This window comes from Chiloscyllium punctatum, chromosome 9 (genome assembly GCF_047496795.1).
Source record: "Chiloscyllium punctatum isolate Juve2018m chromosome 9, sChiPun1.3, whole genome shotgun sequence".
Taxonomy (NCBI): Eukaryota; Metazoa; Chordata; class Chondrichthyes; order Orectolobiformes; family Hemiscylliidae; genus Chiloscyllium; species Chiloscyllium punctatum.
In genome coordinates this window covers 14,232,535-14,304,623 of record NC_092747.1, presented here as the reverse complement: position 1 = coordinate 14,304,623, position 72,089 = coordinate 14,232,535, and the positions used below count along the sequence as shown (strand labels likewise).

At 43.8% G+C, this 72,089-nt stretch overlaps 1 protein-coding gene across 2 annotated transcripts; it reads right to left on the bottom strand.

Annotated features, from left to right (window-relative positions):
- Nucleotides 1-12,813: 12,813 nt before the first annotated feature.
- mxra5a (matrix-remodelling associated 5a) lies at nucleotides 12,814-70,994 on the bottom strand. 2 transcript variants are annotated; one of them, XM_072576892.1, is made up of 7 exons: nucleotides 70,883-70,994; nucleotides 49,911-50,332; nucleotides 42,189-42,318; nucleotides 37,806-38,196; nucleotides 28,722-33,551; nucleotides 23,173-24,085; nucleotides 12,814-16,380 (listed from the first exon to the last, which is right to left on the bottom strand). In XM_072576892.1, exons 2-7 carry the CDS (start codon nucleotides 50,108-50,110, stop codon nucleotides 14,475-14,477), a joined length of 8,370 nt encoding a protein of 2,789 aa, XP_072432993.1. In that variant the 5' UTR covers nucleotides 50,111-50,332; nucleotides 70,883-70,994; the 3' UTR covers nucleotides 12,814-14,474. The 2 variants fall into 2 exon arrangements, with proteins under 2 accessions (XP_072432993.1, XP_072432994.1); XM_072576893.1 differs by lacking the exon at nucleotides 70,883-70,994 and adding an exon at nucleotides 69,499-69,594.
- Between the last annotated feature and the right edge of the window lie 1,095 nt (nucleotides 70,995-72,089).

Below are 72,089 nucleotides of genomic sequence, written 5' to 3'. Positions count from 1 at the left end.
TTGGAGTCTTGATTAGAGTGGTGCTGGAAAAGCACAGCAGGACAGGCAGCATCCGAGGAGCAAGAAAATGAAGGTGATAGGTCGGAGAGGAGGGTGGAGTAGATAAGTGGAAAGGAAGATTGGCAGGTAGGAGAGATCATGGGGATGGTGCTGAGCAGGCAGGTTGGAACTGGGGTAAGGTGGGGGGAAATTAAATGAGGAAGCAGATGTGGCTGTGGTAGCATATCTGTAGCTTCAGGGCAGAGGAGGTGACTTGGGGGTTGCAGTGAGAAAGAGACTCACTGAAATCCTTGTAGAGAATGGAGGAGAACTTCTTCAAGGAAGGCATCTTTGCAAGAGAATTCGCAGTAAGGTTAAAATCAGCTCGGCGAAAGTGAGGACTGCAGATGTTGGAGATCAGTGTCGAGATTAGAGTGGTGCTAGAAAAACACAGCAGGTCAGGCAGCACCCGAGGAGCAGGAAAATCGATGTTTCGGGCAAAAGCTCTTCATCAGGAATGAGGCAAGAAACCTCCGGGAGGAGACATAATGGGAGGGGGGTGGAGCTGGGGAGAAGGTAGGCAAGAGTACAATAAGGAAGAACCTAGTGACCCCATTAGCTTCTTATCTGAAAGCAATTCATCTATTTGTTCCTTTAAAGAGGGCAACATTCATTTGATTGTGTTCCCAAGTGACAACTGCCCTTCTCCTTCCGGATGGGACAGGTTAGATGGACAGATGGGCCTCATCCTGTTCCCATGGAACCTTGCCAAGAAGGCCTCAAGAAAATCTTCTTGATACTTGCCCAGGGTGTAACTTAGAATGGAGTAAAGAAAGTTGTCAGCAGTTTAAAATACACCAGTAGTGATTCATGTGATTCCTTATATTTTCCACTCCACAAAGACAGCTGTTTATGGTTTATTGAAACAAATTGGAGGCATAAATTAATTAATTCAGCACAAAAATGTTAAACAGCAGGATCTTTTTGAGTGTGCAAAGCCTGTTATGCTGAGGTGGAGTCCTAATAAGGAATAAATATAGATCTGGTGCAAAAAAGTTTCCTTATTTTTTTTCCGAACACATCAAAGGATTTAAAGGATGCCTGACACTTTTAACCTTTTGCCACGTTCATGCTTGCACTTTATTTTTTGCTTTGTATGATCCACACACACTGTCAAGCGTTGTAGAATTATTGGACAAGACAGACATCCATTGATCTGGCAAAAGGTATGTTCACAACTTCGGGAATGGCGAAGAGTTATGGACGTCAGACAACGTTCCTCAGTCGACGGGGGGAATGGGGAGCTGTAAATCTCCTTGAACTTGCACCACTGTCCAACTAATGTCACATCAACAGCTGGGTTTGCGAGCAACGAAGGGAGTCATTCCCCAAACTTTGCCACCAAGGCAACATGGGAGCACGCCGTGGTTACCATCACTTAAGTGGGTGGCACGGTGGCACAGTGGTTAGCATTGCTGCCTCACAGTGCCAGAGACCCGGATTCAATTCCCACCTCAGGCAACTGTCTGTGTGGAGTTTGCACATTCTCCCTGTGTCTGCGTGGGTTTCCTCTGGTGCTCCGGTTTCCTCCCACAGTCCAAAAATGTGCAGGTCAGGTGAATTGGCCATGGTAAGTTGCCCGTAGTGTTAGGTGCAGGGGTATATGTAAGGGAATGGGTCTGGGTGGGTTCACTTCGGCGGGGCGGTGTGGACTTGTTGGGCCAAAGGGCCTGTTTCCACACTGTAAGTGATCTAATCTAATCAAGTGCATTGTAATGAAAGCGACATGAGTTTCTCTTACTTTTCCCCTTCTAGAAGAACATTTGCTGAACTACTACCTAATGAAAAAGATTAGCCGTGGAGTGTAATCATTACTCCTTAGCATACTTCAGACATTTGGGACTGAGAGGTACATAATATATGACCGGTTCTGAACCCACATCTGAGGAAGGCTGTGGTGGCTTTGGAGAGGGTCCAAAAGAGATTTACAAAAATGATCCCAAGGATGAAGAGCTTATCTTGTCAGGAGTGGTTGAGGACTCTGGGTCTGTACTTGATAGAGCTTAGAAGGATAAAGAGGCATCTGATTGAAATTACAGAACACTGGAGAGGCCTGGATATAATAAACGTGGAAAAGCTGCTTCCACTAGTAGGAGAGACTAGGACCCGGAGGAAAGCCTCAGGGTGAAGGGATGACCCTTTAGAACTGAGATAAAGAGGAATTTCTTCAGCCAGAGTGTAGCAAATCTGTGGAACTCATTGCCACAGAAGGCTGTGGAGGCTAAGATATGAAGTGTACTTTAGGCAGGTATAGATATGTTCTTGATTAGTAACAGGAGCAAAGGTTACAGGGAGAAGCCAGCAGATTGGGGTTGAGAAAAGTTAGTGTGGACCGAATTAGATTAGATTCCCTACAGTGTGAAAACAGGCCCTTCAGCCCAACAAGTCCACACCAACACTCTGAAGAGTATCCCACCCAGACCCATTTCCCTCTGACTAATGCACCTAACACTATGGGCAATTTAGCATGGTCAATTCACCTGACCTGCACATCTTTGGACTGTGGGACCATACTAGAGCACCTGGAGGAAACCCACACAGACAGTCGCCCGAGGCTGGAATCGAACCCATGGCCCTGGCGCTGTGAGGCTACAGTGCTGAATGGCCTGCTTTTACGCTGTAGGAATTCTATGAAACTTATCAGCGATGATCAAATGGAGTAGAAGACCTGATGGGCCAAATGGCCTAATTTTGCTCCTGTGTCTTATGGTCTTGGAAGAAGAGTAAGTGGGCAGTTTGCATTGCAGCCAGCAGTGGTGTTGTGTGATTTTTAACTGTTATTAGATTGGAGCTGCCTTTGCCAATTGCTCTAAGGTCACTTGTGCAAACTAACGGGGAGACGATCTGGATGTAATTGTCATGCTCTTCATGAGCACTTTCATAGAACATAGAACATAGAACAATACAGCACAGTACAGGCCCTTTGGCCCTCGATGTTGCGCCGATCCAAGCCCACCTGACCTACACTAGCCCACTATCCTCCATGTGCCTATCCAATGCCCGTTTAAATGCCCATAAAGAGGGAGAGTCCACCACTGCTACTGGCAGGGCATTCCATGAACTCACGACTCGCTGAGTAAAGAATCTACCCCTAACATCTGTCCTATACCTACCACCCCTTAATTTAAAGCTATGCCCCCTTGTAATAGCTGACTCCATATGTGGAAAAAGGTTCTCATGGTCAACCCTATCTAAACCCCTAATCATCTTGTATACCTCTATCAAGTCACCCCTAAACCTTCTTTTCTCCAATGAAAACAGCCCCAAGTGCCTCAGCCTTTCCTCATACGATCTTCCTATCATACCAGGCAACATCCTGGTAAACCTCTTCTGCACCCATTCCAGTGCCTCCACATCCTTCCTATAGTATGGCGACCAAAACTGCACACAATATTCCAGATGCGGTCGCACCAGAGTCTTATACAACTACAACATGACCTCAGGACTCCAGAACTCAATTCCTCTACCAATAAAAGCCAGTATGTCATATGCCTTCTTCACCGCACTATTTACCTGGGTGGCAAGTTTCAGAGATCTGTGTACATGGACACCAAGATCCCTCTGCTCATCCACACTACCAAGTATCCGACCATTAGCCCAGTACCCCATCTTTTTGTTACTCATACCAAAGTGAATCACCTCACACTTACCCACATTGAACTCCATTTGCCACCTTTCTGCCCAGCTCTGCAGCTTATCTATATCCCACTGTAACTTGACACATCCTTCCTCACTGTCAACAACTCCACAGACTTTCATATCATCCGCAAACTTGCTCACCCAACCTTCTAGCCCCTCCTCCAGGTCATTTATAAAAGTGACAAACAGCAATGGTCCCAAAACAGATCCTTGCAGAACACCGCTAGTAATTGCACTCCAAGATAAACCTTTACCATCAACTACTACCTTCTGTCTTCTTCCAGCCAGCCAATTCCTAATCCAAACCTCCAACTCACCCTCAATGCCATTCCTCCATATTTTTTGCAGTAGCCTACCATGGGGAACCTTATCAAGCGCCTTACTAAAATCCATATACACCACATCTACTGCTTTACCCTCGTCCACCTCCTTCGTCACCTTCTCAAAGAATTCAATAAGGTTTGTGAGGCACGATCTGCCCTTCACAAAACCATGCTGACTATCCTTGATCACATTATTCCTATCCAGATGTTCATAAATCCTATCCCTTACAATTCTCTCCAAGACTTTGCCCACAACAGAAGTGAGGCTCACCGGCCTATAGTTACTAGGGTTATCCCTACTCCCCTTCTTGAACAAGGGAACCACATTTGCTATCCTCCAGTCTTCTGGCACTATTCCTGTAGACAACGAGGACATAAAAATCAAGGCCAATGGCTCTGCAATCTCCTCCCTTGCTTCCCAGAGAATCCTAGGATAAATGCCATCAGGCCCAGGGGACTTATCTATTTTCACCCTTTCCAGAATTTCCAACACCTCTTCCATACATACCTCAAAGCCATCCATTCTAATTAATTATGACTCGATATTCACATCGGCAACAATGTCCTGTTCCTGAGTGAATACTGATGAAAAGTATTCATTCAGTGTCTCCCCAATCTCTTCAGCCTCCACACGCAACTTCCCACTACTATCCCTGACTGGACCTATTCCTACCCTAGTCAATCTTTTATTCCTGACATACCTATAGAAAGCCTTTGGGTTTTCCCTAATCCTACCAACTAAGGACTTTTCATGTCCCCTCCTTGCTGCTCTTAGCTCTCTCTTCAGATCCTTCCTGGCTACCTTATCGCCCCAATTGAACCTTCACACCTCATCTTTACATAGGCCGCCCTCTTCCCTTTAACAAGGGATTCCAATTCCTTATTAAACCACAGCTCCCTCACACGACCCTTTCCTCCCTGCCTGAAAGCAGTGATTCTGGATCTTGTATCATATACAACTACCTTGCCAAGTTATTGCTGCATTGGCAGAGCAGGCTTGAATGGAACTTTGGCAACAGCCTGACTTCAATGGTCACAACCACTACCTTAAGTCTAAGGGTTGTGAGTCTAAACCTAGTCCACAACCTTGAAAACACAACATGGAATAACACTTCCATATTCCCTCAGTAGGAGGTCCCAGGTTCTTGTTTTTTAAAGAGAACTTTCATTTGCATTAGGAGCTTGTTTTGAGGACAAAGAGGTTTTCTTTCCCACAAGAAAATAGAAATTTGTGGAACTGCTCAGTAAACTGCAGAGTAAATAGAAGCTGAATATTCTGTAGCTATTTTCCTTGCAGTGTTGGAGGCTGAGGGGTGACCTTTCACAGATTTATAAAGACATAAGGGGCATGGATAATGTGAAGATGCAAGGACTTTTTCCCAGGGTAGGGTAGTCCAAAACTAGAGAGCATAGATTTAAGGTGAGAGGAGAAAGATTTAAAAGAGAGCTAAGTGCAACTTTATCACACAGAGGATGTTGAATGTATGGAATGAGCTGTCAGAGGAAGTGGTGGAGGCTGGTACAATTTAGTGTTTAAAAGGCACCTGGATGGGTATATGAATAGGAAAGGTTTAGAGGGATATGGACCAAATGCTGGCAAATGAGACTTGTGTAATTTACGATATCTGGTCAGCATGGATGTGTTCGACCAAATAGTCTGTTTCTGTGTTGTGCAACTTTTTGATCCGATAAATCCACGCACATAACATCTGACAAAAACAATGACAGTCAGTCCATAGTTCCAATACAGATCATTCCTCAGGAGCCGATGCTGACAGACAAGTAACTGGGTGAATGTGACAGCAGCTGGTCATATTTCCCTTCAGCATTCTCCCCTACAGAGACACTAGTACACCCTGGCACAATCACTATGTGCTGCAGGTTCAGTACTTGAACAGAATGAAATATCACAGATGGTCAGTGCCTTGAACACAGGAAATAAGCACAACAAAAGTATTTAACTATGTTTGTGAATCACATGTTATTTTTCTTATGATTATTATTTACATGAGGGAAATGGAGCAGGTATATATCGTAGGACCATACAGGTTCAATTCCAGCCTCAGGTGACTGTCCGTGTGGAGTTTGCACATTCTCCCCATGTCTGTGTGGGTTTCCTCCGGTTGCTCCGGTTTCTTCCCACAGTCCAAAGATGTGCAGGTCAGGTGAATTGGCCATGCTAAATTGCCCATAGTGTTAGGTGCATCAGTCAGAGGGAAATGGGTCTTGGGGGGTTACTCTTCGGAGGGTTGGTGTGGACTGGTTGGGCCGAAGGGCCTGTTTCCACACTGTAGGGAATCTATTCTAATCAAGCACAGAGAAAGGCCATTGGAAAAAGATGCCACAGTCCCTCATCTTGCACAATCGTGTTTTTTTTTTGTCAATCAAAGACTTTTACTTCCACTACCCTACCCAAAATTATATTTAGTTTGTCAGCCATTAACAACTAGTCAGACCACAGCTGGAATACTGCTTACAGTTTTGGACCTCTTACCAAAGGATAAATATACTGGCTTTGGAAGCAGTTCAGAGAAGGCTCACTCAGTTGCTCCTGAGTTTGGAAGGATTTTCTTATGAGGAGAGGTTAAGTGGGTTAGGCATGTACTTATTGCTGTTTAGAAAATTGAGAAGAGACCTATTGAAACATGCAAGATTCTTAGGGGACTTGACAGTGTAGATAATGTGATGTTTCTCCACTTGTGGGAGAGTCTAGGACCTCAGGGTATTATCTCAGTGTAAGGAATTGAATTTTAAGACAGAAATGGGTGCGATATCTTCTTTCAAAGGGTATTGAGTATGTGGAATTCTTTCAGGAACAGGACTGTAGAGATTAGATTGTTAAGTACATTCAGGGCTGAAATAGACAGATTTTAAACTGTAAGGGAATCAAGTGGATTTGAGGATTATCCAATCAGCCATGAAGGAATTGAATGGTGGAACAGACTTAATGGGCTGACTTTTTTCCTTACAGCGTGGAATTGCGCCATTCTGCACAATTAGTCCACACTGATGATCCAAGGATCATCCTAACCAAACCCATCCCCCATAACCCTGCATTTCCCATGGCTAACCCACCTAACCTATACATCCCTGAACACTATGAACACTATTCAGCATGGCCAGTCCAACTAACCTGCACATCTTTGGACTGTGGAATAAAACCAGAGCATCCTATATAGACATGGGGAGAACATGTAAACTCCACGTAGATAGTTACCCGAAGATGGGATTGAACCTGGGTCCCTGAGCCATCATGCTGCCCTGCTGACTTCTGCTCCTATATCGTACCATGTAAGTTCTTGACTATACCTCCACTAGAAATGATGCAAATGTCTTGAAGACAATTGAAAGCAGGTTTACCACGCATGAGATATGAATGAGTAGGTTGACTTATAAGGAACATTTGAACAGACTGAGCTGTTTTCCGCTGCAGTCTAAAAGAGTAAGGAGTGACTTGATCAAAGTACATAAGACCCTAATTGGCTTTAATAAGATAGATGTGGAAATGGCATGTCCTCTTTCTGGGTGAGGTTAGAATTGGGGGAATATGGTTTTAAATTGAGAGAGATTTTCTTTCTCAATGGGTTGTGCAAATTTGGATCTCTCTGTCACAGAAGGTGATGAAGAGTGGTTATTAAATATACTTAATGTGGAGTAGATACATTGTAAGGATTAGGTTGTTAAGTATGTCCAAAGCTGAGATAGGCAGGAAGGGAATCAAGGGAGTTTAAGGTAAAGGCAGAAAAGTGGAGCTGAGGATTATCAGGTCAGCCATGATGTCATTGAGTGGTGGAACAGACTCAATGGGCTGAATGGCCTACTTCTGCTGTACCTCTGCTGAAAATTATGCAAATGTCTTGAGGGGAATCAAAGGTTATTGGCAATGGATAGGAATGTGGAATTCAAAACACAAACTAATCAGCCATGATCTTTGTGAATGGTAGAATAGGTTCAAGGACCCGAATCACCTATTTCAGTTCCGAATCCATATGTTTGTCTGTTCCCCAACATCTCACCAGCTCCTTCTCCCTGATTGGCCAATTGATCCAGATTCCAGTCATTTCCTGATGAGTGTGCAGGTTAGTGGAGAGTATTCCATGTCATGGGCTGACAATATCTCTGACCTGCTTCAGCAGTGCCACCTTTCCTGACCAGCTCTACCAGCAGAGGTGCCAACCTCAATATATTGCCTGAGAGGATGGTGAGCTTGGATGCAGACAATAAGGAGGGTATCTCCTGAACACTGTGATGCTGCTCTCTTTCTCTCTCTCTCTCGCTCTTTCTCTCTCTCCGTTGGTAAATGTGGTCTTCTGGACTCCCATTTAATCATGAAAAAAGGGGCTGAAATTCACAGGAAATGTCTGTCCATTAAGTTCAAAATCCTCATTTAATTTTGTGACCACCTGCACTCTAGTTCATTCTTCTCAGCACATTAGATCATCTGATGTATCATTAAACACACATACCAACAGATTCAAGAACACTACTTCCCCACTGTTATTAGACATGGTTTGGAGATGCTGCTGTTGGATTGTGATGTACAAAGTTAAACATCACAGAACACCAGGTTATAGTCCAACAGTTCCAAATATACCTGTTGGACTATAATCTGGTGTTGTGCAATTTTTAACTGTCATTAGACTTAGATTAGATTAGATTTTAGATTACTTACAGTGTGGAAACAGGCCCTTCAGCCCAACAAGTCCACACCGACCCACCGAAGTGCAACCCACCCATACCCCTACATTTACCCCTTACCTAACACTACAGGCAATTCAGCAAGGCCAATTCACCTGACCTGCACATCTTTGGACTGTGGGAGGAAACCAGAGCACCCGGAGGAAACCCACGCAGACACGGGGAGAATGTGCAAACTCCACACAGTCAGTCGCCTGAGGCGAGAATTGAACCTGGGTCTCTGGCGCTGTGAGGCAGCAGGGCTAACCACCGTGCCACCGTGCCACCCACTTCTGAATGGACCTCTCAGACTTTAAATTTAATATTGATCTCGCTTTATGTACACCTTCTCTGCAGCTGTAACATGGTATTCCTCGCTCTGTTCTATTACCCTAATACACTTTGTATGGTATGATCTGCCTGTACTGAACACAAAACTGTTCACTGTGCCTAGGTACATGTGACAATAATAAATCAAATCAAATCTTGTGTTGACCAACCCTTTAACTGCATCACCTTGAACAGCCAGAACCTTTAGCTCCAAGCCCAGAGATTCTCATCCTTGCTGTCGCTCCCCACTTCCTTAAAACATGTTTCTACAACTTGCCAGTTAGTGACAGGCTGATTGGTCTCCGTGTGTGCCAGAACATTCCCTAATATAGTGATATATATTACTGAACTTTTGCTGTGAAATAGATTGGCTAATTCATCATTGTAAATACACATTGATTGTTGTGAATCTTTGATAAATGTGAATGAGACCATCATCCGTTTTGTGGTAAAATATTCTTTATTACAAGATGTACAGCATATTGAATTAACATTATAAATATAACTATACATTAGAAGGCTCTGCTTTATAGGTGCTAATGGCTCCAGTGCTATCTTAATGCTAACAATGTCTAGGTAAGCTTGAATGCAACATTTATATTTTTGTTTCTTTGCATTATGATTTACCATTTAAATATTCGAATGGAAATGCAATGACTTCTCAACTGGGGGATGTTCAGTTTCACCAGCTGCAAGGATGACATATTCTTTCAAACATGAAGTGAAATCTTTGTCATCAAATTTGTTCTTCGATTTAACTTTGAAAGGTTGCAGCTGAGGGCTTCATTTATAGCTGACTAAATACACTGTTTAGCGTATAAACGATCCTGACAAATATCCCAGTTTTGCTCCAACGGCTATGTTTACCTGGTACTGGTCTGTTGTGGTCTAGAATTGTCGTCTCTGCGCTGGATGAACAAAGAGGAACATTTGTCTAGGTTCCCTACTTTTCGCCAGAATCCAGGGATTGTTGTCAGGACATGAATCTACTAAGTGTGTTTCTATCGCTGTTCTATGTGCATATTTGACTCTTTTCCCCCTTTTCATGCACTCATGGGATGTGGGTTTTGCTGGCTGCATGAACATTGATTGCTAATCCTCTGAGTCGCCCCTGAAAAGGTTCTGGTGAAACTGCTACAACAGAATATCTTTTAAGTTAATAGTTTTTATTTTAATAGGTTTTAATTTTCTGTATAGATTTTAAGGGTGGTTTTGCCATTAAATTTTTACTCCAGCGTGCCTAGCCTGGCTGATATGGCTCAGTGGTTAGCACAGCTGCCTCTCAATGCCAGGAACCTGGGTTTGATTCTGCCCTTGGGCGATTATCTGTGTGGAGTTTGCACGTTCTCCCTGTGTCTGTGTGGGTTTCCTTCTGGTGTTCCGGTTTGCTCCCCTAGTCCAAAGGTGTGCAGACTAGGTGGGTTAGTCGTGCTAACTTACCCATAGTGTCCAGGGATGTGCAAGCTAGGTGGATTAGCCATGAGAAATGCAGGGTTAGGGTAAGGGATGCTCTTTGCAGGATTGGTGTGGACTTGATGGTCCGAATGGCCTGCTTCCACACTAGGGATTCTATAAAACGTGGAGTAGGGTGGGATGCTCTTCAAAGGGTTGATGCATAGTTAATGGACTTTATCTGCATTGTCAGGGTTCTAAGGTTCACTTGAAATTCTTCACTTTGTGGAAGTCTGCTTATCATCTATATCTTCTTACTTGATGTGTAAAATCATTCAGTAAATTTAAAATGCTTGGAATAACACAACACAATCTCCAACCTATGGATTTCCCTTGCATTAGTTAGCTCTGAGTCACATATACATTAATAAAGATTTAATACTTTAGATTAGATTAGATTAGATTCCCTATAGTGTGGAAACAGGCCCTTCAGCCCAACAAGTCCATACTGACCCTTTGAAGAGCAACCCACCCAGACCCATTCCCCTACATTTACCCCTGACTAATGCACCTAACACTACGGGCAATTTAGCATGGCCAGTTCAACTAACCTGCTCATCTTTTTGATCAACTGAAAGGTTGAATACATATAGTAGTAGAAGTCAACTTGCTCTCTATTCCTTTTCACCATCTGAGCCTGGTGATGGTACTTGTTGCAGTTTTGATGATATTACCGGGAGCAGATAAGGTGGATAGGGAGAAACTAACTCTGCTTCAACAAAAACAGGAATCGCTGGAGCAAAATCAGGAAATATAGTATTGAGGTAAAGGTGTGGCAGCATCTGTGGAGAGAGGGGCGGAGTTAAGGTTTTGAGTCTGGGGACCCTCCGTCAGATCTTGTTCTGGAGAAGGGTCACTGGACTTGAAATGTTAACTTTGTCTTTTCTCCAAAGAAGCTGCCAGACCTGCTGAGTTTCTCCAGCAATTCCTGTTTTTTGTTCAGATTTTCAGCATGTTTGAGCAACAAAATCTCAAAGTCAGCCATACCCTTTCAGCGATGCATTTACAGGTTAGTTACATATGCAAATGACAATTCATGCATAGTCAGTTACTCATTTTAAATCTGAGATTGACAGTTTTCTGTTAACTTCAAGATATTAAGGGATATTAAGGATAAATAATTGGACTGGTCACAGATCAGCCATGATCTCAATAAATGGCAAAACAGACTCGAGTGAAATGGCCTACTCCTGTCCTTTATTCTCATGTGCAGTGTATGGGGAAAAGTCACGTCAGTCACTGAGGCCTGATGTCTCATTGGAGAGGGACGACTGTTGGTGGGTTTAACCTGTTGATCTACCTGCCTCAGGTGAGGGGCAAGTTGGGATAGCAGGGCATTCATGGTGACCTTGGCCAGAGCCAGAATGCACGGAGGGCATCACACCATCCCGCCAACTGAGTTAATTGACACCTGCACAATGGATGTGCTTGTGTCTGACATGAATCATGGGGATGTACAACGTGTCTGGGTGCGGAGTGCTTGGCTTGCTGCTTCTCAGAAATTGATGGATATTTGAAATTGATGTGCTTTCTGATGGCAGGACTTGGAGTGGTGACAATTGAGAACGGAAGGATTAATGATAGGTTTGAACACACGTCTTCCATCCTGATCAAAAATGTGGAATATTGGGACAAATTTGGCCGTTCTGACATTAATGACCATCTATGCCATAAAAAAGTGCAGAGATGACAGGGATTACCATCCTGAGCAACATTCTATAACAGACTGCTTTCCCAACACTTAGTCTTTTCACAATATCATTCTCAGACTAGAGGCATCACTGGTAGTTACTGCCCTTCGTATTGTGCACAACTGGATATTCTTTGATAAACCTGAAATGGTTCTTGAGATTGCTTGAAGGGTCAGTCCCATTGGTGTGAGACTACAATCCCTGTAGACCACACCAGGTAAGGGCAACAATTTTCTTTCCCTGTATTAGTGAGCAAGTTGGGTTTTATTTACCAAACATTGGACAACATTATGGATCACTTTTACCAAGATTGGCTCTCTGTGTCAGTAACATGGTTTGTAAAATATAATTCCAATTCTCAAACTCATTTTGATCCGAGCATACATTCTCTGGATTATTGTCCAGATGTTGAGTAGTAGTCACAAAGCATAACCACGGCAGTCCTGTATTCTAAGGCTATATGGAGAATGTGGCCAATTGTGACATTCCTTCTGTCACATTGTTCAGCTTAATTTGTCACAGAGCTGGGTCATTGTGGTCAGGATAGCACAATACCAGAGTTGCACATAAACCAATGTGGATCACTGAGCAGAGAATGTAAGTCGGCATCCCTGCTTTTAATAACATCCTAAGATTTACATAAAACTTACAAGCTACTCATGTTTAAAACACAGTCATTTTTATTTACATGGTTGTGTAATGGCAATGATAATTCTCACAGTAACTTACTAGAAATATTTATTATTTATGTACAATTAAGTCCAGAAATGATGTGAAATCTTTTGAATCACTGGTTCAGCTTTGGCTGGAGTATTGCATCCAATTCTGGGTCCCGAACTGTATGCCAAATTCATGGAAACGGAGCGCAGAAAGATTTACTCAAGTTTGTACAAAGAATGATGGACTTCTATTATGTAGAGAGGCTACAGAAGCTTATCCTTAAGAGCAGACAAGAATATGGGGGGATTGATAGATGTTGAAAATGAAGAGTTTTGATTGAACAAAGCCGGTGAAGCTGTTTCCAATGGCGGGAGATTTGGTGACCAGAGACACAAATTTAGGTTAATAGGCCAAAGACCAGAGAGGAGGGCAAGTGTATTCATGCATCAAGCTGTGGTATGCTGGTTGAAAGGGCAGTGGAAACAGTTTCAATCGTCTCTTTCAAAAGAGAATTGGATAAATACTTGAGAGAAAAGGAATCACAGGATGCTGGCAATAGAGCAGCTGGGTGAGACTAATTGGATTAGCCTTTTCAAAGAGCTAGCTCAAGCAAGATGGGCCAAATGGTCTCCGTATCATGTCATGAAGCTATTTGAAAGGGGGAATCTTCCATTTGATAACCACTGCCGCTTGTGGTGTGAAGTACTTAGTAAAATCAAATTTGGTTATTAAAATAATTAGCACTAACAACTGTATAAAATGTATCGCTTGACGTTACCTGACTTCTAAAATTTATTGACTTCATGTCACATTAATATAGAAAAGCTTCAAGTCCCATTTTCCACAGTCACAGCTTGTTGTTCATTGCAAGAGCACCATTGACACCAATGTTACTTTACCCACAATGATCAATGATTCAGGAGAGAGTTCATTACCAACAAGCTCAAACTCAATGGGATTGATTGCTGAGACAGTTTTTCATTAAACAAAGCCAAAATTTCTCTTTTCCTGCAAACAATGACAATTAGAGACAAATGACACTTGTATTTAGAAAATCCCTCGTACTGACGAGTGGCGTGCTGGATATTTTTCATAACCTCCAACTGAAGACTGAGGTAACAATTGACTCCTTTTCATTTGTATATTTGTGGACAACAGGTCAGCATTTACTGCCCGTCCCTAGTTGCCCCTCAGAAGACGGTGGTGAACCACAGCAGTCCTTGTGCTGTAGGTAGACCCACAATACAGTTAGGGAGGGAATTCCAGGATTTTGACCCAGCAACACTGAAGGAACGGCAATGTATTTCCAAGTCAGGGTGGTGAGCAGCTTGGAGGGGAACTTGCAAGTGGCGGTGTTCCCATGTATTTGCTGCCCTTCTCCTTCTGAATGGAACTGGTTTGAAATTATCAGTGTTTATATCCACCCAGCACAAATTTAAAATTGGTCATCTTTTTTTTTTAAACAGCACAAGTCAGCAGAAATTCATACCGCCAAACTTGAAGAGAAACGTGAGGGAAAACATTTGAGAGCGCGTCGAAGCAATATTCTGTGCCACCTTTTCATAACGCTCAGCAAGGTGGTCTCAACTGGCACTGTCCATTGAAGGTCATTTAATAAGGGGGAGGGGGGAGGAGAGGAAACAATCTTAAAAGAAACACTCACTTAAAAAACATGGACGTAGGTCATCTTCGAGTCGCTGCCCAGCAGGTTTTTAGCAGTGCATTTATAAAAGCCAGTGTCTCTGTTGCTCGGATTCTGTAGAATTAGCAACCCTTGCGGGTCAAGGTATTTGTTTCCAATCAAGCGAGCCTGATTTATGACAGTGACCCGGGTCTTGTCTGGAAGTTCCCAGCTTATTTCCGCTCTCGGGATCCCCATGGCCCTGCAGTTCAGCTGAACCGAGACACCGTGTCTCACATATGTCACGGGACTCGGCCCGTTGGTAATGCGGGGAGGGTAGGCTATCACAATCACTGAGACACTCATGAAGCTAAGGCCCAGGTCGCTCATGGCTTTGCAAGAGTAAGTCCCTCTGTCGTACACAGAGGCATCATTAACAATGAGTGAGCCATTCTGCAAGACAGAGAAGCGGCCTACATCTTGAGGTCTGTTCAGGACCACTCCACTGGGTAAAACCCAGGATAACTCAGGTTGCGGATTTCCTCCTACCATGCAATCCAGCCTCATCCTTTCTCCCGGCAGGATTTGGACCAAACTCGTGTACCGATTGCGTATTTCGGGTTTGTGGCCAATCTCCAAAGTCACCAACCTCTCAACGGAGCCCACTGTGTTCCTGGCAATGCAGCGGTAAGCTCCAGCCTCTGCGGCAGATGGACTACTGATGTGTAAGGTGCCATCCCTACCGTGGTACATCTTTCGCAATCGCTGACCGCTCAGGAGCCTGTTCCCATCCGGTAGGATCCAGGTTGTTTCCGGAGTTGGAATCCCCCTAGAAGAGCAGTTCAGGTTTACACTGTTGCCGATCACAATGGCAACCCCGGCACTAAGTGGGTTGGTGAACGAAGGCTTCTCCAGGGTGTTCACTACTTCGAGATGCACAGTCAGCCTGGCTTCTCCTCCTTCATTATGAGCAATGCACACTAACTTTTCTGCATCTGACCTCTTCAAGCTCTGGATGTCAAGTGTTCCATTGTGATGCACCTGAATTCTACTTCCATAATATGGGGCTGTTACAACCACATTTTCTGACAACACCCACATGACCCGTGGAGGAGGCACCCCTTCTGCCTTACAGTCTATTTGCTTGCGGGTTTCCTTCATTGCTTTTACCTTGATCACTGTATTCGTGCCCTTCTGCCCATTAATGCTGGGTGCTTCGATGTTTACCTGCACAGTGACGATTCTTCTACTCTCTCCTGCCGTATTTCTAGCGATGCACGTGTAGTTTCCGCTGTCTGATCTCTGTACCTTGTGTATGTGCAGAGTACCATCGGTTGTGACTTGGTACTTTGTAGAGGACAGGATGAACCTGTTGGTTGGAGAGTACCAGCTGATCCAGGGAGTTGGCTCTCCCTTAGCTCCACATCTTATTGTGAAGGACTCACCGTACGCCACCTGAACAAGGGAGGGAGTGCCACTCTGGAAGCTTGGTGGCTCTGCTACGACCTTTATGTTGACCTTCATCTCATCTTTACCAATCTGGTTTACCGCATAGCAAGTGTAGTCACCTTCATCTCTCAACCCAACCTCATTGAAGTACAGGGTGCCGTTATCAAAAACTATGTATCTGCGGGTTCTTGTCCCACTGTCATCGGACTGCATGACACTGTTGACCATGGTACCATCTGGGAGGCTCCAGGAGATCTCTGGATCTGGTAATCCTGATGCAATGCAGTCAACCTTGAGATCTTTACCATACATAACCTTCTGCTTGACATCCTGCTTGTACTCAATCTTTGCTGGCTTCATCATCACATTCACCTTAAGCACCATGAAGTCATCTCCCATCTTGTTCCTGGCTACACAAAGGTAATCTCCAGCGTCTTTATCTGTAACTGATTGAACGACCAGGGTGCCATTGTCATATACTTTGATTCTCTTGCTGTAACTGAAACATTAAAAAAAAGACACATTCAGAACTTAGTGACCAACAATAGAACACTTTATTCATGTTTTAATTCTGGTATGACTCTTCTTCAGTTCTGATGAAGGGTCATATTGGACTTAAACATTAATTTTGTTTCTCTCTCCATAGATGCTGTCAGACCTTCTGAGTTTCTCCAGCATTCTCTGTGTCTGTCCAGCATCTGCAGTATTTTACCTCCAATGTAAGTTTTTGGTAGTTAGAACCTTGCTATGTCCATTTCCATGTGGGAGCTGGCACTTTACTTTAACCCTTGTGAGGTGTACATGTTTAATTACATCCCAGATTTTAGATAGGCAGTTTTCCCAAATCATATCTTTGTAAGAGCTGAAACAGTGTGAGGACTGATCCTCGGTTTGTCATTGTGACACTCTATCCAGCTGATCTCAGTGGGGCCAAGTTAGAAGAATAGAAACTCAGAGCAGGGGGTGACCATTCAGCCCTTTGAGCCTGCTCCACCATTCAGTAATATCATGACTGATCATTTACCTCAATGCTATATTTCCTGCTTTCTCTCCACCCCCCTTGACGACTTTAATATCTAATATCTATACTGTGAGGGCTATGCTTGGAACTGGAGGTATTCTAACTCATGCAAATGAGTGTGCATCTTGGCTGTAAGATTTGCTTTTTTGCTATGGTATCAAAGCATTAACCACTGAACTGTACTTTTTCCATTTTTATTGTAGCATCAGCAGTATTTGCCTCTAGTTTTCTTGCTGTCCACTACTCCTGCATTACTGATCCAATATCAGATGGAGTAAAACTTGATTTGATGATACAGCCAAACAGCAAATTTCATCCTTAACTCCTGAGATGCTCCAATAACTCACACATCTAGAGCCCCTTTCATACTAAACGATATCCCAGTGGGGTTTCCAAAATGTGTCAATGAACACACAAGCGAACATTGTGGGGTGGGGAGTGGGGGGTGGGGGGTGGAATGGGGCAAGCTGCCAAAGATGTGATAAAATAAGTAGGTTTTAAGAAGGCGAGGAAATTGGTGAGAGAGGGAATAAAGTGCAACCATTTGGAGATAAACCCTGGATATAGTGGCTAAAAATTGCAAGTTGACCATCATTTTACTGATGGTGAAGTGTCATCCCCTTTGGTCTGCTCTTAGGTGGTCAATGTTAGATGCTGTCCAGGTCCGGCTGCCTGTCTCCTCTTTCTTGGTAGGTTCATGGGGTGTGTGCATCACTGGCTGGGCCTACATTTATTGGCCAATCCTAATTGCCCTTGTGAAAGTGAAAGTGAGCTCTTCATGAACCACTGCAGTATATTTGGTTTTGGTACAGCCTCAATGCTGACTGGGAAGGGATCCAGGATTTTGACACTGAAGGATACAGTTTCATGTGAGGATGGTGAGTGATTTGGAGGGTTCTGGTATTCCATGTGTCTGCCAACCCTTGCCCTTCTAAATCATCTACCACCAGTTAGTTCACCTATGGCAATCTGGATGTGAGAAGCAACACATTCCTCCATTGGGACAATATGGAAGATCATCCTCTCAGACCTAGTTGTTGATCATCTGATCTAATTTATTCTTATGTGGTTCGAAATCATATTTTGCTTTACATTCTCTTGCAAAGTGTCTTGATGTACTTTGTATCATAGGAATGGACAAACTATAATGAAGTGGTGACGTATATCTTCATGAGACTGTTTAGATTAGATTACTTACAGTGTGGAAACAGGCCCTTCGGCCCAACAAGTCCACACCGCCCCACCGAAGCGTAACCCACCCATACCCCTACATTTACCCCTTACCTAACACTACGGGCAATTTAGCATGGCCAATTCACCTGACCTGCACATCTTTGGAGTGTGGGAGGAAACCGGAGCACCCGGAGGAAACCCACGCAGACATGGGGAGAACATGCAAACTCCACACAGTCAGTCGCCTGAGGCGGGAATTGAACCCGGGTCTCTGGCGCTGTGAGGCAGCAGTGCTAATCACTGTGCCACCGTGCCACCCACTAAATGGTGAAAAGCCGCAGAAGCTGCAACACAATTGTCTTAAGGATAAAACACAGAAAGCTAGCACATTAGTACAGGTAATCAGGAAGGCTAATGGATTGTTGGCCATTATTCAAGGGGGGGTTAGAGGATAAGAGGAGGCAAGTCTTACTACAGCCATTCAAGGTGCTGAGGAGACAACATCTGGAACAGTTTTCATCCTCTTATTTAAGGAAAGATATTATTTCGCTGGAAGCAGCTCAGACAAGGTTCACTAGATATGGAGAGATTAGCGTATGAGCAAAAGCTGGGACTCCACTCACTGGAGCTTATAAGAATAAGAGGTGAATTCATTGAAACATAAAGAACTCTAAAAGGTGTTTGACAGGCTAAATGCCGGGAGGATAATAGCCCTGAAGGAGAGTCTAACACCAGAGACATAGTCTCAGAATTAAGAGGCACCAATTGAATTCTGAGATGAGGAGGAAATTCTTCACTCAGAGGCCTATGGGTCTCTGGAACTCCTTGTCACAGAGAGCTGTGGGGACAGAGTCCTTGGGTATATTTAATGATCTTTTCATCTTCACTGTGGTGAAGATGGTGGTGCCAGGGGACTGGAGAATGGCGAATGTTGTGCCCCTGTTCAAAAAAGGGAATAGGGATAACCCCGGGAATTACAGGCCAGTTAGTCTTACTTCGGTGGTTGGCAAAGTAATGGAAAGGGTACTGAGGATTAGGATTTATGAGTATCTGGAAAGACACTGCTTGATTAGGGACAGCCAGCACGGATTTGTGAAGGGTAGGTCTTGCCTTACAAGTCTTATTGAATTCTTTGAGGAGGTGACCAAGCATGTGGATGAGGGTAGAGCAGTGGATGTAGTGTACAAGGATTTTAGTAAGGCATTTGATAAGGTTCCCCATGGTAGGCTTATGCGGAAAGTCAGGAGGCATGGGATAGTGGGAAGTTTGGCCAGTTGGATAAAGAACTGGCTAACCGGTCAAAGTCAGAGAGTGGTGGTAGATGGTAAATATTCAGCCTGGAGCCCAGTTACAAGTGGAGTTCGCAGGGATCGGTTCTGGGTCGTCTGCTGTTTGTAATTTTTATTAATGACTTGGAAGAGGGAGTCGAAGGGTGGGTCAGTAAATTTGCAGACAATACGAAGATTGGTGGAGTTGTGGATAGTGAGGAGGGCTGTTGTCAGCTGCAAAGGGACTTAGATATGATGCAGAGCTGGGTTGAGGAGTGGCAGATGGAGTTCAACCCTGTCAAGGGTGAGGTTGTCCATTTTGGAAGGACAAATAAGAATGTGGAATACAGGGTTAACGGTAGGGTTCTTAGTAAGGTGGAGGAGCAGAGGGATCTTGGGGTCTATGTTCATAGATCTTTGAAAGTTGCCACTCAGGTGGATAGAGCTTGTAAGAAGGCCTATGGAGTATTAGCATTCATTAGCAGAGGGATTGAATTCAAGAGTCGTGAGGTGATGTTGCAGCTGCATAGGACCTTGGCAAGGCCACATTTGGAGTACTGTGTGCAATTCTGGTTGCCTCATTTTAGGAAAGATGTGGAAGCTTTGGAGTGGATGCAGAGGGGATTTACCAGGAAGTTGCCTGGAATGGAGAATAGGTCATACGAGGATGGGTTGAGAGTGCTAGGCCTTTTCTCATTGGAACGGCGAAGGATGAGGGGTGACTTGATAGAGGTTTATAAGATGATCAGGGGAATAGATAGAGTAGACAGTCAGAGACTTTTGCCCTGGGTACAACAGAGTGTTACAAGGGGACATTAATTTAAGGTGAAGGGTAGAAGGTATGGGGGGATGTCAGGAGTAGGTTCTTTACCCAGAGAGTGGTGGGGGCATGGAATGCGCTGCCTGTGGGAGTGGCAGAGTCAGAATCATTGGTGACCTTTAAGCGGCAATTGGATAGGGACATGGATGGGTGCTTAAGCTAGGACAAATGTTTGGCACAACATCGTGGGCTGAAGGGCCTGTTCTGTGCTGTATTGTTCTATGTTCTGTTTAAGGCTTAGCTACATAGATTCTTGATCAGTTGGGGACTCAAGAATTATAGGGAAAAATGCAGGGAAGTGGACATGAGGAATGTTGGATCACCCACAATCTTATTGAATGTGGAGCAGGCTTGAGGGGCTGAATGGTCTACTCCATTCCTATTTCTTATCTCTTATAGAAATAGTGACATCAGCATACGAGCAAGAGGTGGTAGAGAAAGGATAGTATTCGTGAGAGATGGACTTACAGAGACAAATATAAGTGCAACTGAAAGAGTTTGCAGAAACCAATTTGAATCATTCATAACTGTGGAGAAACCATTACATGGCCACAAACCACCAGCAGAGACAAGAATAGCTATCTCTCGAATGTGGTGAATCAAACCATGGGCTACATGTCTTGTGGCAATGCAAAGCAATTACTTTAAAAGTACATTACATAGATAAACAGTTGTTGTTGTTCTTGGACCTGGGCTGCAACCATTTGTTCAGGATATAAGGAAAGGTTTGAGGAGTTGACTGGTGTGAATGAATTCGAAGTAATGAGCTAAATCTCTGCATCCTGCCCTTTGGCCTTATGGTCTTTCAGTGAAGGATGGATTTTGATCATCACACTTCAGTCTAAAACCATGTCTGTTGACAGATTCCAAAACCTCTCATTCATCTATGGAATTAAACATCTCATGCTGTGAGCAGGTTTTGCCCAATTAAAATTGCTTACTTATTATTGCAAAGCAAAGTGGTTTGTTCTCCAATGCAAGGCCCAACATTCTCAGATGAGTTGCTGTAATGGTAACTATGACAATCATACTCGACTTGTGGTAAAAACACATTTGATTCAGTAATGTCCTTTTGGGAGAGAAATCTGCCATCCTTACCTGGTTTGGCCTATACATGACTCCAGACCAAAAGCAATGTGATTAACTCTGAACTACCCTCTGAAATGGCCTAGCAAGCCAATCAATTCCAGGAACATTAAGGAAGGGCATATTGCCAGCAACATCCAGATCCAATGAAAAATAGGAGTCAAAAAAGGCATTCAGACATAGAACAAATTTGGATTCATATAGTACATTTTACAATCTCATAAGATCCCTATCAAGTGTTTACAGGCAATGAATATTTTTTGAAATATTGAGGTGGAAGAAAGATGGTGATGAATAATCAGATAGTCTTTTATTTTCTAGTGATGTTGCTTGAGGGATAACTGTTAACTAGAAGGTCAGGGAGCAATTCCTTCCTCTGTCTTCTGCATAAAATGTTAGTGACTTCTGCCTGCTCAGGTGCATGTAAATGACCCAAGGCAATGTTTTGAAGCAGAGCAGAAGAATCCTCATCTGTATCCTGGCGTCAATTTATCCCTCAGCCAACATTGCAAAAGAAAAGATGTCTGGTCATTATCACAGTGATTGACAGCTTGCTGCACACAAATTGGTTGTCCATTTGATGCAAAAAGACTGTGAATGACCTGCAAAACTGCTCCATCGGCTGAAGAGAGCATTGGGACAATGTATTACAATGCAAGTCCATTTTCTGCCCCTTAGAAAGTAGCCTGTGGGATCTTATACAGTCATTTGAGACAGCTGATAATGCTGCCATCCAACAACACACTGGGATTCAAATTGGAATTTTACATCAACTCACTGGAGGGAGACTTGAACACATAACATTTAGACTAAAAGTACAGGCCCAGCTATCACGTGAGCTACATCTGATTGATTGTAGCTCAGGTATAATGTACTGGCTTGTACATTCACCCACCAAATCATTGAGACAGCTTCTGCTACAAAGGCTCTAATGTCCTCAGCTGAAAATGGGGGGAGATCTTGGTGTAGTGGTAAAGTCATTGGAGAAGTCATCCAACAGACCCAGGCTAATGCTGTGGGGGTAAGAGTTCACCATCCCAGTATAGCAGGTGGTGGAAGTTAAATCTAATTCACAACATTTGGAATTGAAAGCTATCATCAATTGTGCATTGGTAGTGACCATAACCTTTAGCCAGGAGGCCCAAGTTTGAAGTCCTTCTTGCTCCATAGGTATGTGTGATATTACCTCTGAACAGACTGATTGGAAAACACCTACAATGTCAATTGTCCTAATGACCCATCAGGTTCACTGATGCCCTGTACAGAAAACAATCTACCTCCCTTACCACCTGTTTGTATAAGTTCAGAAAGATGCTGGTTGATTTTTGTCTGGGCAAGGCCAGCCCACACAATCAAGGAAATGTAACAGATTTGAAATACTGCATGCAATTCTAGTCTTCCTGCCATTGACATGGTTCAGAAAAGATTTACAAGGATGTTGCCAGGGTTGGAGGGTTTGAGCTACAGGGAGAGGCTGAACAGGCTGGGGCTATTTTCCCTGGAGCGTCGGAGGCTGAGGGGTGACCTCATAATGGTTTATTAAATCATGAGGGACATGGATAGGGTAAATAGCCAAGGTCTTTTCTCTGGGGTGGGGCAGTCCAAAACTAGACGACATAGTTTAAGGTGAGAGAGGAAATATTTAAAAGGGATCTAAGAGGCAACTTTTTCATGCAGAAGTTGGTGCGTATATGGAATGAGCTGACAGAGGAAGCTGGAAGAGTTACAACATTTAAAAGGCATGCGGATGGAATAACGAATAGGAAGGGTTTAGAGGGATATGGGCCAAATGCTAAAAAATGGGACTAGATTAGTTTGGGATATCTGGTCAGCATGGATGAGTTGGACTGAAGGGTCTTTTTCCATGCTGTACATCTCTGTGACTCTAAATCCCACTCCGGAATAAATGGAAATGGAAACTACCTGTAGCGTGAATCCACTAGCAATCTTGATGGCAATCTCCAGAGTATTCTTGGACCTGGATCTCCTGCAGCAACACAGTCCAGGTGTAGAGTGCTTCCGTAGCTAATGTCTACTCTTTGGGGAGAGGATACAGTAATCTTGGCGGTCGCTGAGCGCTTTTGAATGTTTATGCTGACTGTCCTCCTGGCAACACCAACTATATTGGTCGCCACGCATTCGTAATTTCCCACGTCACGCTCTGACAGGCTACGTATGTAAAGTGTCCCGTTTGGGAAAACAAACAGGTTGCCGTTGATAAATTGGGAAGGCCGGATCTGTGTCCCATCGAAAAGGATCCAGCGGATATTTGCTGGGGGTGCAGCTTTGGCAGTGCAGTGAACGTGGATGCCCTGGCCTGGAGCGACAGTCAGGCTTTCGGCCTTTTCTTGTTGAATCATGGGTGGCAGTGCTGCCACGTGGAGCCTCACCGTCATGGTGTCTGCTCCCACGGCATTACTGGCGATGCACTTGTAGATCCCACGGTCTGAGAACGCGGTCTCCCTGATGGACAGGGTCCCGTTCTGTGATAGCGTCAAGCTGCCTCCTCCTCTACCAATGCCAATGCCGGGGGTCTGCAGGAGCTTTCTACTGGGCAGCAGCCAGGAAACCTGGGGAACAGGCAAGCCCTCAGCTCTGCACTCCGCCAGGAACGGTTGTCCCAGGTAGACGGTGGTGTCTTTGTAGCGGGATCCATCTATCCTCGGAGGCTGGGCCAGTACGATCAATGTGGTCACCACCTTATCTGTGCCATGCAGGTTTCGCACTGTGCACAAATACTGCCCGCGGTCCTGCACTTGGACGTTGCGAATTCCCAGTGTTCCATTGTCAAAAACTTCAAATCGCAGTGTTCTGCTGCTTGTCATCATCACAGCTCCTGGAAGAAACAGGAGCATTTTAAGGTTGAACGACTTAATTTCAGCCAGAAAGTTAGCGAGGATGTTATTCTTTTGAAGAATTTATAATATAGAAACATAGGAAATACGAGCAAGCACCTAGCCCATCAAGCCTGCTCTCCCACTTATTATGATCATCCAACTCCATAGCTCGTTTTGTTTCTCCCCGATATCCTTTGACCCCTTTAGCTTCAATGCTATTTCTTCTTGAAGTCATACAATGTTTTGGTCTCAACTGCTTTCTATGGGGTCAAATTCTACAGGCTCACCAATCTCTGGGTGATGGAATTTCTCCTCATCTCAGTCCTAAATGGTTTTCTCCTGTATCCTTAGACTGTGACCCATGTTCTAGACTTCCCTGCCATAGCAACATCCTTCCTGCACTTCTGCCCAGTTCTGCTAGACATCACAGGTTATTGAATCATTTCCCTATTCTGTGTATATTTGGCTCATTGAGTCCAAACTCTATGGCCATTTGCATAGTTTCTCTACCCATCTGAGAAAAGAAATTCCTCCTCTTATGGGTCACCCCTTATTCTGAGACTATGCCCCTGGTTGTAGACTGTCCTGCAAGGGGAAGCAAACTATCTGCACCTACCCTGTCAAATCCCAAAAGAATCTTCTACGTATCAATAAGGATACCCACATCAGATTCTTTCTATACGTTCCCTCAACCAGCTCACCCCATCTGTCATGAAAGGGTTGTACAAGTAGGTAGCTAATCATGCACCAACATTTGCAACCACATGGTGGCAGTAGTTTGTACCATAGATAGGTACTCAGCAATTTGTTGAGGCTTCTCTGATAGTAACTGCCAAACTAACAACGGCCAATACCTAGAAAGCCAAGGGCATAAGAGGCATGGGAACACCACTTCCTGCAGGTTCCCCTCCCAGGTGCCCATCAACCCGACTTGGAACTCAATGGTTATCAGAGAATGATAGAACTGGTATGGTGCAGATGGAGGCCATTCAGCTCATTGTATCTACACTTAGTCTATGAATGCACACCCCTTCCTCATGACCCTCCATATCATCTCAGTATTATCTACCTAATATTCATCTAATGCTTTCTTGAATGCCTTGGTTAAAACTGCTTCCACCACACATCCAGCCAGTGCATTCCAGACACTTAGAATTTGCCGTGTAAATGAGTTTTTTTTCCTCACAATACATTTGCTTCTCTTAAAACTGCACCTTCTTGTTCCTGATCCTTTTATGAATGGGAACAGATTTTTTTCAACGTTCTCTATCCAGGTTCCGCATGACTTCAAAACCTTCAGCCAAATCACCTCTTAGCCTTCTCCTCTCAAAAGGATGGACCACTGCCAACTGCTCCAATCTATCTTCAAAACTGAAGTTTCTCAACCTTGGAACCATTCTTGTGAATCTCTTCTGCGTTTTTCTGATGATTTACACCCTTTCTAAAGTGGGACACCCAGAATTACATGCAATATTCCACCTAAGCACTAACTAGCATCTTATACACCCTATGTACCCTATTGCTTCACTGTTGCTGGAATTCCCTTGTTGCTGTGGTTATACCCAAAGCACATGGACTGCAGCGGTTCAAGAAGGCAATTTACCATTATCCTCTCTAGAGCAACTTAGGATGGGAACGAATGCTGATTTAGCTAGAGATACCCACATTCCATTAAATAATGCACTTTAAAAAACCTGCATAGATGACTAATTGGCAACATTCGCATCTAACTTTCATGTCAATAACTGCTGGGACCTTCTGACATGTTCTTGACTTGTGCCTTGTAAATGGTGGACAGGTGTTGGGGAGTCAAAAGATGAGATACTCATCTCAGAATTCCCAGCCTCTGACCTGCTCTTGGAGTTACTATTAAAAGTATTAATTCTATATTTAAACATGACTGGTCCAGTTCAGTTTCTCAACGGTAACTCCCTGAATATTGATCTCTGTCATGAAAACTTATGGTGTAATTGTGGTTCCAACACTGGTTGTATAGCAGGACCAACAGGCACATCCTGCCAATTAGTGAACCACCATTCCTCATTATGATATGTGTTCTGTCACTCCACTGAGCCCTCATCAGGTCAACCGTTTGCTTATAATTCCATGAGTTTAAACTTTACCTCCAAATTTTGGATCATAGAATCTTCTCAACTCTTTTGTCATTAGGGTGGCATGTTGGCTCAGTGGTTAGCATTGATGCTCACAGCATCAGATACAACTATCTGTGTGGAGTTTGCATATTCTTCCCATGTCTGCGAGGGTTTCCTCCCACAGTTCAAAGATATGCAGGTCAGGTGGATTTCCTATACTAAATTGTCCTGCAGTGTCTAGGCTAGATGGATTAGCCATAGGAAATGCAGGGTTGTAAGGGGGATGGATCTGGATGGGATGTTCTTTGGAGGGATGTTGTGACCTCAATGGGCTGTTTGGCCTGTTTCTACACTGTAAGGATTCCATAATTCAACATCTGGGGATCCACATAGATGATTTCTACTGACTTTGCACAATAAAGTATAAACAATCACTTACATGGCATTTAAAACAATCCTACACACTTCACCACCAATGAATACTAATTTAAAGATTATAAAGGCAAAAACAGTCATGATGAGTGCAAGAATAGTCATGATAACTCCAAATTGCACCATAGAATCATTTCAAATCTGCTTGAGCTTTTTGCTTAAAGTTTTGCATCAGATAGAACAGCACTCCCCTGTCCCACATGGATGTCTCAATCTTAATTATGTCTGCCGTGGGGCTTGAATCCAGGCCCTTTTGTCTCAGCGGTACATGTTCTACACAAAACCTACATTTACCAAATTTTCAGAATGGCCCTACAGTTCCCTGGAAGGAAAGACTGAACTCCGGGACCCTACTTTCTGGGTTGTATGAGGAAAATCATAGAATCCCTCTAGTGTAGATTGGGACCATTCAGCCCATTAAATCTGCACCAACCCTCCCACTTTGTCACAATAATATACCATGGCCAACCCATCTAACCTGCACAACCCTGGACACTGCAGGGCAATTTAACATGCTCAATCCACCTAACCTACATATCTTTGGACTGTGGGAGAAAACCCACAGGGACGATGTGTAAAATCCACACAGGCAGTCACCAGCCTGAATCTGGATCTCTGGCATGTTGAAACAGCAGTGCTAACCACTGAGCCACGGTGCCACCCAGAGAATGGGAGAATGGGGTAATTGGGAGAATATGATAAATAATAGCTCTTGGGTGCATTTCGATTTGCTAGCTCCAAAATTATTGAAGATGCAATTGAAGGCTGATAGTCAGCCACCCAATTGAGGAAGGAAGGAAGGATCCCCTAGCTTTCACATGGGAATCTGCTGGACCACAAATATGGCCATCTTAGCTAACTAATGACAACTGATACCCAGACTTCAGAGGTCAAGTTATGAGGAGAGATTATACAAATTAGGCCTGTTTTCACTGGAATTTAGAAGTTTAAGGGTCATCTGAAAAAAGTATTCAAGATATTAATAGAAAAAGACAGAAAAAGGGTGGATAAAAATAAATAATTTCCATTGCTTGGGAATTCTAGAGCTAGGGAGCATAGTCTACATGTTAAGGTCAGACCATTCAGGAGAAATATAGTATTAGGAAGCACTTTTAGACACAAAGGTTTGGAACTCTCTTCCACAGATGGCAATAATTGTTGTTAATTTTAAATTTGAGATAGATAAACAAATTTGTTAAGCCAAGGTATTAAGGGATATGGGCCAAAGGCAGGTATATGGAGTTAGGTGGCAGATCAGCCATGAGTGGTGGAACAGTTTTCAGGGGTTGAATGGCCTCCTCCTGTTCCTATGCACTGTGTGGGAATGGGGCAATTGGCTGCAGGAGGTCACGTGATGACACCCAGGAATATGTCTGACTCCAGAATTAATGACCCCATACTGAATTAAGGTGAAACTTGTACTGATGGAATGTGAGATTGTATTGAGCAAATGCCTTGATTAGAGTCATAGAGATGTACAGCACGGAAACAGACCCTTCAGTCCAACTTGTCCATGTCGACCAGATATTGGAAAATAATCTCATCCCATTTACCAGCATTTGGTCCATATCCCTCTAAACCCTCCCATCCAGATGCCCATTAATTGTTGTAACCTACCAGCCTCCACACTTCCTCCAGCAGCTCACTCTATACATGCACCACCCTCTGCGTGAAAACGTTTCCCCTTAGGTCCCTTTAAATCATTCCCCTTTCACCCTAAACTACACACAATGGATTTGTAACTTGACACCAGGTGTTGCTGAATAATTGCCCATTTTAGAGACACCAAGATTTTACCTCCTATTGATAACAGACTTTTTTTTTTGAAGTTCACTGACTACAAGGATGTACAGTAATAAAAGCCAAATACTGCAGATGCTGAAAATCTGAAATAAAAACAGGAAATGTTGGAGTCACTCTCCCATGTGTGGCAGCATCCATAGCGAGAGAAACAGAGTTAATGTTTTGAGTCCAGTTTGATTCATCTTCAGTCATACTGACTCAAAACATTAACTCCATTTCTCTCTCCACAGATGCTGGTTTGCCTGCTCCATTTCTCCAGCATGTTCAAATTTCACTTAACGCTGTTCTGTCATTATGAGTCTCTTACCTGTTGATATTTTTGTCCAAAATATAAAAGGCTTGGGCTCCCCAACTGCATCACAAGGAAGATAAGCGTCCATCTCTGCTTTCACTGAAACTGTCATAGGGTGCCTTGGTATTATTTTCGGCTTCCGCTTTATTATCCTGAAATTGGGAGATGGTTGTACAGCAATGGACGAGTTCCCATCGAACTTTGAAAGGATTGGGGTGTGCTGGAGCCATTTGCTCCATGAGGTGTTTCTGAACCTTTCAGCAATGCTAGTTGTGTTGGGTATAGTTGTAGGTGTTCTCATGGACATGCTTCTGTTGGGTATAGATTCTGTCGGTTTCTCTTTAGTAAATTGAATTGGAATCTCTACACGATGACGCCATTGGTAACCTTGATTTGCGGTTGGTGTTTGAACGATGGGATGTCCTAATGCTGCTTTTGATTTGTTGTCTGAATCAGCACCTATCCTCTCCATTGGCTTGTTAATCATCCTTGAACTAGTTTGGAAAGGGGTTCTTGATGTTGACTGGATGAAAGGTTCATCAGGTTTTGTTACATTTTCCCCTGTTCTAGGTGGGAATGTTGTCAACTCAAGATCACCAGTAACTCCTGACCATTCTCCGTTTGTCAAATTATGGGACCTAGCCCTTGCTGCAGGTGTCAGCAGCTTTGGTGTTGCTCCTGCCAAGATATCATTGGGAGATTTAAGCCTAGAGCCTTGTTTTGGAATGGAAATTAAGCTGGGATTTGAATCTGGCTTCCACTTATGCCTCGAAATCCAAGTTAAGTTGTTTGATCCTTGGATGTATGTCATTTTAAGTTGTTGCCTGCCCTGTGTAGTTCCTGCACGTTGTCTTAAAGGGTCTCCATCTGGTGTATTATTACTTTCATCGGTTCTGTTGATTTCCAGTTGAATTTCTCCCATTCCAACAGTTTTCTGAGTGGGCAAGATACCTCGTGAAGAAATAGTTGGAGGCAGAATTTCATTGTGCATTTTAACTGTGACTTGAGAAGGCAAAGGAAGATTCGATCTTAAGTTTATAATGGTCGGTTGGGCTTCTGGCACAACATTAACTGTTGCTTTTCTGTACACGGGAACATTCAAGTCATAAAATTGTGAAGGATTTCTAGTGTCAGGTGAAGAAGATAGATTTGGTGAAAAGTCACTTCCAGTTTTTTGAAATGTGGGAGTTTTCTGAGACATTTCAACCACTGGTAGTTTAGTCTCAGTTTCTAAAAATGTGCCAGTTGGCACTTTCAGCTCAGTGTTTGACTTTGGAGTTTTCCTGGATCCCTGTGCGTTAGCAGTGATCGTGGTCAACACTCCAAGGTAATCCATTGTAGGTTTTGATATCAAAGTAACTGTTGTAGAAATTGGAAGGACTGCCGTCGGAACTATTGGATTTAAGATGACATCTGATGATTTTGTGGTGTCATGGACTCCATTTAACTTCCCAGATTCAACTGGAACAACAGAAGCTAAGGCTGTTGTGGTTGATACAGGTTTATTACTTGATGCCGCAGCATTGAATTGAGAAGCAGGGTCGGGAGGTTTTCCAAATGTATTGGATATCGGAGGTGATATGGTTGTAGTGTCAAGTTTTGTAGCATTGCGCAACCTATAATCCCTTTGAAGATGCAACGGTTTTGTGGGGTTGGCTAAAGATTCAAGAATGGTTGGGTCCATCTCAGGGGGTTTTGAGGAAGTGGTTTTTGTAGTATCAAGTATTGTCTGTGTTGTTGAAGTTAACGATTTTGGTTGATTTGGCTCCGGAGTGATAGGTGCTACTGAAGGGTTAGTTTGATGTGGGGATTTGACAATGGTTAAGAGATTCACTGATTTTAGTGTTGGTTCCCTTGTTGTCAGTTGTTCTAAAGCAGGCAAGTTGAACTTACCATAAGCTAACTTTGAATCTGGATCCTTCTCTAACTTAGAGTTGACTTTCATATGGCCATTTTCGGAATGATTCATTTCTCTTGGAAAGGCTTTCCCACTTGGCCAAGTGCTTGATGTCATATTTACGTGAGTAGATTTTGTTTCTTTGGCCCTGGTTATTGGGTATAAATGTTGTCTTTGCCTGTACCTGTTAGGCCGATATCTCCTTCTGCCGGGCAATCTTCGCTTTGGATAGTTTTGAGAAGTGGTAGAGGTGTTTTTGCTTTGACTGGCTCTTGCATTGGCATTCACGGTGGCAGTTGGCTTTGCTATGGTAATGGGCACCTTGGCTTTCCCGGTAGTTGCTTTGGCTGTAGTGGTGGGACGAATGGTAGCAGTGGCTGTGGTGACAGCTAGTTTGGTTGTGGTATTAGGGACCGTGGTGGTAATGGTAGTTACTTTTACCGTGGGGGCCAATTTGGCAGTAGTTCCAGCATTTGTGGAGGAGGTGAAGGCTCTGGTGATCATTGAAGTTGCTTTGGTCGTGGTTAAAGTGGTAACTGTTTGACTTGTTAAGGTCATGTCTCTGATGTGAAACATGCTGGCATTATCACTGTTTGAGTTTATATCTGCAATAGCCATTAAGGAGTCCTTCCCAGCAAGTCTCTTTGCTGGATCTGTAACTGCTTCAGTGATCCAAGGTACTGCTAACCCCTCGAGTGTATGTGTTTCTGGAGCCTGAGTGTTGCTTTCTATGACAGATACATCATCATCTTCTGGATACTCCTGTCTTGGCTGCATCCCAATCACTGCCGCTGTTGACTGAATACTGCCCTGTTCCAAAGCTGCTGTTGTGGTTATCAACATTTCCCAAATGTCTGACTCATTCTCCGGCTTTGAAAGAAACTTGGCTACAGTGTCAGACTCAGTCGTGGTTTCCAGAACATGACCAGTTGCATTAAATGTTTGGTTTCTCGGGGAATCAGTACTGCCTCTCGGTGCAAGATCTTCCTGCTGTCTACGAATGAACATTTCGTTCAGGGTGGTGTTCTCTGACATAATGTAGTCTTTTGCTATTGCACTCTGACGCGAGCTTACTTGTATCAACTGGTCCTCCGAAAAATTCATTTCACTGTTTCCTGATGATTCTTCAATACCTGACTCCTCTTCTGAGACTTGTTCGAAATTTCCCGGGCGATTCACTGCCAAGGGATTTCTTTTGGTTTCTTTTGCAGCTGGCGAGATGGTGGTCGATTTGTTGATTCGGAGCGAAGGCTTTTCCGTTACTTTAGGAGCAGTCTTTGCCCTCACCTTTGCCAGGATGTCTGCCCACTTTAGTGGGTCGATCTTCTTATTGGACATACTGACCCTCCTGCGTGAATCCCACCGCCTCCTGCCATCGAAGGTTGGCTTCCCCCTCCCCCGCTGTGAGCCCTGCCTTAGTTTGATGCTCCGGCTGGATTCGGCTCTGGAACGGTCATGCGTCTCATCAGCATGGAGTTGTTTACGTCCAGCCAGAATTCTGCCAGTGTATTTGTTGTAGGTTACCTGTTTCTGACTTTCATACGCCGTGTCTCGACCTGAACCATCCTGTTCCTCAGCCTCTGAACCACCATTCCTGAAAAAGAGATTGAGAATTGACATTCTATTGTCTTTCTTCCCCTTTCTAATGGTTTGGCCATGCAACTTTTTAATAACTGCCACATTAACAGTCAGTGAATCGACTCCATACGTGTTGACGGCGAGACACCTGTAGTGGCCACTATTACTAACATGGCTAGTTTGGATGACTAGAGTTCCATTTTCCGTTACAGATCCACTCGTAGTGTTTGCTAAGGCACCGAGGACATTGTTATTTGGCAGGATCCAACTCAGTTGGGCATTTGGTACTGCAGTGGCACTGCAGGGCAGAGAGATAGTATCCCCCGAATGTACAGTGATGCCATTTTCTTCAACTTGGCTTGGATGTACTCTTGTGGGTTGCACGACAACTCGGTATGTCATTGTATCCATATCATCTTTTACTGATGCAATACATTGATATAAACCTGAATCACCATACCCCACTGCCTTCACTATTAACTTGCCAGCTTTTGAAACAGAAACACGGTTGTCTTCACTGGTGTACGAGGCTTCCCTTTGGGTACCATTTGGAAATGTCCATTTTATAGATGGACTCCCTGAGGCAATGATTGGACAGTTTAACTGCAGCATAGTCCCAGTAACTAAAACATGCTGCCTCTTCAGCCCACCATCGTCTTTGATTAATACCCAGCTATTCTCTCTCTTTGGGCTGTCATTGATTTGAAAGCTTTGAGACAAGTGCATTGAGAACAGAAGGATAACATGGTCTGTAGTTGTTTGCCTTCTGTCAAGTTGGATATTGATGTGCTCTTGCATTAACCATGAGGGCTTCGTCATAATATTCGCTCTAACACCAGTGTAATAGTAAGCTTGGTCATCAATGACTTGCTTATATCGATAGCTTGAGTTGGGTTCCTTGGACAACATTAAATCTCTTTCTAATTTTGCAGGTGTTTCACTGTAATAGGCAATAAGTTTCCACAGCCTTTCCATCCTTTGTTGATCCATATAGCACATCAGGGTTGCTGAAAGGGTCATGTTAATGGCGACTTGCTGCTGATTTAGACGCTGCCATTGAATCTTCGTGCCATTCCTCATCCTGTTGGATTGACAGACCAAGTGGTTGTGGTTTCCTTGCTGGTCCGTTAAGTTCAAAGTCATGCTGCCAAATGGATTTTGATAGTTTCGACGTGATACATCTTCACCTTCATCGTCCCATTCAGTGTTGTTGTTGTTCTTCAACGGGGATATGATTGTGGGCTTCTTACAAGTGAGGGCATTAGGATCCAAATTGAAAAGCTCTTTTCTGCTGAATTGCTTGGGTTCGGAGCACAGTGAGCACATTCGACCTCCTGGATACGTTCTGTCCTTTTTACATTTCATAACACCTGTGAATAGGAAGAAAAGACCCTTCACTATATTTGACAAAAGGGAAGGTAGAGAGGACAAATTCCTAAAGTCTTTTTTAAGAGCAAAGGTCATTTTTCTTTACTTCTGCAAAAAAGACCCTGAGCTTCCAGTTGCCTGCCACGTCAACCCCCCACCCTGTCCCTGGCCAAAGCTCAGTGTAAGCTGGAAGAATGGCACCTCATTTTCTGCTTGGGGACTCGGCAGCCTTCTGGACTCAACATCAAATTCAATAACTTTAGGGCTTCATCTCGCCCAAGTCCTTATCCGAACCCTCACAATCCAGGCCTTGTTGTCACATAAATTGCTATTGCACACAATCCATTGTTAGCCACTAATATTCCCCATTAATGGCTATTCACCCTCCTAGCCAGACAATTATCCACTCCTTTCTCCATCTAACTGTTCATCTCTCTCCTTACTCTCTATCTCCACCTGCCATTTTCTCCTTACCGCCTCCCCCCACCCTATCTTCTGCACATTAACCAACATTTTCCTAGCTACCATCAGTTCTGAGGAAGGGTCATTCGACCGGAAACGCTAACTCTGATTTCTCTCCACAGGTGTTGCGAGACCTGCTGAGCTTTTTCAGCAATTTCTGGGTTTTTTTGTATCTGATTTACAGCATCCACAATTCTTTCAGTCATTTTTTTTTGATCAGTTCCTACTTTTCTTCCTTCTGTTCTGAGTGCGCAGAGAGCTGCAAGACTCCAGTCTCACAGACATCTGACCCCTATTGTACATCTCCAAAGAGATGCCCCCAGGACAGGGGGCTGGAATTTTGCCATGAACACTGAAATCTCTCTGTCCAGTCCTAAACTGGACCGAAACAAGTGTGACTGGACAGTGGGATTCTCAAGGGAATTTTACAGACAGTGGCTAATTAAGAGGTGCATCCACTCTGAGGCAGCATTGAAAAGTAGAAACAGAGAAAATAGGAGCAGGAGTAGGGTATTCGGTGCTTCAGGCCTGCGGCATCACTCAATGTGACCATGATTGATCATTCAACTTATTCCCCTGTTCTCACTTTCTCCCCATTGATCCATTTAGCCTCAACCATTTTCTGAACCAGAGAATCCCACAGGCTCACCACTCTCTGGGTGAAGACATTTCCCCTCATCTCAGTCCTAAGTGGCCTACCCTGTATTGTTAGACTGTGACTCTGGTTTCTGGACTCTCCAGTCATTGGAAACATCCTTCCTTCCTTTACCCAGTCCAGTCCTGTCAGGAAACTTCTGTCTCAAAGTCCCTGAGCCAGGCAGGCAGTGGCGCTGTGAGAAAAGCAAGGGCTACCAGGCATTCTCTCCTTGGACCATGAGACATCCAAAAAGAAAAGCCCCATGCCCTGTCTTGGGAAGCCCAGGTAGCTGGCCTTGACGATCTCCTCATGTGGAGGGGGGCCTGTCCCAATGCCAGCAAAATTCTGGAGGTGGCAGGTTGGGGCGGGGAAATATGGTGTCTAATTGGTCAGCAACCTCCCTTTGGTGGCTGGTTATACTTCTGCCAATCCCACTACCAGGATTATCCCATGGAAGACTGTTTGCACTTACCTCTCAACACTTCCTACGTTTTGTGAGCCCTCCCACATCCTGATCTGTGCAGTGTTTGGGAGAGGTGGACAGGAGAAGATTATTCAGCCCATCATGTTTGTCTATTCCATTTGACCCAAAAGCTAGCTCTATCTATAAACCTTTACTCCATATCCTTTCATACACTTCACCGACGAAAATCTATCAATCTCACGTTCAAAATTCCCAGATTTTTCATGTTTTGTACAAACATGTCCTTCCTTGCTTCATCCTGGGCAGTCTCATTCTAATTTAACATCACAAGTCCCTAAGTTATAAACTCCACCACCATACTAACACCACTCCCCTAATTAGTTGCTCAGTAGTCCTGAACATAGCAATGAAATGAGGTTGTGATTCAGACACTTGCAATGGAACTTCCTCTTTCTTGCATGTTGCAAGAGAAATGCAGAGAAGGGTGATAATGGGGTGAGGTGGCCCTGGAGAGATGTTTACTCCCTTCTCACCATCTCAGCAATTAGTTTCTGTGGAAGAATTTCTGCTGAGGACAACTTTCTCAACCTGTCACTAATTAAAATCCTTAAAAGGTCAACTTACAGTCATTTAAAGGCCTCAACTCACTTTCCCCTGATCACCAGTCTTGCAAGAGTTGAGAAAGATGGCTGGGAAACTAGGGTAACTGGCCTTCAAATTCTCTAAATCCCTAGCTCTAACTGGAGCTATAGGTGATGAGTAAGGGTCTTTGAAAGCCACCTCTCCTGCCCTTGCCTCCGACATCTCTTGACACCTCTCCAAAACAACACTTCACTTTGTGGTTAGCAGGAAAAGAACCTGAACATTTCACTGTGAGAGGTAGGCCTTGACTGACACCGTTAGGAGGTAGACACTGCTAGTCTCTGTCAAACTAGGACACCAGTGTAAAGATCTGTGATTGGCTGGAAACTCACCCTTGCTTGCCTGTCAGCTCTTTGTGAGCCTGTGGTGAGGTGATGGCCTACTGACATTATTGATAGGCTGTTAATCCAGAGAACCAGGTTCAAATTCTGACTGTGGCAGGTGTTGGAATTTGCATTTAATGAATAAGTGAATTGTCCAATGATGACTGTGGTGCCAATATCACTCTCCAACTTCAAATAATATTGATCTTGCTTTATGCACCTCCTATGCAGTGTAATCTGTATGCCTCACTCTGTCTAAGCACTCTACACTCTGTATGTCCTTACTATGATTTGCCTATACTGCTTGCAAACAAAGCTTTTCACTGTACTTAGGTACATGTGACAATAAATCAAATTAAATCAATTGTTGTGAAAACCTGTCAAATTTTGTTTAGAGAAGAAACTCTTTGGTCCTTAATGACATGTGACTCCTACATGGTTGACTGCCCTGTGGGCAATAAGGAATGGGCAATAAATACTGGTCAATGTCAGTGATGCCAATGTGAATGAATAAACAATGGTGAGCTCACCCCTCACCCTTTGTGTTGCTGGACTGTGATTACTGTGATTTTGGGGTAGTATTTGGACTTTGTTTGATACTCTTGGTCATGATAAGATGAGTTCAGGATACTCAGGTGAAGCAATCGCTGTTTGACGGTGGGATATTTCCCAGCATGCACCTCGACTGGGGAAATGGATCACCTGACATGTTAGCAGACGGCATTAGACACAGTTATTTAAAGATGTGGTTTCCTTAGGAGTGTCTGATCGACTGGAATTAAGAGCCTGGGGGTGAATGTTCCACACATTTAGGACTGCCAGCCAACCAGAGACTGGCACCTCTTGTGCTCAGCAGCACCATTGAGGAGGCGGTGGCTGTTGCCAGAACAGCACCCTGTGATCAGGGATTTTAAGTGAGTTGTGGGTGGTATTTGTGAGGGAGGGGGTGTGTTGGCATTAAGGTGCCCAGGCCATTTGGGGGTGACTCAGCCCAACGTGTTGTCCCTCAATCGGGCTCTGACTGCCTTAGTCCTTGTCACAGAGAGCTGTGGAGAGGTAAAGTCCTTGAGTGTATTTACTGCTGAGATAGACAGATCCTTAATCAGTCAGGGAATCAAGGATTACAAGGAAAGGGCAGGAAATTAGAGATGAGGAATGTCGGATCAGCCATGAGCAGATTCGAGAGGCTGAATGGTCTACTCCTGTTCCTATTTCTTATGGTCTTGTGAGCAAAGACATGACATTCTGATATCCCTACCCCTCCCACACAATGGGCTGCCTCCACACATTGATCTTTTGGGCATAGCACATGGCACCTGCAGCTGGGTTAATTCCAGTTATGGGGGACTGAGGCCCATTATTGATTCTTACGTGGCCATCTAAAAGTCTCATTTGGTGACAATGACAGCTGACCATGGACCTGCACCTTAACTCCATTGTAGTGGCATTGAGAAGGTGGTTGGTCTGTGTATACCACAGACCCACCTCCTAAAGTGTCCGCCACTCCAGCCTCACCATGACCCGGATAGAAATATCCCTCATTTGACTGCAAATTCAAACTATTGCAAATGAAAAATTCTTGCAATTTGACAATTGGTGTATTCTCTGTACATTTGGAGAAAAATCAAACAAGGGTAATTCACAACAAACTTCATCCAGGATTGGAAGTGAAAGTTTCTCCCATTCCAGCACTGCCGATTCTCACCTTGGTGAGCATTAAAGAAGCAATAAATTCTACATTCCCACTTGGTGTAAAGTCACTGATTACCTCTAGCCTCTTTCTGCCAGTCCAGGAGCCATCTTAACCTGCAGTCACATGACCACGGATTCCCATGAAGGTAGACATTTTCCAGTTCGGACATTGAATGGAATATGTCTTTGGGTAGTGTTGGAATGAGATTTTCAGAGAGGTAGAGGTGCTTTATTGATGAAAATGTAAAATGTTGTAGAAACGAGAAGGTGACAAAGGTGCGTGGATGGATTTGCCTCAACAAGTTGGCTTCGAGATGGATGAGCTTCAGAGAGGTCAGTCCGTGGAAAGCACCAGGTTGAATGAACTCAATCTTATTGTGGTCCAAGTGCAAGCGTACTAAATTCACCAGTCCCCGAAATGTCTGCCCTTTTATGGAACTCAGTTTATTGTAGCTTATTTTAAGTACCTGAAAAAGAAAGATAATTAGGTTCAATAATAAGGAACAATTCATAAAAAAGACTAAATTGGTTCAGTATGCAGAAGGATTTATACCAAAGCATAACATTAATGAGAAGCACATGCATAACATTCTCAGACCTTTGGGGTGGCTGTTCCTGTGATGACCACACAGAGATTTACTGGACTTTAATGGATCATGTTGGGAGGTTTGAGGGGTTAAAGGAGACAGAGGAAGGAAGTATTAGAGAGAAAAGACTACTACACTAATAGGGATCTGGAAAAGGTTAACCACAAGGAGCTAACTAAACAGAATGCAGGGATCAAGTGAAAACCATTCTTCTGTCTAAAACATGAGAACATAAGAATTGGCAGAATGAGTAGGCAATCAGCCTGCTCCACCATTTAATACACTCATGGCTCATCTCATCTCAGCCATTTTCCTGCCTGCTCTCCACAACCCTTCAACCCCCCTCCGCCGTTACTAATTAAACATCTGTCTCAAATGTCCCTTCTCAAATTTACTCAATGCACCAGACACAGTGGGGTAATGAATTCCATCAAAATTCATGATTCTTTGAGGGAAGTCATTTCTCCTCATCTCTGTTTTAAATCTGCTATCCCTTATCCTAAAACTATGACCAAGTAAAACTCGAGATTATTCCACAAGAGGAAACATCTATTCACAGGTCACTGTTAAAACACATTTCTCTATTGTATTCCATTTCCTAGATTCCAAAGGATTCCCCAGTGGTTAGAAAGTAGAACATATAATCTTGCTATTCAAGAAAAGAGGAAGAAAGAAAATAGAAAACTAAAGGTCACTTAGTCTAATATCAGAACCTAATATCTAATAGAGTAGGATCATTTTTATTAGGTCTGTGGTACCACAATACTATTAAATGCAGTTATGGCTGGACAGAGTCAATAAAAAGGGTTGGCACAATGAGGATTTATGACAAAGAACAAGTCTGTTGGAGGTTTCTTTGAGTTTGAAGCTAGCAAGGTGAATGAATGAGAACCATTAAGTGCAATGTGTTCAGATTTTCAAAATAATTTGACAAGGTGCCACACAAGGCGGTTATATACAAAGTTGGGGATTATGAGAGGAGACGTAACATTTTAATTTGGTTTCAAGTTGGTTAATGAACAGAAAAACAAAGATTGAGAATAAATGAACCATTTCCACATTATACTTATTGACCCACATCAAGGTCCTGATCAATGAATGCCTTAATTTTAAAATGCTCACCCTTGTTTCCATGCACCTCCACGCCCTTGCCCCTCCCATTTTCTCTAATCTCCTCCAATCCTTCAGTCCTCCGAGACATCACCATTCCTCTAATTCTGGCTGTATCCTTGAGGGAAGGAAACTGCCATCCTTACCTGGTCTGGCCAACATGTGATATCAGACCAATAGAAATGTGGCTGACTTTTTGAGCAACTAGGGTTGGGTAATAAATGCTGGCCTAGCCAGTGATGCTCTTGCCCTGTGTCTTAATTTTAAAAAAGTTCCCAATTATAAGTTGCTACACCATTGACAATCTTGTTATCATCTGTTTAGGTCACAAGCTGCAGATATTTCCTCTGGATTTTTCTGCCTCTAAACCACTTTACTCCTTAAGGATGTTTATTGAACCTGCATCTTTGAAAAAGCTTTTGTGCATCTGACCTAATATCTTCTTTTGTGATTCAATGTCATCCATTGTTTTAGCCTGTTTCTCTGGAGCACATTGCCAAACTGCATTATTTTTAAGGAGCTATATACACTAAACAAATTGTTATTGTTGGCAGGCCAGTGGGGTATCCTAAGTATCAGTGCTTAAGCCTCAGCTATTTGCGATCTATTACAATGTTGGAGATGAAGGGACAAAGTGCAACCCTCTAACGTGAAAGGAAAATTCTGCAGATGCTGAAGGTCTGGAATAAAAGCAAAAAATACTCAACAGGCAGTGTCTGTACAAAAAGAAACTGAGGTAATGTTTCAGGTCACCCAGGAGAGAAAGGAAGAGGAAAATTGGTGCTAGCTAAAGAGACTATGCATGGAAGCAAAGAAAAAAGGGATAGAGAAAGCAACTCTCTTGGATATGAAAGTTTCAGTGCACCAGTATAGACACACCTACTTCAAGCTTCTCTCTACAATCCAACTTTGGGACATCTTTTAAAGATTAGGAATAATGGCAATTTAGTTGAAAAGGAATATTGCACAAAATACAGAGGCATGGGATTGAGGGTGATTTGGCTGTTTGGATCAGAAATTGGCTAGCTGAAAGAAGATAGAGGGTGGTGATTGATGGGAAGTGTTCATCCTGGAATTCAGTTGTGAGTGATATACCACAAGGTTTTGGGGCCACTGCTGTTTGCCATTTTTATAAATTACCTGGATGAGGGTGCAGAAGGATGGGTTAGTAAATTTGCAGATGACACTAAGGTCGGTGGAGTTGTGGATAGTACGGAAAGATGCTGCAGGTTACAGAGGGACATAGATAAGCTTCAGAGCTGAGCTAAGAGGTGGAAAGTGGAGTTTAATATGGAAATGTATGAGGTTATTCACTTTGGAAGGAGCAACAGGAATATAGAGTACTGAGCTAAAGGTAAGATTCTTGATTGTGTGGATGAGCCGAAAGATCCCAGTGTCCATGTGCATAGATCCCTGAAAGTTGCCACCTAGGTTGATAAGGCTGTTCAGAAGACAAATGGTGTGTTGGCTTTTATTAGCAGAGGGATTGAGTTTCGGAGCCATGAGGTCATGGTACAACTGTACAAAACTCTGGTGCAGCCACACTTGGAGTATTGCGTGTAGTTATGGTTACCGCATTATAGGAAGGATATGGAAACTTTGGAAAGGGTTCAGAGAGGATTAACTAGGCCGTTGCTTGATATGGAGGGAAGGTCTTATGAGAAAAGGCTGAAGGACTTGAGGATGTTTTAGTTAGAGAGAAGAAGGTTGAGAGGTGACTTAATTGAGACATACAAGATAATCAAAGGATTAGATAGGGTGGACAGTGAAGTTTTCCTTGAATAGTGATGGCTAGCACGTGGGGACATAGCTTTAAATTGATGAGTGATAGGTTTAGGACAAATGTCAGAGGTAGGTTCTTTATTCAGAGAGTAGTAGGGGTTGTAGAATGCCCTGCCTGCAATAGTAATAGTCTTGCCAGCTTTAAGGCCATTTAAATGGTCATTTGGATTAACATATGAATGAAAATGGAATAGTTCAGGTTGGATGGGCTTCAGATTGGTTTCACAGGTCAGCGCAACTTCATGGGCCAAAGGGCTGTACTACGCTGTAATGTTCTATGTTCCAGGAATCATCAGGCGAATAGCCACAGTCATAGAGTCATACAGCATGGAAACAGGCTTTTTGGTCCAACTCATCCATGCCGACCATGTTTCTCAAACTAAATTAATCCCATTTGCCAGCATTTGGCTCCTATCTCTCTAAACCTTTCCTATTCATTTACCTGTCGAAATGTCTTTTAAATGTTTTATCTGTACCTGTATGTACCACTTGCTCTGGCTGTTCATTCTCTGTATGAAAAAGTTATCCCTCAGGTCCATTTTAAATATTTCTCCTCTCACCTTAAAAACATACCCCCGAGTTTCTGAACTTCCTTACCCAAGGGAAAAGACCTTTGCTATTCACCTTTTCTATGCCTTTCATGATTTGAGAAGCCTCTATAGGGTCACCCCTCAACTGCCTGAGCTAGGGAATTAAATTCCCAGCCTATCCAGACTCTCCTTATAACTCAAACCCTGCAGTCACAAGTATGTTGATTAAAAATCTCTGGAATAACTTTGTAAACAACCAGCATCTAGACCATCAACCCAATTTCTAAGAGCGAAGAATGTGTAACTGAATGGCTGGTCTTCACTCAAACATCTTTTGAAGTCTTATGCGGTCCAAAATTTATTTTTGGCATTAATCCTTGCAGAGAAAACAAACCACAAGTTCAATGTTAAATGCATGTTATAATTTAAGCACCTATTTCCAGGTACTACCTGCAATGAGTGCAAATGTTTAAAAGTTCCATCATTAAGCCTCTGGATGTCATTCCCATGCAACATCAGAAGCTGCAACTTTTCCAGCCCACGAAACGAAGTGTTGCTCACAGATTGGATATTGTTAAAGCTGCAAGAAAATGGAAGACGCAGATCATTCTCCAGCACCTTGGTCAAAATAAAGATGAAAGTAACCCAGCAAATGTCCAAACTTAGGCACTGCACTTACCACAGAGTTTTTTCAGATGTTGGCTTATCTCAATGTCTACTAATCTTTATCTTAGATTTTTTTAGATTTAGATTTTATTTTCGTGTGTACTCAAGTACGTGGCACAAGACAGCAGTGAAAAGTGTACAATGTCGCCATACATGGCACCATCTTAGGTGCAAATCTTTGGTTGTTAAAGTAGAAAAATAAAGAAATAAGTTAAACCTGTAATGTTTATCTTAGATAGCAAAATCAAGTGTTGTTTGAAAATAAATGGTTGCATTTTCTGGCTTCAGGACAAATGAAAATGAAATACTTTTGGATTCTTGTAACGTAAAAAATGCTGCTGCCAATGCTCACACTGCAGTGACCACACACACACAAACATACAGACAGATAAATGAGGAGTGGACATAAATCATTCATCCCCGCAAATTTGCTCTGTCATTGAATAAGATCATAAATGATCTATTTTCATTTCAACTTCCATTTTCCCCCAATACACTTTGATTCCTAAAACTCACTCTACCTTAAAAATATTCAATGACTCCGCCTCTGCTACCTTCTGAGACTGAGAGTTGCAAAGTCACACAGATCTCTGAGAAAAGAAATCCTCCTGGTTTCTGTCTTAATAAGATGACCATGAATTTTTAAAAAGCATCCCCTAGTTCTGCTAACAGAAAGTGCCTTACTGACGTTGACTAAGGGATAAATGTTGGCCAACATTCCTTGCACTCAGTGGGCTCCTTGAAATGATCTTTTACATCCATCTCATCCCTCTAGAAAGACAGCATCACTGACAGAGCAGCACTTCTTCAGTGGTGGGAGTGTCAGACTCAGCTTTGCGCTCAAGCATCTGGACTAAGGCTTAAAACCTTCAACTTTCTAACCCAGAGGAAAGAGATAGCAACTACGCTGTGGCTGTAACAATACCAGAGTCAGAAAGTATGGCGCTGAAAAAGCACAACAGGTCAGGCAGAATCCGAGGAGAAGGAGAGTCAACATTTTGGGCATAAGCTCTTCATTCCTAATGAAGGGTTTATGCCCAAAACGTTGACTCTCCTGCTCCTCAGATGCTGCCTGATCTGCTTTGCTTTTCCAGTGCCACACTTTTCGACTCTGACTCTCCAGCATCCACAATCCTCACTTTCTCCTATAACTATCGATGACTTATTGGCGGGAATTTTAACCACTGAAAAAAGCTGGGGGAGTGCCGTTGTTGGGTGGGACATCAGAAGTTAAAATCCTTCACCTCAAAAACAATGCACTCTGGTTTTGACGGAAGAAAGGCTATTCCCAAGGAGTTGGAATTCTCATCGACAATGAAGAAACAGTGAGAAAAGGTTAATGTGTATTTTTTGGGATAAAATATCCCATGAGTTGCTTGGGGATCCTTGCATTTCCTGATAACTACATCAACGATCCAGATCTTAGCATGCATGGGGCAATTCCACGATTGGCAGATATCATAAAACCAGGATGAATTGTAAATTGTGAGAGCAGTGAGGAACATCAAAAGGACACTGACAAGTTGGTGGGGTCAGCAGATAAGTGGCAGATGAAGGTCAATGTCGAATAGTGTAGTTTATACACTTTGGTATAAAGAACATAGAATGTAGAATGTAGAACAGCACAGGAACAGGCCCAATGGTCCACACTGTCTGTGCCAACCATGATATCAAATCTTTGCATCCTCTTTACTCAAGAGAGAGGTCTCAGGGGGCTGGAGAATATCCAACATTATTCTTTTGTTTAAGGAGGGCCCAGGGGATAGTCCAGAAAATTACAGGCCTGTGAGCCATCCATTATTGGGAAGGAAATTATTGGACAAGTTTCTTAGGGATAAGATTTACTTACATTTGGAAATATATGGATTTATTAGTGATGGGCAACAAGGCTTTGTGTGGGGAAGGTCATGTTTCACAAGCTTGGTTAAGTTTTTGAAGTGACAAAGCTGACTGATGAAGGCGGAGCAGTAGATATTGTCTGTATGAACTTTATGAAGGCCTTTGACAAATTCCCTCATGGCAGACCGATACAAATTGTGAAGTCACATGGAATCTGCAGTAAGCTGGCAAAATGGATACAAAACTGGCTTAGCATTGAATACAGAGAGTAGTAGTGAATGGGTGTTTTTTCTGTGAGCAGTAGTGTTCAGCAGCAATCAGTGCTGGGACTCCTGTTGTTTAATATATGTAAACGATTTGGAGGAGATTGTCAGTGAGCTGGTTAGTAAGTTTGCAGGTGGTTCAAAGATTGGGAGAACTGTGTATAGTGAGGAGGGTTGCCAAAGGATACAGCAGGAGACTTGAGCGAAGAAATGGCAGATGGAGTTTAATCCAGACAATCAGAAGATGGTGTGTTTTGGAAGATCTAGTGCAAGAGGGAAGCATACAGTAAATGGTAGAACCCTTCGTAGCATCATCAAACAGAAGGATCTAGGTGTATAAGTCCACAGTTCCCTGAAAGTGGCAACCCAAGTGGATAAAATGGTCAAGAAGGCATGTGGCATGCTGGCCTTTATTGATTGGGACATGGAATATGAAACTTAGCAAGTCAACAGCTGTCTAGAACATCTGCGGTATAGAACTTTAGTTAGGCCACATTTGGAATATCGTGTAAGGTTCTGGCCATCATATTACTGAAAGATGTTAAGATTTTGGAAAGGGTAAAGGAATGATTTACAGGATGTTGCCTGGCTTGGAGGGTATTGATTATGAGGACAAATTGGATAAACTCGGTTTGTTTTCACTTCAACGTCAAAAGATTAAGGGGGCTACCTGATAGAACCGTGTAAAGTTATAGGAGGTAAAAACAATGACTGCAGATGCTGGAAACCAGACTCTGGATTAGTGGTGCTGGAAGAGCACAGCAGTTCAGGCAGCATCCAAGTATATTCGAAATCGACGTTTCGGGCAAAAGCCCTTCATCAGGAATAAAGGCAGTGAGCCTGAAGCGTGGAGAGATAAGCTAGAGGAGGATGGGGGTGGGGAGAAAGTAGCATAGAGTACAATGAGTGAGTGGGGGAGGGGATGAAGGTGATAGGTCAAGGAGGAGAGGGTGGAGTGGATAAGTGGAAAAGGAGATAGGCAGGTAGGACAAGTCCGGACAAGTCATGGGGACAGTTACTGAGCTGGAAGTTTAGAACTAGGGTGAGGTGGGGGAAGGGGAAATGAGGAAACTGTTGAAGTCCACATTGAAGCCCTGGGGTTGAAGCGTTCCAAGGCGGAAGATGAGGCGTTCTTCCTCCAGGCCTCTGGTGGTGAGGGAGCGGCGGTGAAGGAGGCCCAGGACCTCCATGTTCTTGGCAGAGTGGGAGGGGGAGTTGAAATGTTGGGCCACGGGGCGGTGTGGTTGATTGGTGCGGGTGTCCCGGAGATGTTCCCTAAAGTGCTCTACTAGGAGGCGCCCAGTCTCCCCAATATAGAGGAGACTACATCGGGAGCAACGGATACAATCTCCCTCACCTCTATCCAAGGCCCTAAAGGAGCCTTCCACATCCATCAAAGTTTCACCTGCACATCCACCAATATCATTTATTGTATCCGTTGCTCCCGATGCGGTCTTCTCTACATTGGGGAGACTGGGCGCCTCCTAGCAGAGCGCTTTAGGGAACATCTCCGGGACACCCGCACCAATCAACCACACCGCCCCGTGGCCCAACATTTCAACTCCCCCTCCCACTCTGCCGAGAACATGGAGGTCCTGGGCTTCCTTCACCGCCGCTCCCTCACCACCAGAGGCCTGGAGGAAGAACGCCTCATCTTCCGCCTCGGAACACTTCAACCCCAGGGCTTCAATGTGGACTTCAACAGTTTCCTCATTTCCCCTTCCCCCACCTCACCCTAGTTCTAAACTTCCAGCTCAGTAACTGTCCCCATGACTTGTCTGGACTTGTCCTACCTGCCTATCTCCTTTTCCACCTATCCACTCCACCCTCTCCTCCTTGACCTATCACCTTCATCCCCTCCCCCATTCACCCATTGTATTCTATGCTACTTTCTCCCCACCCCCACACTCCCCTAGCTTATCTCTCCACGCTTCAGGCTCACTGCCTTTATTCCTGATGAAGGGCTTTTGCCCAAAACATCGATTTCGAAGCTACTTGGATGCTTCCTGAACTGCTGTGCTCTTCCAGCACCACTAATCCAGAACCGTGTAAAGTTATGACAGGCATAGATAGAATGGATAGCCAGAGTCTTTCCCCAAATAGAAATGTCAATTGTCAGGGGGGCATTGGTTTAAGGAAAGTGGAGGGGGTGGTAGTCTAAAAGAGATGTGAGAGGCAGGTTTTTTTACACAGAAGGTGGTGGGTGCCTGGAATGTGCTTCCAAAGGAGATGGCGTAGGAGGATACAAGAACAACATTGGAAGCTGAGGTGTGACCTTATAGAGGTTTATAATATCATGAGGGGCATGGATAGGGTAAATAAACAAAGTTTTTCTCCTGGGGTGGGTGAGTCCAGAACTAGAGGGCACAGGTTTAGAGTGAGAGGAGTAAGACTGAAAAGGGACCTAAGAGGCAAAGTTTTCACACAGAGGGTGATGTGTGTATGGAATGAGCTGCCAGAGAAAGTGGTGGAGGCTGGTACAATTACAACATTTGAAAGACATCTGGATGGGTATATGTAGAGGAAGGGTTTAAAGGCATATAGGCCAAATACTGGCAAATGGGACTAGATTAATCTAGGATATCTGGGCGGCATGAACAAAATGGTCCAAAAGGTTTGTTTCCGTGCTCTACATCACTATGACTCCATGACTGTATTTAAGAAGCATCTTGCCAGATAGATGAATCAGCAGGGAATTGGGATACAGACCACATAGAGGTAAAAGGTTTTTAGCTTAGAAAGACATTGTGTTTTGGCGCAGTCTTGATGGGCTGAAGGGCCTGTTCCTGTGCCGTGCTGTTCTTTGTTAGTCAGTGCACAATAAAGTGGCAGACAGAGTTGAATGTGGGAAGTGTGAGGTTACTCAGTTTGGTTGTAGGAATGAAAATATTTTTGATAGACGTGCAGCTTGTAAATGTATGCTCAGAGGAATTGGGGTGTATTTGTGCAAGGTTCTAAAAACTCTGCAAGTTTTGTACAAGGCACAGAATGTTAGTATGTTAAAATAAAACAAAGAACTGCAGATGCTGGACATCAGAAACAAGAACAGAAAGTGATGAAAAAAAAAATGCAGCAAGTCTGGCAGCATCTGTGGAGAGAGCAATAGAGTTAATGTTCGAGTCTAATGAGCATGTGTTAGAATAGAAAGTTTTTATGCAGGTACAAGTCACTAGAAAATAAATATTGCACATTGTGACTTTGCATAGGGCATTATAGAGTCATAGAATCATAGAGCTGTAGAGCATGGAAACAGACCCTTCGGTCCAACCTGTCCACACCGACCAGATATCCCAACCCAATCTAGTTCCACCTGCCAGCACCTGGCCCATATCCCTCCAAACCCTTCCTAATCGTATACCCATCCAAATGCCTCTTAAATGTCGCAATTGTACCAGCCTCCACCACTTCCTCTGGTAGCTCATTCCATACACGTACCACTGTGTGAAAAAGTTGACCCTTAGGTCTCTTTTATATCTTTCCCCTCTCACCCTAAACCTATGCCCTCTGGTTCTGGACTCCCCGATCCCAGGGAAAAGACTTTGTCTATTTATCCTATCCATGCCCCTCATAATTTTGTGAACCTGAGGGGTTAATGGTACCGCATTTAAATTGCTGTCCAGTTTTGGTCATTATATTTTAGGATGGATGCACTTGTATAGGAGACAGTAAGCGAAGATTCATTGGATACCTCCCTGGGATAAAAAGGTTGTGCTTCAATAAGAGTTTGAGTACATTGAGTTCATACATTCCCTCGAGCCATCACTGCTAAATTAATTAAATCATTCAAGGTTCTGAAGGGGCTTGACAGGAGAAATACTACGAGGCTGTTTCTCCAGGCTGGAAATGCTTAAGGGTACAGATTCAGGATAAAGGGGCCAATTATTTTGGGCTAAAGTTAGAAAGATTTCCTTCCCTCAAAGAGTAGTGAATCTTTGGAATTCTCTACCTCAGGAGATTGCAAATGCTCCATCATTTAGGCTGAGATGGGCAGACTTTTGGTTCAAGGGATATGAAGAACAGGAGGGAAAGTGGAATTGGTGTTGAAGATCAGCGATCATCACACTGAATGGTGGAAGAGGTTTGATGGGCCAAAATGTTGTTCCAAAATGTTATTGGGAACGGTGGCATATTGATTATTAGCAACCCACCACACAAAGGCACGAGTTCAGAAACACAACACTTAAATTCAGTTAATTAAATAAATCTGAATTAAAAGCCAATCTCATTTATAGCAATGACATAACTCCTGGATTATCATACAAGCCTTTCTGGTTAAAATTCTTCTCTTCAGTTTTCAGTCCATGCTCAGGAAGAACTGTTTAGTGTTCAATCTATAGACGTTTGGAATCAATCATTGATGGTTTGTATGATCCATGTCACAGAGTTTTAGAATCTTAGAGATGTATAGCATGGAAACAGACCCTTTGGCCCAACTCGTCCATGCCGACCTGACATACCAACCCAATCTAATCCCATCTGCCAGCACCCGAAACCCTTCCTACTCATATACCCATCCAAATGCCTTTTAAATGTTGCATTGTACTAGCCTCCACCACTTCCTGCGGCATCACATTCCATACACGTACCACCTTCTGCGTGAAAAGGTTGACCCTTAAGTCTCTTTTATATCTTTACCCTCTCACCCTAAAACTATGCCCTCTAGTTCTTGACTCCCATACCCCAGGGAAGAGACTTTTCTATTTATCCTATCCATGCCCCTTGTGATTTTATAAGCCTCTATAAGGTCACCCCTCATGCCTCCGACGCTCCAGAGAAAACAGCCCCAGCTTATTCAACCTCTCCCTATAGCTCAAATCCTCCAACGCTGGCAACATCCTTGTAAATCTTTTCTGAATGCTTTCAAGTTTCACAACATCCTTCCAATAGGAAGGAGGCCAGAATTGCACACAATATTCCAAAGGTGGCCTAACCAATGTCCGGTACAGTCACAACATGACCTCCCAATTCCTGTACTCAATACTCTGACCAATAAAGGAAAGCATACCAAACACCTTCTTCACTATCCTATCTACCTGTGACTCCACTTTCAAGGAGCTATGAACCTGCAGTCCAAGGTCTCTTTGCTCAGCAAAACCCCCTAGTACCTTACCATTAAGTGTATAAGTTCTGCTAAGATTTGCTTTCCCAAAATGCAACATCTCACATTTATCAAAATTAAACCCTATCTGCCATTTCTCAGCCCATTGGTCCATCTGATCAAAATCCCATTGGAATCTGAGGTAACCTTCTTTGCTGTCCACTACACCTCTAATTTTAGTGTTGTCTGCAAACTGACTAACTATACCTCTTATGCTCACATGTAAGTGCTCATATTAGACATTTCAACAATATATTTATGCTTATACAAGAGATTTTTTGCAAGTATATCTAGAGGTATACAAACCCTAAATTGATTCTTTCCACCTTCTTGGGTAACCTGGGTGGCACTGCTTTTAGTGACCGAAACGTGCAGTGGACTTCAGTTGAGAAATAGCAGGTACAGGAATTAGGACAGAAGATGGATAGGCATGGATATCCCAGAGACAGAATCAGAACCAATGAGATGGTCACTGCGTTAACCATATTGCACAAAACCTCCCGCATCTTCGCCGCCCTGCCGCAAAGAAGTGCTTGAATTTCTACAAGGTGTGTCGCGGAAGGATGGACGATGTTGTCCACAGAGGCGGTACCAATTTTACCCGTCACCCTCTCAGGAAATGTCAAAATGTCGCCATTTTTTCAGTGGTGAGTGATCCATCAAGGAAAAGGACGGCTGCTTAACCGTGCAATCAATGGCCTGGCAGAAGCACCAGGTTCCAGCTTGTCCTGTCAGAAAAAAAGAAAGAAACCATTTAGGCATTGATCAACGATTAGCCAAAATGGGAAGTGTTCGCAATGATGGAAGAAAAGGACATGCAGTGGGTGGTGGCATTGTGGTAAAGTCGCTGGACTAGTAATCGAGAACACTCAGTCATGTTCCAAAGACATGGTTCAAATTCCTATGGTGGAAGATGGCAAAATTTGAATTCAATAAAAATCTGGAATAACTGACTCGCCTAAAGGTGATCATATAACCACTATTGGCCATTATAAGAACTCATCTGGGTCACTAATGTGCTTCAGGGAAAGTGATTTGCATCCTTATCTGGTCTGGTCTACATGTGACTCCAGGAGGTAAAAACAATAACTGCAGATGCTGGAAAGCAAATACTGGATTAGTGGTGCTGGAAGAGCACAGCAGTTCAGGCAGCATCCAACGAGCAGCGAAATCGACATTTCGGGCAAAAGCCCTTGATTCCTGATGAAGGGCTTTTGCCCGAAACGTCGATTTCGCTGCTCGTTGGATGCTGCCTGAACTGCTGTGCTCTTCCAGCACCACTAATCCAGTACATGTGACTCCAGACCCACTGCAAAGTGATTGAAAACATTTTCAGGAAGTATTTAGATATCATTCTTTAAGACTAAAGGGATCAACGGTATTGGGAGAAAGCAGCTGAAGGGTACTGAGTGAATGATCAGATCATATTGAATGGCAGACCACGTTCAAAGGGCAGAATGGCCTACTCCTGTTCCTATTTTCTACGTTTCTATATGGCACCCCACTGGTGCTTCACATCGATGATTCCACGTTGCCACATCACACTGTTCAGTGTTTTCAGATTCCTGTATGCAAAAGAGAGGCAGCAGAGGAAAGCTTGCATTATATTCTCCCTTTTCTTTTTTAACAATTAATTGCCAGGGTGTGGGTCTCACTTACATGTCAAGCATTTGTTACCATTAATGACCCTTAAAAAGGTGGTGGTGAAGTCCAAAGCCCTACAACTCCCTGGGTGAAGAAATCTTGTCTCATCTGAGTCCGAAACCACCTACTCTGTCTCTTTAGATTGTGAATGTGACCATTACTTAGCATTAATCTCCAGTCTTTCCCCATATCCTTGCACACCAATTCCATCCAAATAACTGTATGATACTGAAATAACTACACAGAGGTCAACATCTGTCACCAAGTCACCCTTTACTTACATGTTCACAGTACATAGAACAGTACAGCACAGACCAGGCCCTTCAGCCCACGATGTTGTGCCGACCACTGATCCTCATGTATGCACCCTCAAATGTCTCTGACCATATGCACGTCCAGTAGTCTCTTAAATGTCCCCAGTGACCTTGCTTCCACAACTGCTGCTGGCAACGCATTCCATGCTCTCACAACTCTCTGTGTAAAGAACCCGCCTCTGACATCCCCTCTGTACTTTCCTCCAACCAGCTTAAAACTATGACCCCTCGTGTTAGTCATTTCTGCCCTGGGAAATAGAGTCAATAGCCAGAGACTATCTATGCCTCTCATTATCTTGTATACCTCAATTAGGTCCCCTCTCCTCCTCCTTCTATCCAATGAGAAAAGTCCGAGCTCAGTCAACCTCTCTTCATTTGATAAGTCCTCCAGTCCAGGCAGCATCCTGGTAAACCTCCTCTTAACCCTCTCCAAAGCATCCACATCTTTCCTATATTAGGGCAACCAGAGTTGGACGCAGTATTCCAAATGTGGTCTAACCAAAGTTTTATAAACTGCAACAAGATCTCACAACTCTTAAACTCAATCGCACTGTTAATGAAAGCCAAAACACCATATGCTTTCTTAACAACCCTGTCCACTTGGGTGGCCATTTTAAGGGATCTATGTACCTGCACACCAAGACCCCTCTGTTCATCCACACTGCCAAGAATCCTATCCTTAATCCTGTACTCAGCCTTCAAATTCGACCTTCCAAAATGCATCATCTCGCATTTATCCAGGTTGAACTCCATCTGCCACCTCTCAGCCCATCTCTGCACCCTGTCAATGTCCCGCTGCAGCCTACAACAGCCCTCTATACTGTCAACGACACCTCCAACCTTTGTGTCATCTGCAAACTTGCTGACCCATCCTTCAATCCCCTCATCCAAATCATTAATAAAAATTACAAACAGTAGAGGCCCAAGGACAGAGCCCTGTGGAACACCACTCACCACAGACTTCCAGGTAGAATATTTTCCTTCTACTATCACTCGCTGTCTTCTGTTGGCCAGCTAATTCTGTATCCAGACAGCTAAGTTCCCCTGTATCTCCTGACCTTCTGAATGAGCCTATCATAGGGAACCTTATAACATACCTTGCTGAAGTCCATATGCACCATATCCACAGCTCGACCCTCATCAACTTTTCTAGTCACATCCTCAAAGAACTCGATAAGGTTTGTGAGGCATGACCTGCCCCTCACAAAGCCATGTTGACTGCATTCAATTAAGCCATGCTCTTCCAGATGGTCATAAATCCTATCCCTCAGAATCCTTTCTAACACCTTGCAGACGACAGACATGAGACTTACTGGTCTGTAATTGCCGGGGATTTCCCTAATTCCTTTCTTGAAGAGAGGAATTACATTCGCCTCTCTCCAGTCCTCAGGTATGGCTCCAGTGGAGAGTGAGGATGCAAAGAACCTTGCAAGTGGCGAAGCAATTGCATTTCTCGTTTCCCAAAGTAGCCGAGGACAAATCTGGTCCGGGCCTGGCGACCTGTCAATCTTAATATTTGACAAAATTTTCAGCACATCAGTTTCCTCAATCTCTATCCATTCCAGCATGCACACCTGCTCTTCAAAGGTTTCATTCACTACAAAGTTTGTTTCTTTCGTAAAGACAGAAGCAAAAAACTCATTTAGGGCTTCCCCTACCTCCTCAGACTCCACACACAAGTTCCCTATGCTATCCCTGATCAGGCCTACTCTTTCTTTGACCATTCTCTTATTCCTCACATAAGTGTAAAATGCCTTTGTGTTCTCCCTAATCCGTTCTGTCAAGCCTTTCTCATGCCCCCTCCTGGCTCTCCTCAGACCATTTTTAAGCTCCTTCCTCACCTGCCTGTAATCCTGTAGAGCTGAGCTTGACCCTAGCTTCCTCTACCTTATGTAAGCTACCTTTTTCCTTTTGACGAGAAGCTCCACCGCTCTCGTCATCCAAGGTTCCTTTATCTTACCACTTCTTGCCTGTCTCAGAGGGACATATTTATTCATCACTTGCAACAACTGTTCCTTAAACAGTCTCCACATGTCTATAGTGCCTTTACCATGGAACAATTGCTCCCAATCCATGCTTCCTAACTCATGTCTAATCGCATCATAGTTTCCTCTTCCCCAATTAAATATCGTCCCATTTTGCCTAATCCTCTCCTTCTCCATAGCTATGTAGAATGTGAGGTAGTTATGGTCATTATCACCAAAATGCTCTCCCACCACAAGATCTGATACCTGCCCTGGCTCATTTCCGAGCACCAAGTCTAGAATGGCCTCTCCCCTCGTCGGCCTTTCAACATACTGAGTTCTGTTTAACTTTTCTTTCTCACACTACTGCCTAACTGTGGTAGTGCTTATTTATTCCCCCACACCCATGGTGTGTGTGTGCAGGTGTGAGACACAGTGAAAGACACAAGATGCACGAATCTTTATTCAGTTTCCACCACCAGGAAGATAGGAAACACCTGAGTGGCCAGTGACAAGCAGTGCCCTTCACATCAAAGGGTAATGTTGTGTGATCAAACAGTGAAGGGGAGGACAGGGATTACAGCTGGAGGGGGAAATAATGCACTCCACTCCCTGCAGCACCCACCTCTCCCTGAACAGCTCAAGGGTGTTGGTGGACACCACATGCTCCTTCTCCAGAGACACCTGGGCTCTAACATAACCGCAGAGGAGGGGCAGGCAATCGGACCTAACAACCCCAACTCTCCTGTGTTTTTTTGACAAGCACTGCCCTTAACATCAAAGGGAGCACTCTTGTTTAATTTTTAAAATCTTTTTGAAGGGTAGGGTAGGGAACCATATCCCTTCTTTTTTTTTACCCCCACACTAACGCCTAACTGCGGTAGTGCTTATTTTTCCCCAGCACCCATGGTGTGTGTGTGTGTGTGTGTAGGTGTAAGACACAGTGAGAAACACAAGGTGCACGAATCTTTATTCAATTTCCACCACTAGGAAGATAGAAAAAACACCCGAGTGGCCAGTGACAAGCACTGCCCTTCACATCAGAGGGCAATGCTGTGTGATCAAACAGTGAAGGGGAGGGTAAGGACTAAATCAAAATAGAGTTGGAGGGAGAAATAATGCACTCCACTCCCTGCGGCACCCACCTCTCCCTGAACAACTCAAGGGTGTTGGTGGAGACCGCGTGTTCCTTCTCCAGAGGCACCCGGGCTCTAACATAACCGCAGAGGAGGGGCAGGCAATCGGACCTAACAACCCCGACTCTCCTGTTTATATCTGTCAGCCAGGGCTTCCTAATTGGGCCAGGTTAAGAATCTCATAGTCAATGAGATCCACCTGGCTTGGTGGATGCAAATGCCCTTTTTAATGTCAATATTAAAACTTTCTAGTGGTTTAGTTTTTAAAGGATCAGTATTAGCATTCATTGAGGTGGATGTAGTGTCATACATTGGCTGAACAGGAAAAGATGGCACCTTTTCTTCCCTACTGAGCATCAGTGAACCAGGTAGGTTGGTATAAGAAGCAAGAACAGAAATTGCTCGAAAAACTCAGCAGGTCTGGTAGCATCTCTGGAGAGAAATCAGAGTTAATGTTTTGGTTCCAGTGATCTTTCCTCAGAACTGAGGTAGTTATAAGAATCTGACAAGTGGTTTCTCTTCTGGATACTAACTTTTTACCCCACTGGGGAAGTTACGTAAAGTTGTCCCCGTGGCAAGCACACATGTATACCTGTGAGATTGCAAGGAGCAGATCAACCAGCCTGGGGAGAATATCCTGGATTAGTGGTGCTGGAAGAACACAGCAGTTCAGGCAGCATCCAAGGAGCTTTGAAATCGACGTTTCGGGCAAAAGCCCTTCATCAGGAATAAAGGCAGTGAGCCTGAAGCGTGGAGAGATAAGCTAGAGGAGGGTGGGGGTGGGGAGAAAGTCGCATAGAGTACAATGGGGGAGTGGGGGAGGGGATGAAGGTGATAGGTCGGGGGCGGGGGGAGGGTGGAGTGGATAGGTGGAAAAGGAGATAGGCAGGTAGGACAAGTCCTAGGGACAGTGCTGAGCTGGAAGTTTAGAACTAGGGTGAGGTGGGGGAAGGGGAAATGAGGAAACTGTTGAAGTCCACATTGATGCCCTGGGGTTGAAGTGTTCCAAGGTGGAAGATGAGGCATTCTTCCTCCAGGCGTCTGGTGGTGAGGGAGCGGCGGTGAAGGAGGCCCAGGACCTCCATGTCCTCGGCAGAGTGGGAGGGGGCGTTGAAATGTTCCTTCAAGGCTCATTGACGAGAACAATGAAGGATATTGTGTGGGCTCTGCAGGCGTGGGCCAGGACATTGCCCGTCTCTGGGGGAGTCAATCTTAGTCTCCCTGAGATGGTGTTACATGAACACATGTCTCCTCTACCCATTCACTGTTGGCCCACAGAATGGCATGAGACAGAGAACCACAAAAGAAAGACAATTTACGGGGGGAAAAAGGCATGCCGATCATGTAAAGAATAATGTAAACTTTCTGAAAATTATTCAGCAGTAATTTAACACTGGTAATTCAGCAGTGAAGTGAATCATTTTTTTAAATGGAAATTTAGATAGCCTGGAGTGATTACAGTAAAATAATCTAACCCAGCATTTGATTGTGCAGATCTGGATTAAAGATTTATTCAACTGCAAAACAGCATGCAATTGTAATCCTTCGTGTTTTCAATATACTAATCTTCAAGTCAAATTGCTAGCCCTAAGCTACTGTGAAATCCTTGTTGGATATGTAATTCATGGAAACTTTTTGCTACTTTATTGCTAAACTGGCTACTATGGAAGGGATAGTTCCTCAAAGTAACTTTCATAGATGCACCCCCACTCCAGGTCTATATGTTCATTTTGCTATTGTTATATGTATTTACTGGGTTTTTTTGCAATATAAACAACTTTAAATACAGTTGACCTCTTAGTTTAGTGAATATTTTGTTTTCGAATAGGTTAGGATTGTTGAGAACAGTTACTTGTATGCCACTGGAATCGAACATAGAACATCACAGCACATTACAGGCCCTTCGGCCCTCAATGTTGCGCTGACCTGTGCTACCAGTCTGAAGCCCATCTATCCTACACTATTCCATTTTCATCCATATGTTTATCCAATGACCACTTAAATGCCCTCAAATTTGGCAAGTCTACTACAGCTGCAGGCAGGGCGTTCCATGCCCCTACTATTCTCTGAATAAAGAATCTACCTCTGAAATTTGTCCTATATCTATCAACCTTCAATTTAAAGCTACGTTCCCTCATGTTAGCCATCACCATTCGAGGAAAAAGGCTCTCACTGTTGACCCTATCTAACCCTCTGATTATCTTATATGTCTCGATTAAGTCACCTCTCAAACTTCTTCTCTCTCATGAAAACAGCCTCAAGTCCCTTAGCCTTTCTTCATAAGACCTTCCCCCCCATACCAGGCAACATCCTCGTAAATCTCCTCTGAGCCCTTTCCAAAGCCTCCACCTCCTTTCTATAATGCAGTGACCAGGACCGTACGCAATACTCCAAGTGTGGCTGCACCAGAGTTTTGTACAGCTGAAGCATGACCTCATGGCTCCGAAACTCAATCCCTCTACCAATAAAAGCGAACACACCATATGCCTTCTTAACAACTCTATCAACCTGAGGGGCAACTTTCAAGGATCTATGCACATGGACATTGAGATCTCTCTGCTCATCTACACTACCAAAAATCTTACCATTAGCCAGTACTCTGTATTTCTTCCAAAGTGAATCACCTCACACTTTTCCATATTAAACTCCATTTTCCACCTCTCAGTCCAGCTCTGCAGCTTACCTATGTCCCTCTGTAACCTGCAATATCCTTCAACACTACCCACAACTCCACCGACCTTAGTGTCATTCGTAAATTTACGAACCCATCATTCCACGCAATCACCTAGGTCTATAAAAATGACAAACAGCAGTGGCCCCAAAACAGATCCTTGTGGCACACCACTAGTTACTGAACTCCAAGATGGACACTTCCCATCAACCACCACCCTCTGTCTTCTTTCAGCTAGCCAATTACTGATCCAAACTGCTAAATCACCCTCAATTCCATGCCTCCAGATTTTGTGCAATGTTCTAACCCATTGCTCCATTGACAATCAAAAATGTATCTGCCCCTACTTTAAATACACTCAAAAGACTGATCATCCACAGTCTTCTGAGTTGGACAATTCCATAGATTCGCAACGCTCTGAGTGAAATAATTTCTTGTCATCTTGATCCTCAGTGGAACTCTTTCTTTTGTTAAATTATGGTTTAACATAATTGGGCGACTCGTCAACCAAGGAAAACCAAAGGGCGGCACAGTGGCACAGTGGTTAGCACTGCTGCCTCACAGCACCAGAGACCCGGGTTCAATTCCCGCCTCAGGCGACTGACTGTGTGGAGTTTGCACGTTCTCCCCGTGTCTGCGTGGGTTTCCTCCGGGTGCTCCGGTTTCCTCCCACAGTCCAAAGATGTGCCGGTCAGGTGAATTGGCCATGCTAAATTCCCCATAGTGTTAGGTAAGGGGTAGGGGTAGATGTAGATGTAGGGGTATGTGTGTGTTATGCTTCGGCGGGGCGGTGTGGACTTGTTGGGCCGAAGGGCCTGTTTCCACACTGTAAGTAATCTAATCTAATCTAACATTTTTCCTGCAACTATTCTGACTATCCCTTTAAGCATTTTGTAAGTTTCATTGAGATCACCTGTCATTCTTTGAAATTCTAGAGATTACAAACTCAGTTTGCCCAATCTCTCTCCATTGGATAGTCCTGCCATCCCAGTACAACTCTGGTAAATCTGTAGTGCATTCCCTCTGTGGCAATCATATCTTTGCTGAGATAAGGTGACCAAAAATGCACAAAAGTACTCCAGGTGCTCCAATAGAGTTGAAGCAAGACTTCGCTACGTGATCCTTCCCTTTGAAGGGGTCTCCCTCTCACCTGTGTCTTCACTGAATTGTCACCAAGATTGAGACAATCCAATCAGCTGCATCTACTTCTTCCTAACCCCCCCCCCACCACAGACAGTGTTTCATATGTGGAATGAACTGCCAGAGTAGTGATGGATGCAGGTACAGTTAAAACATTTGAAAGATACTTGGATAAGTACATGAATAGGAAAGGTTTGGAGGGATACAGGCCAAGCACAGGCAGGAGGGACTAGTTTAGTTTGGGAACAGGTTGGACCGAAGGGTCTGTTTCCATGCTGTATGATTCTACAGCAAGCCCCATTGGGCAAATTACTCTACTCCCGTATTCAAATACACTTGCAAGAGAAGCCAACATTCCATCAGCCTTCCTAATAGCTTGCTGCACCTTTGTGTTAGTCTTCAGTAACTTATTGATCAGGACACTCAAGTTCCATTAGTACATCTACACTTTGCAACCTCTCACCATTTAAGAAATACTCCGCATATCTGCTCTTTCTGCAAGAACTTTACATTGTGGCAGATGGGATATAATGTGGAACATTCTTGTCCAATCACTAAGCTTGTCCAAATCCTCCTGAAAACATTTTCAATCATCTTCACAATGCACATTTCTGCTTAGCTTTGTATCAACTGCGAATTTGAAAATATTACATTGGATCCTTACATCCAAATCATTGAACAGTTAGGTCCTAAGTCTTGATTATTGAGATTCCCACTGGTCACAGTCCTCCAATAAGTGAATGACACACTTATTCCTATTCCTTGTTTTCTGCCTGTTACCCAATCTTATCTCTATTACCACCAATGCCATGTGCATTAACTTAGCTAACCAACCTATTAGGGAGACTTTATTAAAATTCTTCTAAAAATCCAAATATATTACATTTTGACTCCCTTTTATCAGTTTTGTTTCTAACATGAATAAAATTCCAACAAGTTTGACAAACATGATTTTCTATTCACAAATGTATGCTGACTATGCTTAATTAGATAATTTTTTTTCCCAAATGTTCATTTATCACGTCCTTTAAATAGATAGTAGCATTTTGCCTACTACTGTTGTAAGGCTGACGGTTCTGCAGTTCCCTGTTTATTTTCCTTGTTCCTTTTGTAAATAGTGAGGTCACATTGGTGAACTGCAGGAATCATTCCAGCATCTGTGAAAATTTGGTAGATGATTAACAATGCATCAGCTATCCCTGTAGCTACATCTTTCAACACTCTGGGGTACCACGTCTGGGAACTTACAACCCCATTAATTTCTCCAGTGCAATCATGTTAATAAAATTAATTTCCTTCATCTCCTCATGATCCCTTGTAATTTGGAACTCTTAATCTGGGAAATCGCTTGCATCTTTCTCAGTGAAAATACACCCAAAATAAATAAAATCACAGCTTTTTTGTGTTACCTCTAATTATAAAGTCTCCTGACCATGCTTTAATGGACTCACTCTCATCTGAACCAAACAGTCACCTTTTACTTGTCTCTAGAAATTTTACAGTCCATTTAAATAACAGCACAGAGGTTGGTATCCCATCACCAAGTCACCCTTTATATACATTTGCACAGCCTGCTTTGAGTCTGTCCCTCAAGTGAAGGGATTCTCAATCTCCTGTTTATATTTTTCACCCAGGGATCCCTGTTTGGCCCAGGTTAAAAACCACAATCAAGAATCTCACAGTCAATGAGATCCACCTTGTTCTAATCACTTCACCATTTGTGAGACTGCATTCATATTTTATATTTACTTTCCTTCTCAGTTTCTTGGTCCTCCTTTGCTGTAATCTAAAAACATCCCAATCCTCAGATTTATTATTATTTCTGGCCACTACATAAGCCTTTACCTTTAACCTTATAGAATCCTTAATTTCCTTTGTTCGACACAGTTGATTGATCTTTTTGAGTCTTTACACCTTGAAGGAATATATTGTTTCTGTAATAATTAAAGACTGTCAATTGCCTGTGCATTTAGTTGCACCTTTCAATATATTTTCCCAATTCAGTTCAGCCCTTGTGCCTCAAGCTTTCATAACTTTCCTGATTCAAATATACTGCCCACTGCTTCAGATTGAACTACTCACTTTCAAACATACCGTAAAATTCTACCATTTTAAGGTGACTCATCCCTGAAATTTATTTTACAACAAGGTTATTAATTAGGCTTTTTCATTACATAAAGACCAGATCCAAAATAGCATGTCCTCCAGCCAGCTCTTCAATGTGCTGCTCAAGAAAACCATATTTTATAAATTTCAGAAATTCAGTCTCCATGGCTTTAGTTCTCACTTGGTTTACCCAAGTTCAAGTTATCCATGTTTAATCTTGTGCATGCTACAAGCTTCTCTCACCTCCTGATTTACATCATCCCCCGAATTACCGCTACTATTTGATGACTTCGAAATTACTCCAACCAATGTCTGCTTTCCTTTGCTGTTTCTTAGTTCCTCCCAAACAAATTCTACAAACTGTTCTTCTGATCTGAAATCCTTCCTTACAAATGGATTGATCCCATCATGTACTATCAATGCAACACAACCTCCTTTTCGTTCTTGTCTATCTTTCCTAAATGTCAATATCCTTGAATATTTAGTTCCCACTCTTGGTCACCACGCAGCCATGTTTCTGATATGAGGTAAAAACAATGACTGCAGATGCTGGAAAGCAAATACTGGATTAGTGGTGCTGGAAGAGCACAGCAGTTCAGGCAGCATCCAACGAGCAACGAAATCGACGTTTTGGGCAAAAGCCCTTCATCAGGAATAAAGGCAGTGAGCCTGAAGCGTGGAGAGATAAACTAGAGGAGGGTGGGGGTGGGGAGAGAGTAGCATAGAGTACAATGGGTGAGTGGGGGAGGAGATGAAGGTGATAGGTCAAGGAGGAGAGGGTGGAGTGGATAGGTGGAAAAGGAGATAGGCAGGTTCGACAAGTCCGGACCAGTCAAGGAGAGTGTGCTGAGCTGGAAGTTTGAAACTAGGATGAGGTGGGGGAAGGGAAAATGAGGAAGCTGTTGAAGTCCACATTGATGCCCTGGGATTGAAGTGTTCCGAGGCGGAAGATGAGGCGTTCTTCCTCCAGGCGTCTGGTGGTGAGGGAGCGGCGGTGAAGGAGGCCCAGGACCTCCATGTCCTCGGCAGAGTGGGAGGGGGAGTTGAAATGTTGGGCCACGGGGCGGTTTGGTTGATTGGTGCGGGTGTCTCGGAGATGTTCCCTAAAGCGCTCTGCTAAGAGGCATCCAGTCTCCCCAATGTAGAGGAGACCGCATCGGGAGCATCAATGTGGACTTCAATAGTTTCCTCATTTCCCCTTCCCCCACCTCACCCTAGTTCTAAACTTCCAGCTCAGTAACTGTCCCCATGACTTGTCCTACCTGCCTATCTCCTTTTCCACCTATCCACTCCACCCTCTCCTCCTTGACCTATCACCTTCATCCCCTCCCCCACTCACCCATTGTACTCTATGCTACTTTCTCCCCACCCCCACCCAGCTTCAGGCTCACTGCCTTTATTCCTGATGAAGGGCTTTTGCCCAAAACGTCGATTTCGTTGCTCGTTGGATGCTGCCTGAACTGCTGTGCTCTTCCAGCACCACTAATCCAGTACATGTTTCTGATATGGCAATTATATCATAAGTAGTTACCCCTATTAGATCATTTATCTTGTTGCAAATGCTTTGTGTATTCAGGCACAGTCCCCTTAGGTTGGTCTTAGAGTCACAGAGTCATAGAGTAATAGAGATATACAGCATGGAAACATACCCTTCGGTCCAACTGATCCATGCTGACCAGACATCTTAAATTAATCTAGTCCCATTTGCCAGCATTTGGTCAGTAATCCTCGAAATTCTTCCTATTCACATACCCATCCAGATGTTGTTTAAATGTTGTTATTGTATCAGTCTCCACCACTTACTCTGACAACTCATTCCATACACTTATCACCCTCTGCATGTAAAGGTTGCCCCCTTAGATCCCTGTTAAATCTTGCCCCTCTCACCTTAAACTATGCCCTCAAGTTTTAGACTCCCCCACCTGTGGGAAAAGATCTTGGCTATTCACCCTATCTATGCCCTCATGATTTTATAAACCTCTATATGCAACATTTAAAAGGCATTTGGATGGGTATATGAAGTGAAGGGTTTGGAGGGATATGGGCAGGGTGCTGGCAGGCGGGACTAGATTGGGTTAGGATATCTAGTCAGCATGGACAAGTTGGACCAAGAGGTCTGTTTCAATGCTGTACATCTCTATGACTCTATAAAAGAAAGGATCACTCCTCAGCCTTTAACACTCCAGGGAAAATAGCCCCACTCTACTCAGCCTCTCCCTATTGCCCGACCCCGGCAACATCCTTGTAAACCTTTTCTGAACCCTTTCAAGTTTCAAAGTAGCCACCCAACAACCTGTACAGCCGTAACATGACCTCCCCCCGCTATACTCAATGCACTGACCAATGAAGGCAAGCATGCCAAATACCTTCTTCACTATCCTATCTACATATGACTCTACTTTGAAGGAACTATGAACCCGCACTCTAAGGTCTCTTTGTTCAGCAACACTCCCCAGGATCGAACTATTAAGTGAATAAATCCTGCCCTAATTTGCCTTTCCAAAGTTTAGCACTTCATATTTATTTAAAATCAACTCAACTGCCACTCTTTGGCCCATTGGTCTGTCTGATCAAAGTCCCGTTGCACTCTGAGGTAACCTTCTTCGCTGTCCACTACATGTCCCAATTTTGGTGTTGTCTGCAAACTTAATAAACATACCTCCTATGTTCACATCCAAATCATTTATATAAATGACAAAAAGCAGTGGACCCAGCACCGATCCTTGTGACACACCACTGGTCTCAGGCCTCCAGTCTGAAATGCAACCCTCCAACACCACCCTCTGTCTTCTACCTTTGAGCCAATTCTTTATCCAAATGGCTCATTCTCCCTCTATTCCATGGGATCTAACCTTGCTAACCAGTCTACCTTGAGGAACCTTGTCGAACACCATACTGAAGTCCATATAGATCACGTCCACCGCTCTGTCCTCATCAATTCTCTTTGTTGCTTCTTCAAAAAAACTCAGTCAAGTTTGCGAGACATGATTTCCCACGCACAAAGCTATGTTGACCATCCCTAATCAGGTAAAAACCATCCCTAATCAGTCCTTACCTTTACAAATACAATCAAATACATGTCTCGTTGACACTTTTCTGCATTAAAAGCACATTAAATGCTCGGCTTTGTTTTTCCTGCTTCTATTTGTCTTTACAGCTTTTTGTACTTCCTGTTGCTAATTTAACTCCCTATCAATTTGTGTTAACCCTGAGGTTCCCAGTCCTCCTTACAAGGTGGTTCAAACCAACTTTCATGGCACTAGCAAATCTCCCTGTGAGGATATCATTCCCAGTCCTGATAAGATGTAACTCATCCAGTTTATTTCAATGCATCAGAAATTGGATGCCTTTCCTCCTACATTTGTTCTTCAGCCATGTGTCCAGTAGATCAACTCCCCGATGCTCACTGGCAACACTGGGAGCAATCCTGAGATTATAGATCCAGAGATCCACTCTCCTTCACAATTTCCTGAATGCTGCTTTCAGGACCTCATCTCATTTCCAACCTCTTTTGTTGGAATCAACGTAAACCATGACTTCTTTCTGATCACAGACAATTTGCAAAAGAATCAGAGGGTGTATGATCTTAATTTCTTTAATGACATAAGCTGTGATGTAAATGAAATACCCTGGCAGCAACTTCCACAGTAACTTTCATAAAAGAATTGATCATTGTATAGGAAGGATATTATCAAGCTGGGGAGGGTTCAGAAGATTTGGAATGTTGCCAGATATGGAAGGTTTGAGTTATAAAGAAAGGCTGGATAGGCTGGGACTTTTTTCACTGTAGATTGGAGGTTGAGAGGTAACCTTATAGAAGATTATAAAATCATGAGGGGTGTATATAGGGTTAATGGTAATTGTCATTCCCTTAGGATGGGGATTTTCAAGACTCAGGGGCACATTTTTAAGGTGAGAGGAGAAAGATTTTAAAAAGACACAAGAGGCAATTTTATTTACACAGAGTGCAGTTTGCATGCGGAATGAACTTCCTGAGAAAGTGGTGGATGTGGGCACAAATACAACATTTAAAGTACATTTGGATAAGTACATGATTAGGAAAGGTTTGGAGGGATATGGAGAAAGTGATGAATGCAGATGCTGGAAATCAGAGTCGAGAGTGTGGTGCTGGAAAAGCACAGCAGGTCGGGCAGCATCCGAGGAGCAGGAGAATCAATGTTTCGGGCATAAGCCCTTCATCAGTAAACGTCGATTTTCCTTCTCCTCAGATGCTGCCTGACCGGCTGTGCTTTTCCAGCACCAAACAGGGAGGGAGATGGGAGCTGAAAAATGTGTTTCTGGAAAAGCGCAGCAGGTCAGGCAGCATCCAAGGAGCAGGAGAATCAACGTTTCGGGCATAAGCCCTTCTTCAGGCTCATGCCCGAAACTTCGATTCTCCTGCTCTTTGGATGCTGCCTGACCTGCTGTGCTTTTCCAGCAACACATTTTTCAGCTCTGATCCCCAGCATCTGCAGTCCTCACTTTCTCCTGGGAGGGAGATGGGCCAGGTGCAGGCAGGTGAGACTAATTTAGTTTGGGATTATGTACCGCATGGACCAATAAGGTCTGTTTCCATGCTGTGTGACTCTATGACTCCATTAAAAATATATCCCAAGTCTTTGTGGCAAGAGAAGAGAAAGGCAACAGATATATACCTCCCTCAAAGGAAACACTCAATGTTTTGAATAGCCATTTACTGCTCCACATAGTTTTGTGGCCTAGACTTACTGAGCTGCTTAATGTAGGTGGGGTTTTAAACTTCAGGAAACCTGGAGGTCTTACCTCCAAAACATGGTTAAAAATGACACAACACCAGGTTATAGTCCAACAGGTTTAGTTGGAAGCACTAGTTTTCGAAGCTAGGTCAACCACCTGATGCAGAAGCAACACTCTGAAAGCTAGCGTTTCCAAATAAACCTGGTGTTGTGTCATTTTTAACTTTGGCCACCCCAGTCTAATACTGGCACCTCCAAGTCATGGCTCCTAAATCTGAGTCTTATGGCCCTGAGGGTTCCCCACCTGAAGGTCTGCCTGATGTCCTGATTGCCAGGCTTGGCTTCCTCTGCTCCTTTTTGCCCACAAGCAATGCTGCAAAAGCCTTTACCTTCTCCCAAAGCTTCCCTCACCTTGCCCCAAAGCCTGGTAAAGCTCTGTGCCTCGCTGTCAAATATATAAACCAAGTTATAATGCTGTTAGCCTCGTTAAGATGTTTAAAATGCCAACTCGCCTCCTGAAAGCAGTCCTAGCTCAGTAAAACCCAGAAGGCACGCTTGTAATTTTTTCCTGATTTAATCTCCCACCCGCAACCAATCCCACGCGCCCACCCATGTTAATGGTCTCTCCTATGATTCACACATACTAACTTCAAGCAGTCAATGAATGGCTCTCTGCCAATGATCAATGCATTCAACCACACCTCCCATATGTTTTCAATGGTACACTTTAAATGATTCCTAAGTGAAACAACCCTGCATTTTTTCATTTTGACTTTGTCATGCACTTGATGGTAGACAGTGTCTATTGACAGTCGCTCCAGGCAGGAATGCACTCCATGGAGATAGATAGATTCCCAGTGAGAGAGGCAGTTTCTCATTGCAGTGAGAACGGAAAAGGAGCACACCGTTTATGCAGAGTTCCCACAGAATTCAATACAGTTTTCAATGCAATGTATAACCCAGTGTGCAGCACAAGGGATCCGACGGATGATAATGGGTGAAATACTGCAATTCTAATCAAAAAGTACTGGAGATGCATAGGGCAATCATTAACATCTGAATGGGGCAGTTTTACACTCAAATGTAAGCATTTAGCGTAACAATTCTGATGAAGATTTACACCCAAGCTGGTAACAATCTGCTAGATGCCGAAGTACTGTACATATTCTGCTTCATAGAAATGTCCAGGTCACAAAGCTAAGCACAACAGGTTACTGGTCTGGGCCTCACCATCTGAAAGGGCAAGGGGTAGGGAGGGAGTGGAAACAGATTAAATCATAACAATCAAAAAGGAAAATTACTTAAAAAGGGCACATCTCTAATGCCAGGGACAAAGAGAAAGTTGAGCAGGACCAAATGGATGGCTCTTTTGGAGAGTTAATATTGGAATAATGGGATGAATGGCCTCATTTTGTGTTGCATCATTTTACAATTCTGTATATACATGAATTAACAACCAATGTAAATATTTGGTAGCCACATTTTGAGAATGATATTGATGTTTCTGATCGAAAGTGATTGTACAGACTGTGATTGTTTTCCTTAGAGCAGAGGAGTTTGAGAGGGGACATGGTTGTGATGTATAAAATTATGAGGGGCACAGATTGGGTGGAGAGGAAGGTGGTGATGGTGGGATCCAGGGGCAAAGATTGAAGCCAAGGTATAGAAGATTTAGTGGAGATGTGAGGAAAAGGCTTTTCACCCAGAGAGTGGTGGGAATCTGGGACTCACTGTCTGTGAAGGTGGTGGAGTTGAAAACTCTCATAACAATTTAGAAGGATTTAGATGTGCATGTGTGATATCAAGGCACATAAGGCCAAGTGCTGGGAAATGGGATTAGAATAGTCCGGTGGTAGTTTTTGACTGGCATGGACTGGATAAGCTGAAGGACTCTATGACACGAAATCAAGGTTTAATTTTATTAATGGCACTGGTTGGTGGAGGAGATTCAGATTGGAGGGCATCCATTGTCTCAAAGAATTTTTAATCAAATACCTGCATCGTATATTAAAATATCAAGAAAGGCTAGTAGCTTTAGTGCAATATATATATAAAGTTCAAAGGTCACCTTAAATAAAATGCTCAGTGTAGTGAAGCACTGTGCTACACAAAGCAGGAAGGTGACACATCCAGTTTCCAATCCAAGTTACTTGATCCAAGCTGGACAGCAGGAAGTGGGGAAAGTTGCAGCTGGCCTTGGGTACATCTGTCCTGGGATTGTATGAGACTACCAGCCAGATTCCAGCAGTTTACAATCTTGTATATGTGGTCTGAGCCTGTTTGTGTGTGTTTTGGAGTTGGTGTTTACGTGTGTTGGTATAGTTGCATGGGTTTGTGTGGCATATGTTTTGTGTGTGTTCGCGTGCTTACGTTTTTATCATGCTGTTGTACAGCTTGGAAAGAGGATATAACAGTGGGTGGGTGTATTTGTATATGTGTGAAGGTTTGTGTATGTATGTTATGTTTGAGCTTTGTGTTTGTGTATGTTTTTGCGTTGGTATGAGTGTGTGTCTTTGTCCCAGTGTGCATCTGCATGTGTCCCGATGGCTGTGTGTCTGGATTAGCATCCCCGAGAATGACATTTTATTTTAAATTGGAAAGTTTCCTTTGAAGATCTAATTTCTATTATAGTGCCCCCTTTTCTTCCAGCTCTTTAGGCTGACTAGAGTCATAGAGACATAGAGCCATCCAGCACAGAAACAGACTCTTCAGCTCAACCAATGCATAATTCCCACCTAAACTAGTCCCACCTGCCTGTACTTGGCCCCTATCCCTCCATACGTTTCTTATTCATGTACTTATCCAAATGTCTTTTAAATGTGGTAACTGTACTCACATTCACCACTTTCTCTGGAAGTTTATTCCATACACAAACCACTCTCTGTGTAAAGAAATTGCCCCCTTGTGTTTTTTAAAAAATCTTTCTCCTCTCACCTTAAAAATATGCCCCCTAATTTTGAAATCCCCCACCCTAAAGAAAAGACACCAGTCACTCACCTTATCTATACCTCACATGATTTTATAAACCACTATAAGGTCACTCCCCAACCTCCAATACTCCAGTGAAAGAAGTCCCAGCCTATCCAGCCCCTCCTTAAAATGCAAACCCTCCATTCCTGGCAGCACACTGGTAAATCTTTCCAAACCCATTAGTTGATTCAATTTCACTTTCAAAATAGCAAAGAGGTGTGGGATAGTGTTTGTGTGTGTATGGCCTGAAACAAAAATGAGTAGGGAGAGGGGAACGACAGACAACTGAAGAGAGGCAACAGGGATGTGATGGGTTAGAATGGTCTCTGTAAGACATAGGAACAGGAGTAGGCTATTTGGCTCCTCATGCCTCTTCATCATTTAATAGGACCATGGGTGATCAGACATTCATAGAATCCCTAAAGTGTGGAAGCAGGCTATTCTGCCCATTGAGTCCACACTGACCCTCTGAAGGACATCCCACTACTCTACACTATTCCTGCATTTCCCACAGCTAACCCACATAGCCTGCACATCTCTGGACACTATGAGCAATTTAGCATGGCCAATCTGCCAATCTTTGGCCTGTTGGAGCAAACCGGAGCACCCGAAAGAAACCCATGTGGACACAGGGAGAATGTGCAAAGTCCACACAGACAGTCACCCGAGGCTGGGATTGAAGCAGCACGGTGGCTCAGTGGTTAACACTGCTGCCTCACAGCACCAGGGTCCCAGAGTCGATTCCAACCTTGGGCGACTGTCTGTGTGGAGTTTGCACATTCTCCCCGTGTCTGCGTGGGTTTTCTCCAGGTGCTCCAGTTTCCTCCCACAGTCCAAAGATGTGCAGGTTAGGTGAATTGGCCATGCTAAATCGCCCATGCTAAATCGCCCATAGTGTAGGGTGCATTAGTTAAAGGGAAAAGGGGTTTGGGTGGGTTACTCTTCAGAGGGTCGGTGTGGACTTGTTGGGCCGAAGGGCCTGTTTCCATACTGTATGGAACCTAATCTAATGTAGAAAACCTGGGTCCCTGGTGCTGTGAGGCAGCAGTGCTAACCACTGAGCCACCCTCACATCCACTACCCCACGTTTTTCTAATGGTCTTCGAGTCCCTTGTTGATTAAGAATCTATCTCAGGTTTAAATATACTCAAAGATTCTACGCCCACAACTCCCTGTGGCAAGGAATTCCAAAGACTCCTTCTGTACTTTAGCCAGTGGATGACTCTTGACTTACAGGCCTTCCTGATGAAGGGCTTTTGCCCGAAACGTCGATTTCGCTGCTCGTTGGATGCTGCCTGAACTGCTGTGCTCTTCCAGCACCACTAATCCAGTATCCACAGTGTGTCTGCCTGCACTGTTTTCTCTCCCCCTCTCAATAGCTGCACGTTCATCTGGCGTCAATCTAAGAATCACCACAAATTTCGGGAGCTCATTGTGACGAACCGCCCAGTGTCAGTCAGGAAGAATGTGAGAGACTCTGGAAGATGATTGGTGCCTGTAGGATAGGCGACAGGACAAGGCTTTTGCGTTGAGCTCCCCCCGCCCTCCGGAGTAGACAGGTTAGGAAAGATTGGGTGGGTGGGTGATCCTTTGCCGTTAGAGGGAGTCCTGTGAGGGAAATCCTAACCCCAGGACGCAATTAGTGGTTCATTCTATCAGTCACTGGTTCAGAAGCACATTCTCAGCCCAGGGGCTGAGCACAGCTTCTGAATTTAAGCTTCTCTGTCCAATTGAACTCAAGGGTGACTGGGAACCAGGTGGACTGGCCCTGTCCTTCCAAATAACCTTTTCTGTTAACTTTTCCAAGATAAACTCGCGCATTTTTCTTCAGACGACAAGTTGGCATATCGATGCCTCTCTAGACCTGACCACCCCCCAGTTTAAAAAGTACGCTTGCTGAGCCAGCTAAAACAGAAAACCGTTTCCACACACACAAAAAAGTTATTTTCCTTTTGTAGATGCAAGGCAGGAACGGTGCGCACTGAGTTCTGCAGAAGCTGGGGTGCCAGATGTAAAAGGAAAAGTTCCTGAGAGAGTGTCTGAGGCGGCCGGGTCATTGGGGGTCAGTTTGACTCTGGTATTTCGCTGGCAAGGTTCGTTTGGGAGGAAGATGGAAAGTGTAACTAAACCTCCGCCGGTGAAATTCAACAGCCTTTGTTGCAATCTGTCACCGCAGACACGCCGTCTCCCTCAAGCTATCTAAATACAGATGATTCTTATTACACATTAACATACACACAGAACCCCAGTACTGACTGTGCAAGCGGCAATGTGTGATATTTTGTGAACCTTTCACTGTAAGTTCCCACTCCCTATCAACACGACCCTTCTCTGGACAGGGGGAACTATTTGTAACGTAAATGCAATGTGCCTCGCTTGCCGCCGTTAATGCTTTAGCGTCGGGTATAATCCCACTAATATGCAGCAGCCCAGACTGAAATACAGCGCATGTAGACCATTCCCAATCCACAGTCACCAGGTCAAGGTTATATTCCATACTTAAGACAGCACCAACCTCAGAAACTTCCAAAGGCGGTCGACCCCTTCAATAAACGCCAGAGTCCCACAGAACTACAAAACAAAATGTATTTTTTTTTAAAAAACAAAGCATCGTTTACCTTTTCTTAGAAGTCCATGTTGGAAGTCTGAAAGTCTCTTGGTTTGTAGAGCTGCCTGTTGAATAGTGAAGTTCTGTCTGACTGAGAGAACAGGAATTGTCTGAATCTTTTCAGGTGAGTGTGTGCGCGTGTGTGGGAGAGAGAGATTCCGTGCACACACTGCGCCGTCCCGTTAGACTCAAACAAGAGGGAAACTAGAGAACAGTCGGGCTGTACAAAAAAAAAGCCAGATGGAATAATAGCACTGCTCTCTCCCTCTCCCTATACCGTCAAAGGGTTACATCCAATAAGTTTGCATTGACTTACAAGTTTTCAAGAGAACAGAAACACTGAAGTGATCAGACACATTGAGATATTTTGCAAATAATATTTTTGTCTAAAAACAAGTATGAATGAGGCACTTTCAGGTTCCCGAGGAGGCTGAAGTTCAGACAGGATAACTATTTTGGCTTGTAAATCCGCACTTTTGTGGAATTGAAGTTGATGGATCTTTTGCAGAAGAGGTGGAGTAAGCCCCTGAGTTGGAGAAAATACCAAGGTCGCTCAGTATGAGCTCGCTCCTGCAGAAGAAGGAGGGGTATATATATATATATATGTATGTATGTGTGTGTGTGTATATATATTTCATCCATTAGTCTCTCTTCAAATGACAACTGGGGGGTGGAGACAGACGCATCTGCCCCACAATCGTGAGCAGGCAACACCGCTCACATCAGCACCCCACCTCCCCCACCCCCCCCCAACCCCTTCCCACGACCGAATAATTCACACCAGAGACAGAGCCCGGCTCTGAAACTTCTCATCAGCTCAGCAGAATGGGTGAGGAGCGAGAGAGAAAGAGAGGCTTTCCCAAGTTGGGAGTGGTTGGAGATGTATGAGAGAGAAGCAGGAAGTGGGAGTGGGGAGGGGGAAAGTGGAAGGATGTAGTCAGAGGGTATCGGGCTGGAGTCACTAAATGACAGCAGCCTCTCCCAGTGTGAAATTGTCTAGGAATTGTCAGTGTGTCCAAGCATTTGTCTGTTTTTATTTCAGGCTTCTTACATCTTACGGGCATTTCACTTTTTCTTGCCTCGAGTTCTGCTTGCGCACATAATTGGAAATTCTGTGGGGACCTGTATGTGTGTGTGTGAAAATTCTATATGTGGGCGTTCTGTGTGAGTCTGTATGTGGGATTAGTTCTCTTTGGGTTTATGTATTTGACCAGTGG

Coding starts and splice junctions, on each gene's coding strand:
- mxra5a (XM_072576892.1), bottom strand. CDS start 50,110: ATGCGGGAGGTTTTGTGCAATATGGTTAACGCAGTGACCATCTCATTG. Junction 42,319..49,910: donor GTGGAAAGAATCAATTTAGG/GTTTGTATACCT, acceptor ATTTTCTTGCAG/CTTTAACAATATCCAATCTG. Junction 38,197..42,188: donor AACATTTGCACTCATTGCAG/GTAGTACCTGGA, acceptor TTTCTTTTTCAG/GTACTTAAAATAAGCTACAA.